This window comes from Nannobrachium achirus (assembly GCF_963921795.1).
Source record: "Nannobrachium achirus genome assembly, chromosome: 21".
Taxonomy (NCBI): Eukaryota; Metazoa; Chordata; class Actinopteri; order Myctophiformes; family Myctophidae; genus Nannobrachium; species Nannobrachium achirus.
The window spans coordinates 24,720,225-24,792,313 of NC_137828.1; the positions used below are offsets into that span (position 1 = coordinate 24,720,225).

Here is a 72,089-nt window from a genome sequence, read left to right on the forward strand (position 1 = left end):
CTAATTTTGAAAAGTCATGAAAATGTGTGCAAATCTTTGAACATATGTATATTTTAAGCGAACATTTGTAACTCAAATTTTGCTTCTGGGGGGTCCCTGGAACTAAATATTTTGAGATGGGGGTCCGTGGCCAAATACATATCATTTTGAGGGTCCTTCACACGAAAAAGTTTGAGCACCACCGACATAGAAACATAGGTTTTTCAAAAAACCTTAGAAGGATTCGATATATTCAAAGACTTTATTACACAAAATAACGTGTAATAATGCGTTCCCAGTCTAAATGGGTTAAACCCCCCCACTCCTCTCCCAATGAAGAACATTCATGGGGGGCCCGCAGTGAATCCTTGTACCCAGGGACCAGAATTTGGTGCGACACCCCTGATGTGTCACCCTGCCAATGTGTGACACTACGTGCAGCAGCGTGACTTTTAATCAGAGCTTCAGCTAACAGCTGACGTGACTCATTATCATAGACCCGGTAAATAGACCCCTGGAAAGGGAAAGATGCCCTTTAAAAAGTCCATCATCTTCATTGATCTGTTTGAGAGGCTTTGCCTCTTCATCTCATTCATTGCATATTAACTAAAAGCCACCCCCTCTCTGAAAGCAAGGGGCTCTTATGAGATTATGATTGACATTTCATCATTTAGATTTAGATAATATTAACGTTGCTGATTCCCAGAGGAAATTTGGTTATTGCTGAAACAAAACAAAATAAAGTCTGGAGGCTTGACTATATAGCCTATTGCAAAAAAGAACAACATTAACCAATGAGTTTTTACTGTCTATAAATACATTTTAGTTAACACTGTAGGCTCTTTCTTACATTCACTGCCAGGTATTAATTAATATATTCAATGTTTTTTACCTTATTTTTGACACCTCCATGAACGCACCATGTATACGTAAACAGAAGGTCCCGGTCGCGGCACACGATCGGCATCCGTGCTTTAGTTATGGTCCGTATAGAAAAGTGCTTGTTTTGACCAAGAACGCGACTTGGGAGAAGATTCCGAGATGCATATGTAGTGATACGCGGAAGCGGGGTTTGAACTCGGGACTCCCACTCGCCAGTCCAACGCACAACCAGTCGTGCTAATAGGGCTGAGCCCGATTAGCAGGGCTGTTGTCGCTGGTTCATGGCTGGGTGCTACACATACATTTTTCTGAATTTCATAACATTGGTCTTGACGGAAAGGCGGATTTCCGCATGACGTAATTTCCGGATGCATCATGGGAATTGAAGTCTTTGCATCACTCCCAGGTGCAGGAGAATGCAGTCTAGGGTTTACAACCGGAAACACTGTTGGACGTATACAGTAGGCTAATATACGTCACCGGCGCTCAAGCGTTGGATTTGATGTGACTTTTTTTTTCTCGTAAATTAACGCCTCTGCTTGATCATGCTATACAGCGTCGCGCAAAAGTAGCAGATCCACAAGCTCGAATTGTGGCACAACTCGACACGCGTTTAAGTGGCAGCTTATAAATCTGCCACTTCTGCTATTTTTGAATTTGAATCCTGAAAAGAAACCGTTTTGGACGAAAAGCTAAATTGATCCCAGTCTATTCTGAAAATTCAACTATAAGACTGTGGCAATAGGGCGTTGCTGTCTCTGCACATGAAACTCGGGTAGAATTTAGTCGAGACAACATTTTTAAACACATATTTTTGGAAACTGTTGGAGCAGTTTTGCATTCCCCTGGGGGGAAATTACTTAGAAATAAAACAGAACTTAGCAAAGACAACACTACCCATGGATGTCAACCTCAAGCACCTACTGTAATCAAGCAGCCCCTCTCTCTCTCTCTCTCTACTGTGAATGCACACACACACGTGCACGCGCACACACGCGCGCGCGCACACACACGCACACACACACACACACACACACAGACACACTACACAGTCAGTATCAGGAATCGTGCTGACTCACCTCTTGAAGTATGGCATCATGGCCGTTAGGCGTCATGAGGCAATAAGCGCTGAACTACCTCCCTTGTACCCAGAAGACAACACATTACTAAAAGCCATTCCAAGAATATTAATGTTTATTCCTCCCTCAAGCGTCAACACCACGTAACACACAGTATGGCACACATTGCTGTCTGTTTGTCACTCTGTCTGTCTGTCTGTCTGTCTGTCTGTCTGTCTGTCTGTCTCCAAACATCAGCACAATGCAGTTCACTAGGTTTTCACAAAATCTCCATATCTTTGGCACTCAAGCGTTTATTGTGAGATGGATGTTTTCTGGATCTGACACGCACGCACACGCGCACACACACGCACGCGCACACACACACACACACACACACACACACACACACACACACACACACACACACACTAGCTGTCAGAGAGCATTACTAAAGAACATATTAATGGTTATAGGAAGAAACATCTACACATCCCAAATGTTTTCCTCAATTCATAGACAGTGATAGACTGAGAGGACTTTCAATTTCAGCAACACCTCCAACATCTACTCTCTTGTGTTTCAGCACCACCCTGTGGTAGTATTTTAACATAACAGTTCAGATTTGACATCAGATTTTAGAAATGGTGTGCGTGCCTGCATGGGTGCGTCGGTGCGTGTGTCCTCAAAGGCCACAACCCACTGTCCATGTCAAACTAAACTGAGACACAAGACCACTTTTTTTAAAACAATCATATTTTCTCTGCCTTTTGTCTTGAATATGTTCTGATAACTTCCATTGTTAGGAAACATCCCAAATTACTGGTAAATGTGTACATTTTTACTGATATATCTTTTAGTTCGCCTATAGGGGAGAAAATGTAAAAAGTGTCTCAGTTTACCCCGCTCTCCCCCAATGTCACATTTTCAAATATATTTGTATAGCCTATATTGTTAACATACAAACATACAGTAACAAAACAGAGTGGTTTCGTCTAGAGGGAAAGGGTAAGTGCAGAGTCAAAGGTCAGGTTTACGAAATGATTGAGGGTTTAATGTTAAAGGTTAAATGTTAGAAATAAACAAAAACAAAAAACATTGATCTAGTCTATGAAGCTATCTTTGAAATCTATGAAAACGTTTAATCTGCAACACTTATACAATATTTAGCTTCATCTCTCTCTCAGCTGGTGTCCTTGGTCTGAAAAAAAAAGACCCCTGCTATAGAACTTTTCTCCCTCTGTGTTACAATCATTCAATATCACGATAGAGGGTATGCGCATGCATAAAGTGAATGGAAAATCGAGTGGCAAAGTGAGTTTAACATCGTTTAACGTCATTTAATGTTTTTATTTTGCCACTCAGTAGATGAAGTCACGCGCATACCTCCGTGAAGCTGGCACCAAAGAATGAGACCCTTTTTTTTCCCGATTTGGAGCCAAAACATTGGGGGTGAAAGGCTCAGCAAACCAATAACTTAAAATATCTCAAAAATTGTACGAGCACAAATTATAAAATGTACGGCACAATTCAGCACAAATCCAGCACTAAATAATTACACAATTTTTGTATATGTTTTCATCCGGGTGCCAACTTCACAGAGGTCACGTGCATGCATACCCTCTATTTTTTCCTTGTCCTTCAAAAAAATAATAAAAAAAGGCTTCCCATATACTGTAGCTGTAGCATATCGTCACTGTTAGGCAGAAAAGTAAAGCCCTATACAAGGCCGTCGCACAAAAGTAGTGAAAACAGCAGATCTATAAGCACACAACGCCTCGCGGTGCGCGGCGTTGTGTGCTTATAGATCGTCTGTTTTCACAAGTTTAGTTCATTTTTTAAATGATAAACACAAAACAAACGATTTTGGACATACAAGGTTTCCACCCGACAATGATATCTTCTAATCCTCATTCTGCTCACTGTGTCTGAGTCCTTGTGAGAATTGATGCTGCCAATCTGACCGAAAGCCGCTGTCAATTGTCTGTAATCCATCATCCACGCCGTATTAATCACAGACTGGCTTCCCATCAACGCTCCGAATTAGCTCTCTAGAATGGGATCAACCGGGAGTCTAATCGCTTTTTAAACACAGCCGACGTGATAATGTGACAAATGTTTGGATGGTGGGGTTGTGTCAAAGCTGAAATATACAGGGGTCATCACCATGATGGCAGTGGTGGAAAAAGTATCAGTACTGCGATGTAGAAATACTCTGTTACAAGTAAAAGTCTGGAATTCAAAATGTACTTGAGTAGGCAAAGGGAATACCAGTAATGTCGCCGGAATGAAGGTCGCCGGGAAACGGGGGCCGTCGGGGGGTGCGTTCGGAAATGCGCAACGGGTGGGTTAGCGGTGCGCCTTTTCAGTCTGAACTCTGAAGGTAAACTTTCTGAAAATCAACAGTTGCTGCTCTCTTAATCTTGAACATTCCAAGACAAATTCAGTCATGACTATGGTGATAGTCTAAAGCCTCGATCAGAGTCTGCGGTGAAGAGCTATCCACCGCAAATTTGAGGTGGAAAGCTTTCCACCTCAAGTCAGAAAATAAGTGAAGGCCATCATAGTCCGTCACGGTGGAGTCCTATTCACCGTGACTGACTGGTCTAGATCGACCAATCAGTGAACGGGGTGAAGAGCCTATCTGTCTGATAGTAAAAACAGAGAGATGTGTTGGAAAGAGAAAGAGACTCACTTGGAAAGAGACTCACGGTGGAAAGCTCTTCACCGCGAGGAATGACGTAACGTTGTAGTTTTATGACTCAAAAAGACTACACCGCGGTGGATAGCCTTCCACCGATCGAGGCTTCAATCTCACAGTATCACAAATGTTAATGCTAGAAACAACAGACATGTACAGTAGGACACACAATCACATACAATCACAATCACATACTTCATACTGAAGAAGTGCCTTCTTCAGTATGAGTTATGTTAGCAACTGCTGCTTTTCAAAAGTTTACCTTCAGAGTTCAGACTGAAAAAGCGCACCGCTGCCCCACCCGGTGCGCATTTCCGAACGCACCCCCCGTTTCCCGGCGACCTTCATTCCGGCGACATTACCGGTTACCCAGCTAAGGGCACGGTCACACCAAAGTACCTAGCTCCTTTTGGAACCTCTCCCTCCGCTATGCAGCTCCGAGATGAAGTTCCTCACTGTTGTCAACCAGAATTGTCCGACTGGGTGGAAGCTTCGCCGCGAACAATTCTATCCAAAAGGTGAAGGTGCTATGCCGGTCTCTCATCGTTTTACTTCTCAAGCGTGGAAGAAAATCGAGGCAACGAGTTGAAATAAAGAGTTTATATCGCTCATTTTGTCAGCCGGTCCCATGTTTTTTAGACATTCCATAAGTTGCGGCCGCAATAGGAAACATTACTACCTCCCCTGGTCACGTGGTATACACAACAAATAAGAGTGGGAAAACTGACAAAATGGCTGACAAAATGAGCAATATAAACTCTTTGCAACACGTTGCTTCGATTTTCTTCCACGCTTGAGAAGTAAAACGATGAGAGACCGGCATAGGACCTTCACTTTTTGAATAGAATGTTCACAAAAGGTAAGAAGTGTTTGCGAACGGCAAAGCTTCCACCCAGACGATTCTGGTTGACAACAGTGAGGAACCTCATCTCGAAGCTGCATAGCAGAGGGAGACGTTCCGAAAGGAGCTACAAAGTACCTATGAGAGTGGATTCCCCATTCTGCAAATGTATTTCAATGGGAATGGAGCGGTTTCATGCCAGTAGAGGATTTCTGCATGCTGCGTGCCCTTGCGTTTATGCTGGAGCAGATCAATTCTCCACGTAGATGCCGGTTTTCCGAAGTCGAAGGCGACTACAGGGAGGGTTCCTGGAAGTGAGTGGAGTAAAAGTACAATATTTGGAACTACTGTAGATGTAGTGGAGTAGAAGTAAATACTCAAGTAAAGTACAAATACCTCATGATGGCTTGTGGTGGACATTTTTGTCATGGCAAATATCACCAGAAACACATCTGTAGCTGTACGGATCAATTTGGTTCCATGTGTACACTTTCAGAGTTATGGTGGTCCTTGAAAATGAATAAAGTCTCAGAAACCAGACCACTGTAGGCTACAGGGATACTCAAACTTCTGAACCAGTGGGCCACATTACAAAAATGTCAAGGGGCCGCGGGCCAGTTGATAAAATTACATTATTTGATAACTTCTCTCTTTTATTTGCTTTATTTCCACATAAGACAAGTGCAATGTGCATTATTTTATGGCTTGGAAATCCATGTATATTCTGTCAGTGAATATACTTGGCCATTATCTCGGGAACGCAAGGTCCAATCTGCTCAGTTTAAAGCTTGTTGGATAAGTGACTTCGAGGACATTAAGCTAGTGGGCCAGTCAAAATTGCGCGTCCCGCGGGCCGGAGTTTGAGTATCACTGGGCTACAGTACACCAGTGGACTCCTAATGTGCCATAGTGTCATAGTAAATCAGTGTCATACATATTCTGGAGAACACCTGGAAACTGACATTCAGGGGTCTTGTGATCAAAATAAGAATAATGTTGAGTAAAAACAAAATCTAGAATTTGCAATGGACGAGGACAAGTCAGACTTTTGTCTGCGTACGGACATATTGATGACCCCTGGAATAATGACATCTCAGGGGGTCTGTTTCTTTTTACATTAACCCTGGTATCCCTGTTAATATGCTGAGGAGAACATTAGTCAAAATATCAGATCTACAAGTTCACAACGCCACACGCTGCACCTTGTGAGCTTGTAGATCGGCTATTTCGGGCAAAGAGGTTTGGTGCAGGGGGAAAGGAGCAGACCAAGTAGCCAAGGGTCAGGTTTACTTACTTACTTTAAGTATGACGTGGCTAAATGTCTGAAAATACATGAATCCAACATACTAATAATAGAGAAGATAATGTGTAAACTAACAAACTAAAACACACACATTCATAGAACACTGATGACAAGTGCTTTCAAACAAGTCTATGAATGTATGCAATCTACGAAAAAGTTGAATCTGCAACACAGTTTTATACAATATGTAGGAGGGTCTAGTGGGGGTCCCTGCTTCATCTCCCTCTCAGCTAAGGGGCCTCCCTTGGCCTGAAAAATGTTGAAGACCCCTGATTTAAGCCGGTTGTAAAATCCCATCCTCCAGGCAGGTCATTCTAACCCTGCACTGCCCTTTGTGTGGTTTGGTTTGTAGTATCTCCTATCTTCAGCGCGCAACATGCTTTCAAAGAAGACATTATTCTCTTAGTTTCTACTACTCTGCCAAAGTGCGGAATGCCCTGACAGAAACCATCCCTTCACTGATTCCTTCACAACAGGCTTGAAAATCCATCTTTCGGAGACCATATTAACTTTTCTCACAGAAAGGAGATGGCATTCACAACTGAAATGTGTTCCTTTCCCCCCTCTTTCTACTTTATATATAATGTTTTATATTTGTTGATGACATTGTATTTATATGCTATGTTGTTATCCTTTTTTAACCTTAACCCATTTAGGCCTAACCTATAGTTTGGTCCAAATCAGAAATTAGCCAACAACTGTAAGCCCCTCCCATACACTAAAATGTGTACCCGGCCTGAATGGGTTAATGTCTGACTGTACCACGTGCCGATTACATTTCGGACTGATAAAGTATTCAATCAATCAATTAATGCTGGCTTGTATGGAATCCAAATGGACGAAATCAGACTGAGAACTGTGAATAGTTCCAACAGCAAAAAATCTATATTTATAGTTATCTGCTGCTCTCTGATGTTATGATGGTGGTATCTTAGGTGGGATTGTTGATTTATTATTACCAATATTCTTGCTACCATATTGCCCCTTTTGGGTGGAAACCTTTATGTCCAAAACTGTTACATTTCAGAAAATGGAGGAAAAAACTAACAATGGATCCAATGTAGTTACTGTAATACTTTTCATTGGTTAAAAAGAACTATTAAAAAGAATAGAAGAAAAAAACACTTTCACTCTCAAACGTTTTCAAAAATAATAACGAAAATAGCAGATCTACAAGCAAGCTCACAACGTGTCACATCGTTACTCCTTGTGAGCGTGTAGATCTGCCATGTGCATGGATTGAAGCAACATAAAACTCACTCACGAGTCGAGACTGAAACTGTGTATTATATGGCCAAGCTCTATTGTGCGATCAGTGAAAATGTGTGAAAGGAGCCCTCTGCACCAGCGCTGTTTCCTAATAAACCATTAGCACAATGTGTGAACTTATGTTTTAGTGCTCTTCTACATATACTGCCAAACAGGAGAAGATATCACAGCATGGGGCTTTCACCTTTCGGGCAGTGGTTTTCAACCTTTTCCATATCAAGGTCCATTTATTCATCATTTTGAGCCATGGACCACCATGCGTCATTTGACTTGTCCCTGTCCCCTTCCCCTCCCACCCACAAGGCAGGGAATGTATTGGACCTTGTGTTCACCAGAGCATGCTCTTCCTCAAACCTCACTGTTACCCCTGTCAAATGCTCTGATCACTGCTTCATAACCTTCTCTCTCTCCCTCTCTTCCCTCAGATCTGTGCCTACCCATCCGTTGACCGTCACCACACGACGCAACCTGAAAACCCTGGATCCCTCCACTCTCTCCTCCTCCATTCTCTCCTCCCTCCCAAACCCGGATGTCCTTCCCACTCTCCCTTCTGACGCTCTAACATCTTCCTTTCTCTCCTCTGTCTCCTCAGCGTTTGATCGTCTCTGCCCTCTCTCGACCAGGCCAGCACGTGCAAATCCACCTCCCCCATGGCTATCTGAAACTCTCAGATCTGAGCGAACACCTCTCAGGGCGGCAGAGAGGAAGTGGCACAAGACGAAGCAACCAGAGGACCTATCTCATTTTCACACACTCCTGTCAGGTTTCTCACTCTCACTTTCCACTGCAAAATCATCATTCTACCACACAAAGATTCAATCATGTACCTCAAACCCTAGGAAACTGTTTAGCACGTTCTCAACCCTCCTCAAACCCCCCCCTCCCCCCCCCTCCTTCATCCCTCTCAGCGGATGATTTTGTCGCCTACTTTGAAAAGAAGGTTGACGATATCAGTAGTTCATTCTCCCATCTCCCCCAGAATACAGTGTCTAACACACGGAATTGTATCCCCAACTTAACATGTCTGTCCTCCTTCTCCCCTCTCTCTACAGATGACGTCATAAAACTAGTGACTTCCTCTAGACCTACCACCTGTGCCCTGGATCCAATCCCTTCTCCACTCTTCCAGACGATCGCACCTGACCTACTCCCCTTCATAACCGCCATCATCAACAGTTCTGTAACCTCAGGCTGTGTCCCAGCTGCCTTCAAGGCAGCCAGAGTATCACCACTCCTCAAAAAACCAACTCTTGACCCCTCGGACGTCAAGAACTACAGACCGGTATCCCTCCTCTCATTTCTTTCAAAAACCCTTGAACGTGTGGTCTCTAACCAGCTTTCTCTCCATCTCTCACAGAACAACCTGCTGGATCCCAACCAGTCAGGTTTTAAACCAGCCCATTCTACAGAAACTGCACTCCTAGCAGTCACGGAAGCACTCCATGTTGCCCAGGCTGCCTCCCACTCTGCAGTCCTGATTCTTCTGGATCTATCAGCGGCATTCGACACAGTGAATCACCAGCTGCTCCTGGACACCCTTGCTGACCTAGGCATCACCGGGACGGCACTAAAGTGGTTCTCCTCCTACCTGTCGGACCGGACCTATCAGGTCTCATGGAAAGGTTTGCTTTCATCCCCCCGAACCCTCCAAACGGGAGTCCCCCAGGGATCCGTACTTGGCCCTCTGCTTTTCTCCCTGTACACCAAATCCCTTGGTGCTGTTATCTCTGCTCACAATCTATCCTATCACTGCTATGCTGATGACACTCAACTGTTTTTGTCCTTCCCCCCTTCTGCCACCCAGGTGGAAGAACGCATTGCTGCATGTCTGGCCGACATCTCACAGTGGATGTCAGCCCACCACCTTAAGCTGAAACCGGACAAGACGGAGCTACTCTTCTTCCCAGCTAAGTCTTGCCCCATGCAAGATCTCACTATTTCCATAGATAATGCATTTGTGACTTCAGTTCCTACTGCTAGAAACCTTGGTGTGGTCCTGGACAGCCAGCTATCATTCAAGGCACACATTGCATCAGTCACCCGGTCATGTAGGTTCACACTCTATAACATCCGTAAAATCAGACCCTTCCTCACCCAGGAGGCAGCCCAGCTCCTCATTCAGACATCTGTCATATCAAAGCTTGACTATTGTAACTCTCTCCTCACTGGTCTCCCGGCATGTGCACTTAAACCTCTCCAACTGATCCAAAATGCCGCGGCACGACTGGTCTTCAACCAGCCTAAGTTCTCACATGTCTCTCCCCTTCTCCGCAGCCTCCACTGGCTCCCGGTTGCGGCCCGCACTGAATACAAAACACTGATGCTGACCTTCAAAGCAGCCAAAGGTATGGCTCCTCCATACCTCCAGAAGCTGATCAACCCCTACACCCCCACCCGGTCACTTAGATCAGCCAACACAGGGATGCTGACAGAACCCTCGCTCAAAACTCCAGGGCAAAAATCCACTCGTCCGAGACAGTTTGCCCTCCTGGCCCCCAAGTTGTGGAATAAACTCCCTGTCGCACTTAGAACAACGGACTCACTCGCTAGCTTTCGCCGTGGACTGAAGACTCACCTTTTCAGACTCCACCTAAACCCTTAGCACTACAGAAAAAGAATCAATGAATACATGAAGCTAGTTAGCATTTGTTTTTGTTTTTTAGGTTTTTTCAGAACTTTGATTATATTGTGTTTTTTCTAGATAGATATCCATTTGCATTTGTTATATTGTTGATGATGTACTGACATATTATCTTGTTTATTATTGTGATGTTATCTGCTTATTGTAAGTCGCTTTGGATTAAAAGCGTCTGCTAAATGCCTAAACTGTAAACTGTAAACATTTGATGAGATCTCGCCTCTCAGACCCAAAATGTAGAGCATTTTGTTGTCGATGGATACGATTTTGTCCACAATTCTATGCTGTATTGATGTGGTACGATTGATAGGAGAGATGTTCTACCTTCTTTAATTGTGAATTAAGTAATGCAGATGTTTAACAATAATTTAACTCTTGAGAGCATAAAATGAAACCAAATGGACCCGTAAGGACCACTGGTTGAAAACCACTGTTTTAGTAAGACCATTAGGGTTTTAAACATAATTGCAAGGTGAACCACTTCAAATGCTCTAATACAGGGGTCTTCAACGTTTTCAGTTCAAGGACCCTTAGTTTAGAGAGAGATGAAGCAGGGACCCCCACCTTTTCATAGATTCCATATAGTTTCATTGTTTGACAGCACAATCATCAGTGTATTTTGGATTCATGTCAATTTGTTTTCAGATATTTAACCACTTGAGCCGTCATTACCTAATAAACTTGACCTTTTACTCTGTACTTTGTCTGCTCTTTTCCCCCTCTACACCAAACCTTTTTGCTGAAAATAGCCGATCTGCAGAGCGAGGCGTTGTGAGCTTGTAGATCTGCTATTTTCGGCTACAGTTCTCAGAATATAGACACTAGGGTTCAAGTTGTTAATATAAAAAGGATTGGAAGATTTGGAGGACCCCCTATAGTAACCTAGGGGTCCCGGACCCCGTGTTGAAGACCCCTGCTCTAATACTTAAAGAAATAACCAAAAGAAATAACCTAAAATAATCCAATCTGCTGGCTTCTATGGAGTGCTAATGACTGAAATCAGTTATGGCGAATGAGAACATTAATATCATCCATTTGCCCTACTTTTCTTGAGACTCTTGTAAGACGAAATAGGTAACAAAACATGTTGAAATACAGATACAATTAAGGTTTCTGCCGGACAACACACAGCCCTGTCTGACTCTGTAGCATGATTTATGCAATGAGAAAACAAAAGCAGGTGTGGTGGTACATGACCTGCTGCTGCCATCCGGTGGTGTGACACATGAATGTGCAATTTAGGCATTTTTGACACTATTAAACCAGAGCGACTAAAGCATGGGTCTTCAACAGGGGGTCCGGGACCCCTAGGGGGCCCTCAGAGTTACTACAATGGGTCCTCCAAATCTTTGAGTGATAAAACAAAAATCTTTTTTTTATATATTAACCACTTGAACCCTATATAGTGTCCATATTCTGAGAACAATAAATCGTCGGACCATCTAGAATCACTCGTTGGAAAGAGTAGGACGAGCCAGGACCACCCACATCTCTACAAGCAGCTCAGGGTAAGTAAAATAGCAAAAAAAACATAGGCACAAGAAGGGTTAACATCATAGGCGGAGTTTCACATTTGCCCTAAAGCAATAGATATTTTTACATTTTAAACCCCTTTTTCATTATAATTTTTCTAAATTTTGGAAAAATAAATTTTCAAGCCTAATATGTGTAATCTTTGAGTACAGTTCGGATATTGCAGGTATGTCAAAGTATACAGTATTCATAGACTTTTTCTAAATGCTCAGAAAAGCCGGGGGGGGGGGGGGGGGGGCAGTGCCCTCCCTGCCCTCCCATAAACTCCGCCCATGTTTAGCATTCACCAGGTTAGCATTCACCAGCGTCGGCAGGTTAGCATTTCACCAGGTTAGGGTTAAGGTTAGGTTCAGGTGTATCTCCGTTCCCCCGACTTTCATCACCTCCACGCAGCCAATCACAAGCTTCCACTGCCTTAACCCAGTTGCTTTTTTGATACACTCGGACTGAAAGACCTGCAAAAAACACTCTCCCGCCAGGTATGGGTGCCATACCTTGGTTGCTTTGTAGGCCAACATCAGTGTTTTGTACTCTGTGTGGGCTGCAACTGGGAGCCAATGGAGAAGGTGGGAGACGTGGACATTTTGGCTGGTTGAAGCGTAGACATAAAAAGGTAAACGCCTCCTCCTGCTCTGGGGCGTTGGTAAGAGAGGACTGGCAAGCTTCCGGAATTCTGAAGGACGCTTCCTTGTGCGTCACAGAATGGGATGCTCGGTAGGCCAATCAGATGCGGGACTCCCTCTTTCCCACTGCAGAGGGCAGAGTGCCTTCCACAGTTCCACAGTTCCACACTTCTGCCAGTCCTGTTTTACCAGTCGCGCCAATGAACTGCAGCGGTGCAGCTTTTGTTGAGGACCAAGTGTACTGTGGCATTCTGAATCATTTGGAGAGGCATTAGTGCATATGCCGGGAAGGCCAGTGAAGGAGTTACAGTAGTCAGAAAGGTTTGATATGACTGATGTCTGGATAAGGAGTTGGTCTGATTCCTGGGTGAGGAAGGGTCTGATCCTTCGAATGCTATAGATAGAGTGTAAACCTACAGGATCAGGTTAAAAGGATGAAATGACCAAACCGTCTTATCACGTTATAACACGTACAGTAGAACAATAATAAACCTATAGCCTTACAGAAAGAAAACACTTTCATAATGCATTGTTGGCATTTCTTTAATAAACATTTGCCAAAGGGGGAGGGAGGAACAAAAACATTTTAGTACAAAAAAAAAAAAAAAGAAGAAAGGAAAAAAAGACATTGGTGCTTGTCTTATGAATGCGGGTTACAAGTGTTTTCGTTTTGCTTTTTGATTTTACAACGGCTATTGGCAAAAGGGGCCTGTGCAATTTAAACTAAACACGGCCTCCGTCTATCATGTCATTCAGTAGCTATCAGTTTTACTGCAGTCATCCAAGTGCTACCAGTCTCTCTGGAACCAACGCTCTCGCGAATCGACTGACCCATCATCATTTCACCATATTCTTGGCAAAAACAAAAACAAAAACTACATTACTGGTCATTTTTTTACATTTTGCAGATAATGCACAATTTGTTTCAAAATCATTAGCTAAAATAGTTTCCGCCTACTTGAAGTCAGTAGTGCAAAATATTATTAATACTAAGTCTTTTGCCCTGCTGGAGGCAATTAAAGAAAGGCTAAGGTAGAGATTTTAAAATACACCTGGCCTGGATAAATGTACAGTCAAAAAAAGGGGGGGTAAAAGTTTAATTTAAAAGACAGCAGAATAGATTACAAAAAAATATGAAAAATGGTATGAGCGAGAAAAGCTCCTAACCTTTCTGTGGTTCTTCTGCAATGTACTTCACATTCCAGAGAGGAGTACAATGCCTCACACAGTCACACTGACATTTCTTTTTTTTTTTAAGTTATTACAAACAGAGGTGTGCATCGTCTCCAGATCTCCTCTGGGTCGAGAGAAGCCCGAGAGGCCCCCCGGGGCTCCATACTTGTCGAGTCCTCTAGTCTATTTCTCTATGCCCGTTGGTAGTGTGACACGCCAAAAATTCAGATCAGCTGCGGAACAGCGCAGTCTTTTTATCGAAACGGAAGGCCTCGCCCTCTGATTGCCGCCGTCGAGTTCATGTGAGGGGCGAAGCCCAGGGGATGAGGGGGAGGAGCCCCGACCTGCTGCTGCGACGGGGAGCCCCACGACTGGCCGATGGGTGCCCCCCCGGGGACGGTCGGTGGGGGAGGAGGAGGGGGCCCGCCGCCGTCCTTCATACCCACCATGGAGTGGTTGTAGAGGTGGATGGCGTTGGGGTTGGAGGAGTGGGCTCCTGGCTCCACCACGGCGGGCAGGGGGCTGTGATTGTACTCGAAGCGGTGGTCGATGTCCCCGGAGAACATCATGCTGCTGGTGTCTGCGGCGCGGGGGGGAGGAGGAGGGTAGGGCTCCTGGTGGGCGGACGGGACCAGGGGGGCCTCCCTCAGGGTGTGGGGCGGCAAGCCCCCTCCTCCTCCTAACATCTGGCCCATGTAAGTGTCCCCGAAGCCGGTGGGGGGGAACGGCCGAGGGGGATGGGGCGCGTGGTGGCTGTAGTCTGCCGCTCCGTAGCCTGGCGGCGGTACCTCTGTGCTGCTGGGGAGGGGCGGGTAGTCTGGGGGTTCCAGGGGCCTCCCGCCTCCTCCTCCGTCACCTCCGCCGGACGACGATGACGGTGCGTTCGGGAGTAAAGCGAGGCTGGTTTGGGATTCGGGGGGCGGCTGCTGTCTGTAGTCCAGGTCTGCGTGGGGCGGAGGTTCCGGGGGCTCGGGCGGCCTCTGGTCCGGGGGGAGGATGGATACGACAACGCCTGCCTCAGAAACTGGAAGAAAGAACATTTTATAAATTAGTGCTTAGAGTTGTTCCGGTACCAATATTAGTATGGGAAAAGCTACCAATAACAGCCTAAAGTGCTGGTATCGATGAGTACAGTCTACTGTATACCAATCCGATAAGACGTCGTTTATCACATGATATTTCATAATAGTAGATACTGCCTCCCCCTGGCGCCTGATGGAGGGGAAAGGAACTGGTTGGAATAACGTTTTCCTTCCACACGCACACGCTACATCCAACAGGGGAAACTCCCCTCTGGCAGGTGAAAAGAAGCGACTCCTCATGCATAGAAGGAAGCACAAGGTCAGTCTGTTGCTCTCCCCAGGTTGGCAGAGGGAGTGTAGCGCCCAGGATTACATTAGATAATTGACACCGGGTGAAAAATGGGTTACAAAATTGTGGGATAAAAAAATATATATATCGCCGTTGTCGAGCGGAAACCTCGTATCTCCAAGTTTCAAATGTATATGTTCTTTCGTAAAGTAAAGCCCAGCTTCATCATACAAGGCGGTCGCACAAAAGTAGTGAAAACACCAGATCTACAAGCACACAAGGCCTCGCATCGCTTGTAGATCGGCTGTTTTCACTAGTTTAAATCATTTTTAAAATGATAGATGCAAAACAAACGGTTTTGGACATACAGGGTTTTCACCCGACAACGACGATATATATATGTTACAGTATGTTCAAGAAACCAGTAAAAGTTGTCAAGGAGCACTCGTTTTGACGTTCACCACACACTAATCACCACCAGATGGCGACGTCAGCCACTGGATAAGAGAGTTACGTCACGCTTTGAACTCGCCGCAGACCGGAAGTGTTTACTCTTTATTTACTAGCCTAGCCTAGCCTAGCCTAGCCTAGCCTAGCCTAGCCTAGCCTAGCCTAGCCATTAGCTCCATTGTAGTCACTTGGACAGGGCGTTTAACGTGCGCTTGCCCAGGCCTTACGGCCTGGGCATAAATATAACGATTGCATTCACCACGGCTTCGTAACTCGCGCGGCGCTCCGCCGGCCGCGCGGCCCTGGCCCGCTCTTCGCGGCCACTCGCGCCTGCGGCGCTCGGGGGCGAAGAGCAGGACCAAGGTCCGCTGGCCTTCGCGCCGCTTGGGGCTTCGTGGACCCAGGGGGGCCTCGTAACTCGTTTGGGCTTCGTGGATACAGGGGGGCTTCGGTAGCCGCTCGCAGTGTCGTGGACAATAGAGCGGCGCACCGCCTGGAGTACGTTGTTGTGGCGACCGCTTGCTCCGCCCCGTGCCGCATCTCGAGTGCTCCGCGTCTCGAATGTGCTGTTTCTCCAATATACTATGACATATATATATATATTGCTTCAGTTGATGTGGCACTACTGTTTTATACTCTTACCGTACCATTTACGCTATTATTTTAACTGCACTAGTAACTCAACTTAACAATTAATGGAATTTGCATTCATTCCCATGTTATAAACTTTCTTTTATTACAGTTTGAGAACTACTGCATTACCTGGAGAGACCGGGCTGGGCTCTGGGGGCTGCTTGAGCTCCGTGGGTGGGAGAGGACCCCCTGTAGTGGGGAGGTTAGTGCCGCCGTCGCCCGCTGCGTCTCCACACTCTCCGCCACCACCAGGCTCCTGCCTCTGGGCCTGCTGGGCCTGGAGCAGCTGTGCCAGCAGCATGGTCATGGCCGTCTGTGTGGTGGCCGCCGACTCCCCCGCTTCTGGAGCGCCCCCTGGTGGTGCTGCTGTGGAGGAGGACAGGAGCAAGGTTATTGAAAACAAGCAAAATAACAACAAAAAATCGTTAACTGAACTAAAAAAGAAAAGAAAAACGACAACCAAGTGAAGCTGTATCGTGCGTACACAAAAAACTAAAACAAACTCAAATTATTGATAAAATGGCCTTAGCTTTAGTTTTCCTCATTACCAACAGTACCTGAATGTTTTTTTTAATCTTTTGTTGAGTTTTTATTACACAATAGGCCTACTTACTCTGACATGTTTTGATCCTGCACCTGACAAAGAACCCAAAGTATGAAAAAAAGAAGAAAAAAAAAGAAAAAGAAAAACAATAAAAACTAAAACTCTCTAAAAAACGAATTAAAACTAACTGAATTGAAAAAATTTTTTATAATAACTAAAACGGTAATGAAAAATCCCAAACTATTTTAACCTTGGGACAGAGGAGGAGACGGAGGCTTGGGCATGGGAGGGGTGCGTGGCACTCCGGCAAGAGGAGGAGCCGAGGGCGGAGCGGGGGGCCGGCTGGGCGTGTGCTGCTGCTGAGGCGGGAGGGGAAGGGGCAGGGAGGGCTCAGCGCCGGGTCTCTCCGTGTCGTGGTCCAGGACCTTGGAGAGCTGCTGCAGGGTCTCCTGGGTGACCTTTGGCAGTGGTGGAAAAAGTATTAGCATGTTTTACCACAGTGTTTCTCAAACTTTCAAATGTCAAGGTCTCCCCTTATCTCTGGCAGTGTACAAATGGAACCAAATGGACCGTTAGGGTTCATTTGGGTCCATTTGTACACTGTCAGAGTTACAGACTTGTAAGGGTCAATGCAACTCTGTGGAACCCACAGAGTCCCTGGAATCTACTTTGAGAAACACCGTTACCAAACTAGTAAAAAGTACTCAAGTTTTCAAATGTATAAAGATCTTTTGAAAATAGCAGATCCACACGCTCACAATGTGTCGCATCGCTACGCATTGTGAGCTTGCAGATCGGCTATTTTCAAATGGCCAAAATGCATATAGGGTTGAAGTGGTTAATGTATGTATTCTAATAACCAAAATCTACAAAGTAAATTGTCAAATAATTGTAGTAAAAGTACAATATTTAACTCTGAGATGTAGTGTAAGTATTGGAAATACACCAGTAAAGTAAAAAATAACCCAGAATTGCACTTAAGTAAATGCACTTAGTTACTTTACACAACCAGGCATTGACACTAAGGCTTGCCCACATGCCCCCGGCAGGTAAATAAAACTTTCGGGCAGGTGAAGTTGGCTTTAAGGTAGCCCGACCGGGCAAGTGCTTATTTGAGAGGGGACGCAACCGTCTATAAACACAACACAAGATATCTGTCTAAACACCTGAGGTGACCAGCGCGCTCTGTCTTCTGGTCTGTGGAATGTAAAATAAGAGCACTGTTTACCTATAATGTGCTGTTTTTACTGTTGCTACACTTTAAAAAAATATATAAATAACACGTGTGAAACCATAAACATGTTCAATCATAGCTATGTAGGTATTGGATTTGGAGGTATTGAGGTATAATGGATGATTGGATGATTGACTTTTTGGGCAAATGGGCACGACCTTTGGGCAAGTAACCCCTGCTGACCACTGACCTTTGGGTCGAACTCGAACTGGGACGCTGAGTTGACGGCGTTGTTGGGCTGGCCCAGGAAGTTGATGAGGACGGCGAGCTGCTCCTTGGTCAGCTGGGAGTTGGGACCCTTTGGATCTACCAGACAATGTTGGGATTAAAATTATTGTCTATCGTCAGAGGGATCAAGATTACAATTCTTGTTTATTATCAAAGGGATCAGGATTGACAGGGATCTGCTCCAGATAAAACAAGTCAGACAAACATAAAACTACAGTGTATAACAAATAATTCCACAATTAGACAAAAAGACGGGAACATTTTCAAAACCCATATCTTGCTCCAGTAATGCTGCTTACATCTCAACGTTTTATCACTGCTTCAATCAAAATCGGTGACTAATGCTGCATTCACACTGCCAGATACAAAGATACCAAAGATACAGGCTAACATTATGTTTCAATGGATGCCAGTGACATGAAGATACAAGATACTGTATCTGACGTTTATTATAGCTGCTACAAAAGCTACAACAACTACAAAGCTAAACATCAGTTGAGCTAGGTTTCAACTTTAGATACAAAGCTACAAATATGCTGTGTAGTTTTGTATCTATTCATTTGCCAGTGTGAAAGCAGCATGAAAGGTAGAAAAACCTTTCTTCAACCACAAATATTCAAGAAAATACAATGCAATACTTTCCTTAAACAAAACAATGTTACAAGATGAGTAGATTGACATCGTCCGTCGGGTGGAAACCTCATATGTCCAAAGCTTACTTTTCAGGATTCAAAAATAGTAGATCTGCAAGCTCAACACTCAGAGCAAAGCAACATATTTCGAGCTTGTAAATCTGCTACTTTTGATGCTTTTGTGTGACGCTATAGTACAATGGTTTTCAACCAGTTGTCCTTACAGGGGTTTCAGGCAGTCCCTAGCTAAATTATGAAGAGTTGATAACCAAATAGAACTTTATAGATCTTTAATCGCAGTTTAGTATGAGAACCGTCACCTGTCTGGGTACATACACATCGGCCACATAAAATCCCTTTTATGACCATATATGGAGATCCCTGTCTGTAGAACCAGCCAAACTGGTTAGACTGACATCTATAGTATATAGGTTAGAAAAGCGACCTAGCCCTTTAGGGCGAGGTCGCCTTTCGCCCTTAGGCGTCTTACTAGTACTTGCTCTCAAGTGTAAAATGATTGTTAATCATCTGCATTACATTACTTAATTTACAATTTAGACAATGTAGAAGAATTGTTATTTTGATGTTTTGCCTGTTACCACATCAATACAGTATGGAATTGTGGACAACATATTATCCAACAATAACAAAATATTCTACATTTTGGATCTGAGAGGCTAAATCTCATGAAATGGTGTGCGTGGCTCAAATGCAGAATAAATAATGGTCTTTGATGTGAAAAAGGTTGAAAACCACTGCTGTGTAATATGATCAAGTAGGGCGTTAGATTACAAAAGAAATGTCCTCCTCACCCAGCAGTGCAGAAGCAGACACACTGGGGGCCTTGAGACCCCCGGTAGTGGGGAAGCCCTGGGGGGTGTTGCTCCGGCTGTCGTCCAGGCCCATCTCCTTGCGGGGGACCTTGGGGGCAGCCAGCTCCTCTGGCATCTGCTTCTGTCGCCGACGCTTCTTACTCCACAGCTCGTGGCAGTCCTGCCACAAGGGGAGGCTGGAGAGGAGAGGAGAGTTGGCATGTAAATCATGGTGAGTTTAGCCATTCACAATTATCACGTTATCGCCTAACTGCTATTATTTGAGATAGTTGCAATTATTTTGCACGATTGTACACAAAGTAGTGGAAATAGCAGATCTACAAGCTCACAACGCATCGCAATGCGACGCGTAACACGCGGTGTGAGCTTGTAGATCGGCTATTTTCAAGTAGCCTCTGTATAAAATAGGGCTGAAGTGGATTAATGTATGCTTTATAATATAGTCGTTTATAACTGCAAAGTAACTAGCAACTAAAGTTTTCCAATAAATGTATTTGGATCCGAGATGTAGTGGAGTAGAAGTAAGAGTATTGGACATCGGAAACACTCAAGTAAAGTACAAATACCTCAAAATTGTAGTGTACAGTGCTTAAGTAAATGTACCTAGTTATTTTACACAACTACGTAAAATTTAATAATGGTGACATGGCCCTATTGGATGGGTGACAAAACCAGGCATGAGCTGAGAGAAACCTACTCTGGTGGAGGCATCCTGTCCGGGTCGACGTCCTTCAGGAACTCGCTGACCAGCGCCTGCTCGGCCGTGCAGCGCTTACTGGGGTCCAGGTTCAGCATGTGGTCAAACAGGTCCAGGGCCGACGGTGGGATGCTGAGCAAAGAGAAAGACCTTAAATAACACACTGCTGAAAGATCCTAGGCTCTTTCTGTCCAATATGTTTTATTACTGGTTCAAATATCATCAGTGGCCTAAACATTGAATCCATTTAGACTTGTTACACCTATTATCAGGGTTTCCAGCAGCACCTTATAAGCCAGGCGCTGTGCCCGGCCTGAAATCTTTACCGCCTGGCCAAGACGCATAGCGAAAAGCCCTAAACGTCACAAGTGCATTCGACACGTTTTGAGCTGGTAGATCTCATCTGCTACTTTTGCCCTTTATTTGTATCCTGAAAAGTAACAGTTTTGGACAAGGTTTCCACCGACAGAGACGATATATACTTTAGCAACATAATTATTTATCTTTTGGAAGTTTTTTCAGAAAACATATTTAGAAGGCGTTTTTAGAATCGACCTCTGTTCTAAACGGGTTAATCCACACAACAACAGCTGTCAATAGCCACGTTTAATGTCTAATATCCTGGCACAAGACACTGAAGAACGTGCTCGCTGCATGTGGACAAGGGCATCCACCCATGGGGTAAATGTGGAAGATTTGCATATAATTTACTTACAAAGCAAACTCCTCTCGTAGCCGTCTCCGGTACTGCTTCTTTGGTTTCATGGTGTTGAAGTACGGGAGCTTAATAACATCTGGCCAAACACCAGGGCACGGGCTCCCACAGATCCGGCTGGAAGGTAGACACACACACATTAAGCAAAGGTACAGCAATGAGCTGCAAGTCCTCAATAGGACGTCACACTTGCATGTAACGCTTGCCCTAGCCTTGATGACCTTACAGGCTTATGCAAAGGTTAAAATGTCATTTAGATAGCATGTTATGTATAGAGATGGGATTTATGGCTCTTGGAAGTGAGCCAGATCTCTGGGATCCGTTCCTTTCAAAGAGCCGTTCAAAAGAATGGCTCATTCTAGTTACTAGTTACTTTGTATTTTGATTTTTGAAATAACTTCAACCCTATATACATTTATTTCTGACATATATAGGTACATACATGCCATTTGAAAATAGCTGATCTACAAGCTCACAATGTGTCGCGTTGCAACGCATTTTGAGCTTGTAGATCTGCTATTTTCAAATGTTTCTTTTATCCTACATTTTATTCATTGGAAAACTTGTGAAATGGGACATTTTGCATAATGAGTACTTCTATTGGTACTTTAAGTGCATTTTGATACCAATACTTTTGTACTTTTACAAAAGTACATTTTAATTCCAAACTTCTACTTGTGGCGGAGTATTTCTACATTGCAGTATTGATACTTTTACAGTACATAAGTAAAGAATGTTTGTACTTTTTCCACAACTGTTCATTTAGAAAGGAACGGCTACCTACTGCAAACCGGATCCCATCGTTCATTTCAAAGAGCCGTTCAAAAGACACGATTTGTTGGCATACGTCCCATCTCTAGTTATGTAGATGGATGCCAGGTTCATCCAATAGTGTGTATAGTTTCAATGTACAGATTATAGATTTTTGGGTTAGACTGATGATCTTGGTTTACATATGAGAGGAGATTAATCTTTCTATGCATTCAATGTTACCGTGTGCTGTCCTTGCTTACTATAAGTCGCTCTGTCTGCTAAATGTCTAAATTGTTCTTCACAATTCCTTTCCAGGACTTCATGTCAAGAAGATACAAATTGTGTACCATTTTTAAGGACAACATTTCTCAAACATCTGCAGGCCTGAACTTACCTGATAAGCTCTAACTGAGCAAGCTCCTGATTAGCTTGAAAGATTGGCTTCTTTGTGAACAGTTCCCCAAGAATGCATCTATAGGGTGGACAAGATAAGATGATGACACTCATGAGTAGATTATTCAAAACATATTGATCAATAGCGTAGCAAAGTCCCGACATCACTCTGTTACCTCTGGGTCTCAGAATAGTTTTAGTTTTTCAATTGAAATTCTTTAGATTGCGTCATATAAGAACTGTGTCTATGATAATGAGTTACATTTGATAACGTCTGTGTTTGAAGAACATTTATTTGGTTTCTTACTCTTTGGATGAATTAGTACTTTTTAGCCGTCAGTTGATGCTTCATATCCGTAGGAGTAAAACTGCTGGGCTGATTTCAGGGGTTAAAGCCCCCCAAAAAAATCCAAAGACTGATTTTTTTTTATTATTTTTTTGACCAAATATGTGATTTTTGAAACATGGCGTGCGGGTGTTTCCCTGAAGTTCTGAACTGCTAACCATGCTTCATTTTATAGAAGTACATTCTGAATTTCTGTTGTATTCTATTGCTTGTCTGGCCAATTCAAATACTCAGATCTTGAAATGATAACTGCTTTTTAGTTTGGAGATCACTTGACTAGCGTTTTGACGTTTTTGTTATTCACGCCGCGGCCATCGCTACACCTCCTTATCTTTTTTTATTTTTTGTGGATCTGCACTGATCTCAGAAATAACCCCTATGGAATCCTCAAGACTGAAATCAGTCCCCAGGACTGAGAATTTTAACCCCTGTGATTTGTTTATTTTTGGAACACAGTTCTTACAGTATACACTGCAAGACGACCAAAGGGATTTTCAATAGAAGAATAACTGACCCAGGGGGATAGCAGCCTCTAGTAAACCAGGATCAACATTGATAGGTTACGTACCCACAGCTCCACACATCAATAGCAGGTGTGTATCTCTCTTCTCCCAGGAGCAGCTCTGGCGGGCGGTACCACAGTGTAATCACCTTGTTGGTGTACGGTCGACTGCAAGGGATCAACAAGGCGGTCCAATGGGGAACATTTTGTTACCATATTGTATTGCAAGCAGCGCATAATAAGGATTCATTCACTAATAGATAGCAAGTCTTTGGATGAAGCAACACAAGCTAAACTGCAGCAAGAACAATGCAAATACATGAGGCAGCACACACCTCTCTTCTGAGTTGTATAGACGAGCCAGGCCAAAGTCTGCAAGCTTTATTTGACCCCTGTTAGGGATGAGAAGAAAATATATACAATTCACCAAAAGTAATCAGAAAATGCCCTTTCCATAACAAGATAAATTGCTTGTCGGATGGAAACCTCATACTGTTACTTTTCAGGTTTCAAATAAAAAATAGCATACATATGTGTGTGTGTGTGTGTGTGTGTGTGTGTGTGTGTGTGTGTGTGTGTGTGTGTGTGTGCGCACATAACGCAGCATTGCTTCACCCACGTTTCGAGCATGTATACAGTATCTGCTATTTTTGATACCTGTGTTTGACGCTGTGGTACAATCTTATAGGGCATTCATTTACAAAATTACAATATGGAGCTAGATAAGAGGTTTTTGCCCGATGACAGCGAAATACATGTCAGGAGAAACAAGGAAACTATGTCAATTTGGTCATGGCCAGGCTATGATCCCATGTACTCACTTGTTGTTGAGCAGGATGTTGGAGCACTTGATGTCCCTGTGCAGGAAGTTCTTCTTGTGGCAGTAGTCGAGGCCCTCCAGCAGCTGCCGCATGAAGGACTTGATGTGGCTCTCGTTGAAGTGGACCAGGCCGGACTCCAGGAGCCCCATCAGGTCATGGTCCATGTACTCAAAGACGAGGTAGAACGCACCTTGGGAAAGGAAGGAGGTTTGTTTGGTTCATTTTATTTGATCTACGACAGGCTGATGTCCGAAAGCTGTAGACACAGTCTTCTTGTTTAGGGTTCTCAACATCAGGTCCGGGGACCACCAGGGGTCCCAATGGACCCTTGCAGGCTGTAAAGGCCCACTTCACCTCTGGGACAACCAGATCTTATTTTATTGTTGTTTGGGACACGATCAACACAATCTTATTACAAGTTATTTTTTTGTGTTCAATCTCTGTTTTGAGATATTTTAGTATTTCTTTCAGCATGACTAGTGATTCATTTTGCATCATATGATGCAGCATGATGTGGAGTGGGCCTTTAAGTTGAGTGTACAAACGGAGCCACACTTTCCTCTTCTACCCCGGATTTGAACCCTGTTTCCTGCACCAAGAGGTGCACAGACGTTCCTGAGATTTACCATTGAGCCTGCCTGCTTGATCAGGGGATAAATGTAATCTTGACCTTCAGGTCAAAACATTTTATTAAAAAAAAGAAAAGAAAAGAAAGAAAAAAGGTTCAGAATAAAACATTTTTATTTTCTAAAATCAATCAACACTTTGAATCGCATTATTCCCCACACAATAACATAAATTTGACAAAGTTCAATGTGATGGATTACCTATCCATCTCAAGTCTCTGCAAGTTCATTTTCCTACCATGCTGAAATGATAGTCATTGGGCTAAAAATGCATTACCACCTGTATGTACTGTATGGTCCTTTCACATCATAATCATTAAGTCATGCCAGCCAAAGTGTGCTCTGTTACCCATATACAGTAGAACATACCTTTGTCATTCTTGAAGTCCAGGGCATCCGCCTTGTCAGTAACAATCTCCTTCATGTTTATGATGCTTTTGTGGTTGAGCTGCCGCAAGATCTTGATCTCCCTGATAGCGGTTATGGGGAAGCCCTCCTTTTCGTTGTCCAGGCGGACCTTCTTCAAAGCCACCATTTCAGCTATGGACGGGAAAGATCTTAGGTCAAAGTGGTATAGTTTACAGCAGGGGGTCCTCAGAATTACTACAGGGGTGCTGTCAAATATTTGTGTGATAGTATATATTTTTTTAATTATTTTTATAAAGCACCTGAACCCTAGCATCCCTATTCTCTGGGGAACCATTTGCCAAGAATAGCTCATCTACAAGCTCACAACGCTTCAGGAAAGACGTTTGGTGTACAGGGAAAAAAGAGCAGACCAGGTACAGAGCCACGGGTCACGGTATTGAGGGTTTAAGTGGTTAAATGTCTGAAAATACACATTAACGTGACCCCAAAACTGATGACACTAGCTTGTTTGACAGCTAGTGGAAAATGCCACCGAAGTGGAAAAAGCAAAACTCCAAAATAAGGGATGCAAGACTGGCTCATATACACATGTATTAGGTATTTGATTTAAGTTATATTTATAACTGTGCACCCATCTATGAAAAATGTATCTGCAACATAATTGTATACATCTCATCTCTCTCTCAGTTAAGGGGTCCATCAATGAACTGAAAAACATAGAAGACCCCTGATCTACAGTTTCCCACTTTGGCTCAATCACAATTAATGGCTGCTTTCCACAGTGTCAGTGAAACACTAACCGGTGTCTTTGTCTTTAGCCTTGTAAACCTGGCCATAGGTGCCCTCTCCCGTGATGCCAATGATCTCAAACTTGTCCACGCAGCGCTTGCCCCAGTCAATCTCAGTTTCCTTGATCTCGCCAAACCGTGGCCCACAGATTCTGGGGATTAAGAGATTAAACTCCACGTTACAGCACTTTGTATACATTGTCACCAACAATGTGATGCAGCGCAACACGCTGTTAGCTTGAAAATATGTTATTTCCGGCATCAGAGACAAAGTTTAAATCAGGCTGGACAATATGATGGCTCATATCAATAGAAAATAAGTAAATGACACAACAAGACGAATCAAAAACCTACTTGGGCCTGCGGCGGAGTGCCTGTGTCTTCTTGTCGTCAGGCGGGCTGCAAGGGGAAGCCGTCAGGCCACCAGGAAGCTCTGGGGGCAGAGGCAGGTCTGACAGAAGTTGGCGGACCTTTCTCTCTGGCTTCTTCTTCCCTGAGAGCAAGGACAATGTATCCTTGAGGCTGAAATGATGAAAACAAGAGGGAAAGAGTCCTGGTTAATTATAATGATATATACAGTATATATATATATATTTTTTAAAGACAACGACATCAAATGTCAAATGTGACGATTGATTATGACCTAATCGGACGCAAATACCTGTCTCCTTTGTCTATGTGCTCAAGGATAATTGGAGGCAGTGGGAGAGTCGATATAATCGAGGTGACAGCGGGGCCGGTCGATCGCTCCTTGTCTTTGCCCTGTGCGGGTGCGGGTGCCGGTGCCGGTGCTTTCCTCCTGTCCCGACTGATGGAGTCATCCTTGCCCTTTCCATCCCGGTCCCTGTCCCTGCTAGGCTGGTGCTCCGTGGTCCTCTTGGTGGGCTTGCTGTCAGAGGGGGACTGAGGCTGGATGGACGTTGGGGTCCTGGGACCCTTCTCGGGCTGCGGGGGAGGCGGCGACGGCGGACGGCCCTTCCTGACGGTGTGATTGGACTTGGGACTGGGCTGGTGGGCGGACAGAGAGGCCTTGGTGGGCGTGGAGGCGTTGCTGGAGCTCTTGGCTCTGGCGGCCGCCTCTGCCGCCTTGGCTTTCTTCTGCTTGCTCAGCTCGGCGGCGAGGCTGTTGGTGTTCTTGAAGGTGATGGTGCTGGGCGACAGGCTGGAGGGCCGGCTCCGTGAGCGGGAGTGGCGGTGGCGGCTGTGAGAGCGTGAGGGTCTCGCGGACGAGTACGGACTTCTGCTCCGTGACTTCGCGGAGCGCCTGGAAATTGGAGACAAAATACACAGTTTTCGGGCCTGCTACATGATGTATGATAATAGTTTGAGCATTCAGCATCAGTTTGGTTTATAACACCTGCATGTGTAATACATCTGTTAGATATCCAGTGTCAGTATTAAACACATGAATACTACTATAGTCAGTGAAGGGCGGCTATAGTGTGTCGTTGTCATTCACTTTCATTTTCAACCAGAAATATTATAACATGTTTCTTTAGGTGTCGATATCTAGGCATAGTTCGAGATAGTAGACACCAGGCAATAATAGTAGGTAATACATCACAAAATAAGATGATGTTTCAGGTACTAGGCTCAATCGCAATTCAATTACTTTTTCGTCAGGATTGATAATGGATTAGTATGACTAACAAATAAAGTAGGTGACTTGTATAGTGTTTGACTTTTGTATAACTATGTTATCAGTTGTGCAGTGGGTGATAGTACTCCCACCCCCCTCCCTCTACTGTTGCTCTGTCAACAGTTACAGACATTTCATTCCCTTTTCTTTTTGAGCGGTGGTCACACCGTCTCCTTAGTGTGACCGTGTGTGTATGCGTCTGTGTGTGTGCGTGTCCGTGTATGTGTCTGTATGTAGCCTGAGCATCAACTGCAATACCGCTGGGTGACCAAGTATGTAGGCCTATGGGGTGCTGTTTGGGTCATAATTCAAACTCACCTCGCACGCGCGCACACACACACAGCTCATATTTCAAACATGGGTTTGATTGTTTGTATTAGTGGGGCGGGTGGAAAAAGAAAACAAAAGTGTCCTTCTGGATTTCATCACCTTTTAACTGTCTTGTTGGAAGCTGTGCATATCCTACCAAACAAATAAAGAGATTAACATTATCAACAGTGAAGGAGAACACATGTCCTTCTATATGTTATATTATATCTTGGAAACCTCTCCCGGGCCAGCCTCCGCTATATAGCTGCGAGATGAGTTTCCTCTGCGTCAGCTGCCCAAATGAGATTTCTCCGGCGGAAGTTCGCCACGCTTACATGTTTCTTAGCTTTGCTGCACATCGTATTAACCCATTGCTTAGATTTTCTCCACCGCTCAAACATTATACATCTGAGACTGAGAGACACAAAAACGACCTCTACTTTTCGGATACGATGTGCAGTAAAGGTAAGAATCATGTAAGCGTTACGAACATTCACCAGATTCATCATCATTTGAGCAGCTGACGCCGAGGAACCTCATCTCCGAGTTCGAGCTATATAGCGGAGGGAGAGGTTCGGAAAAGGATCTCACCTGACATCTGGACTTGGGCTCAGTGACTTCCTGTACGGGCTTCGTGATCTCCTACGGTTCACGTAGGGACTTCCACCGAGCTCCCCTTGTTCAAACGGGCTGTGTTTGCCATAACTGGGAGACCTGCGCCATGGCGCCGGGCTCGCAGGAGAGCGTTTCCGTTTGTTGCTCGAATATGTGCTGGGCGACTTTGTAGCGCTGTAGGTTCCGTACAGCTCGGCGTCCCGACCGTAGTACGTTGAACTGGGCGACGACTGTCTTGGTCTGTCTTTGTTCCCAAAGGTAGGGCTTGTCCGTCTAGAGATCAGCTGGTTATAACTACTACCACCAGGAGACTGGTATCCAAACGGGTACGATGTCCCATAGGGACTTTCCGCTTTGAACCCAGGACTCCTCGGAGTCCTGTACGCCCTCACGTCTTCACGGTCCTCTCGGTAAGACTGTGGAGCATCTCTGTACGCAGACGGGGGCTCTTTCTCGGACCGCTCGGGTCTCGTTTTGCTTTTGTGCCGCCTGGAATCCCTCTTGTCCGTCTTGTCCGCAGACACCGGGGCCTGAGACGCAGACGTCCTTTTCCCGTTTCTGTCATTGCTCCTCGTTGTAGTTTCCCGGTTGATTTTAGCAACGTTTACGCCACCTCCACCACTGCCACCTCCACCACTGCGGGCTGCTTTCGAGTCGCTCTCTCTGCTGGGACGGTCCTTTCGCCTTGGTTCCTTTTCCTGCTTGCTCCTCACCGATGGTCCCCTGGTCTGCTCGTCCTTGGCAGGGTGAACTGCGTCCCGGGCTCTGTGGTGCCTCCTGTCCGGGGAAGCTGGTCCATTGTACTCAGCCAGGTCTACCTCGCTGAGTCGGTCCACGGACAGCCTGTCAGTTTGTTTGGGAGTGGAAGGGCTCCCGGAGAAGCCCTCCGACTGGGAGCTCACGTCGTCGTACTCCACCAGAGTCCTAAGTTCACCCTCTCTTTGGAAAGTGCTTCTACGTTCGCCATCGTGGCCATCAGCTGCGCCGGCATGCCACGATTCTCTGCCTCCTCTCGGCTGTCCTCTCGACCGTTTCTTCCTCCGGGACGCCGAGGAGCGCCTCTTGTCGTGGTGCCTCTCCCGCTGGACAGCGCTGCTCCCCGGCTTGCCGCGCCTGTCCTGCCGGGCGGCGTTCCTCTGCGCCGCGGGACTCCTGCCCCTGCCCTCACGAAGCACCTCCGAGTTAGGCATCTATCTAATGAAATGCCAAAAAAATATTTACACAAGTCTTTTTTTGTAAATATCCTATTCCTATCCTAATATGCTATATACTATGGGTTTGTTAAAGCTACGCTCCTCGTTGCACGGCGGCTAAAACAAAACATTAGGCTAGCTGAGCAGCGGTCTAGTGCGCTAGCAGTGTATTCCACAGGCAGCCAGCTAGCCCACCGACTAGCCGAGCATTAGCATCCACACCAACCATTAGCAGGCGGCTATGATCCCACTGGTGGCGATCCGTCATAACATGGTAGCAAGCGGCAACGTCCGCGACGATCAGTCACAATTATAATCCCACTCGATCGGCCAAACGGGGACAGTCGATCATCAAATCATCATCATCATCCCCACCAGATGTATATGATATCTGCTAGCGGAATGCTAGGTGAACGTAGCAGCCACCAAAGCTAGCCACTCCTAGCTAGCATGTGTAGCCCACCTCCTCCTTATTAGACGGTGGCATTCCATTCCATGCTGACACTGACAGGAGGATCCAACATAAACAGGCCTGAAGCAGCAGCCAGCAGATCAGTGAGAAGAACACCATTCAGTTTCCACAACACACACACACAAAGTCCACCTCCTCGAGAAGAAACGCCTCGGTTCAGTTCAGTCAGTGTTCAATAGATCCATCCTGCATACGACGACAACGACGGGCTGAGGAGAGGAGGAACAGCAGCTCCAGAACAACATGAACTTGTTCCTCACGCGCTCCTCCATCACCTCCTCCACCTCCTCCTCCTCCTCCTCCTCCTCCCAGCGTACAGCAGAGCCTCGGAGAGCAACAAGGAAGTATACAAGCCTATAATACTCTTGTATTATCAACAGAACAGACAGCACGACGAGACTGGCTGGGCTAGTAGTGGGGCTAGCGAGGCGGTTAGCCCCGGCTAGCAGGTTAGCAGCCCAGGCGGCTTTTCTTTCTCCTTTTCAGTGTGTGGAGTTCAAGTCAACTCCTCTCTCCCCGTCCCGACTGAAAAACGCCGCTCAAAAACACGCACGCGTCCACAAACTCCACATGTCCCCCGTCCGAAAAGGCGTGTACGTGTGCCTTCTGAGAGGTGGCGGCACCGCGCGGCCCCGAATACCGTGAAAATAGTGTCCGAAATGTGTTTGAACTTTGTTCGTAAAGTGAGCTAACGTTCAGCACGGCTAGAGAGAGAGCTGTCTGTGGGCTTCTCGACCGTAGGCCCCGTTCGCTGCCGTGTGGACCAATCACATCCTAGTACGTCATCCCGGTCAGGGATACTTGTCAGAGGAAACCCCTCTCTGCTTTCATCACCAAAAAGAGAACATGGGTGAGAGAACCAATTAATAAATAAAGATATTATTAACTTGAACTAGCGCCCATATTTTGGCCATTTCAAACGTAAAAAAAACATATATATATATATATATATATATATATGTTACAGTATGTTCAAGAAACCAGTAAAAGTTGTCAAGGAGCACTCGTTTTGACGTTCACCACACACTAATCACCACCAGATGGCGACGTCAGCCACTGCTCTGCCATTCACCAGAGTGTATATAAGAGAGTTACGTCACGCTTTGAACTCGCCGCAGACCGGAAGTGTTTACTCTTTATTTACTAGCCTAGCCTAGCCTAGCCATTAGCTCCATTGTAGTCACTTGGACAGGGCGTTTAACGTGCGCTTGCCCAGGCCTTACGGCCTGGGCATAAATATAACGATTGCATTCACCACGGCTTCGTAACTCGCGCGGCGCTCCGCCGGCCGCGCGGCCCTGGCCCGCTCTTCGCGGCCACTCGCGCCTGCGGCGCTCGGGGGCGAAGAGCAGGACCAAGGTCCGCTGGCCTTCGCGCCGCTTGGGGCTTCGTGGACCCAGGGGGGCCTCGTAACTCGTTTGGGCTTCGTGGATACAGGGGGGCTTCGGTAGCCGCTCGCAGTGTCGTGGACAATAGAGCGGCACACCGCCTGGAGTACGTTGTTGTGGCGACCGCTTGCTCCGCCCCGTGCCGCACCACGAGTGCTCCGCGTCTCGAATGTGCTGTTTCTCTAATATACTATGACATATATATATATAGCAAATGTTTTGAATTTTGGCTGAATGTGTCTTCATTTGTTTTAGCTGTGCCAAATTTTAACTGAATAAAATAAATAAATGGTGTGTTTTTTTTTCTGTACACAATACGTTTTCTAATCTTTCTGAATCTCGTACAAATACCCCACATTTATTACAATACATTTAAAAAAACAAGTTGATTTAAAAAATCAAGTAAGCAGTGCTATTTATGAGATGATTTCATTAAGCATCCCGTGAAGCTTGGCCAATGTGACCCTGGGCGTACAACAAACTTTGAGTGCTTTGTGCCAAGATGTAGGCCAGATGTAGGCCACGCTCCAGAGCCTGGACATATAGTGGGCGTAGGCCTACAACAAACCTTGAGCGCCTTGTGCCATAAGATGTAAGCCAGATGTAGGCCACACTTCTTAGCCTGGACATTTAGTGGGTGCATAACAAACTGACCGCCTTGTACCAAGATGTAGGCCAGACACGCTTCGTGTCCCGGACAATGCCAGATGTTGGAGCTCAAAAACAAATAAACTGAGCCTTTTCACAAAATAATGTAACTATAGCAAACAAACCCCAAAGTAATTCAAACACTAAACTGAAATTGAAACATAAACAAACTAAAAAAACATTACTATTATGCTATTACCCCACCGCAAGACAGATTTGTATAGGCCTGTAACTGACCCTCACTGTAATAGTTGCCAAGTGAAGATTCTTTCTGTATTGACAATTCTCACTAAACTACCACCAGAGGGCACCACGAACATGTTTAGAAGATTAGTAGAATGTAGCTAGGTATTTATTTTGTATGGGTTTTCTTTCCCCATGTTTGTGCATCTGTCTGTCTAACTCTAAACTAATCAAGGACAAATGGGCCTTAAACAACATGTAACTTTCCCATCTCTTTTGATGTTGTACATTAGTGTTTGTATTTGTTGATGACAGGTATGATTGTGTACATTTTGTGTATGCTTGATTAATTGAATACATGGGACCACAATGGAAACAGGTTCCCAGGACCCGTTTGTTTTATCCTTTAGCCTTAACCCTTAAGTTCTGTTCAGATTCACTACACCTTCGTTCTGTTCGGGTCATTTTGACCCGGGGGATATTTGGTTTAAAAAAAACAACACTAATATAAATTTTAACTTAACAAATCATCATGATACATTGACTTTGACTCAATACCAAACAATTCATGTGATATATATGGTAAATGTTTGCATTTCTGCTTTGCTATATCACATTAAACACTGAAAGAGCTAGGCGTTTTTTACTGATTTAGCTAAAATTCATGTAAAAAAAAAACTACTTTATTTAATACTGGGCAATATTGCTCATGCTTATAGGAAAAAATTTAAATCAGAATGGGGCTTCGGAAGGGGGGTGTTAGACGTGGGGGTGACTGTGTGTCTGTGTTTTGGATTAATACTGTGTATATCTGTGCTTCCGGGTCAAAATGACCCGAACAGCACTTAAGGTTCAAAAAATATGAGGGGGGTGTAGCATGGGTGTAGTGCAAAAATATTTTTTTTACATGTTAATCTCAGAAGAATCTTTAAGGCCAGTGAGTTTCAGGTGAAAAAAAAATAAACTTCTACCTTTTTTTTCCAAATGAAAATGTAAACCGGGTCAAAATGACCCGAACAGAACTTAAGGGAGTAGTTCACCCCCAAGATGACGTTTTTTTTTTTTCTTCTTCTTCTTTTGATTACTCATGCCATGGAGACTTGAGTTCAAATATGTTTTGCTTTTTTGTTGCAAAGAAAAATAATGATTACAATAAAATGTATCCCCATTGATTCCAGAAACTGGAATAAAAGGGATATTTCACTTTCAAAAAAAACTTTGTCATTTTATTGTCTAATCAGGCTTTTGGGAACACCCTGAACAGTTTTTAATTTGCTTCATTCAGTATTTAGATATTTGATGTAAATGTTATCAGGCCCTCCCCGTCCAGGGCCCATTCCTATACAAACCCATTGTTAACTTCAACTCCATTTTAACCATGATAAATTCATTAAAAACACCCTTGATTTTCTTTCTGGTGACTCATACTACCCTCCTAATTTGTGAGCTGGCATGTTTTTTTTCCGATAACGTTTTTCATGTATTTGTAATAATTATTTGGGAAAATGGAAACATTTAAATACAATAAAGCATTTAAAAAAAGAGCATTATTGAAAACACACCTCACATATTTTGAGTAACATCAATAAAGTATGAGTCATCAGAAAAAAAGAATGGGTGTTTTTAATGAATCTATCAGGTTAAAATGGAGTTTGAAGTGAAGTTACAATGGGTGTGTAGGGTCAGGGTGTTCATAAAAGCCTGATTAGACAAATTATTTTTAATAAGTGAAATATCCCTTAAGAGCATCTGCTAAATGCCTAAACTGTAACTTGTTTACTTTTCTGACTAAAAGTATTCAATCAAGACTGCTGGATCTCCCAGCACTCCCTGTAGTATTTCAAATTGGATTCTCAAAGCCTACAGTATTGTCAACTTCATTCAGTTCAATTCAGTTATCAAGTCAATAAACAACTCTCAAATTGAGGATTATTTCAATGTTTGTAAAATGTTATTAGTAATATTTATTTTATTTATCATTTGCAAATAGTGCACAAACATGACTGGAAGTCATTTTTGTTTCTTGCAGTCACAAACAGTAGGCTACATTAGTGGTTATGATTAAAGTAATTAAACATAGTCAAAACAAATGAAAGTAAACTAATGGCATACACATACAACCACCCAATCAAAGACAGATATTTCAGGTTTAGTTCAAGGGTATTTATATAAAAAGCAGAACAAGGTTTGTTTTATATACCAAAAATAATAGTACGCTCATAGTTCTCACACAAACATCACAAAACATTGCTGACCACTACTTATCACCCATTTGATTCCATTGCAAGTAATTCGGCTGAAATTCGGCTGTCAAGTCCTTTCACCTGTACATGAATTTAAACATTAAATTAAATGTACAAGTATAATGACTGAATGAAGGGGGGAAAAAAACGGCATTGTTAGTGTTAGGGGTAAGCAAACAATATGGCGATTATTGTAAATATAGCCTCTGTAGCCCCTTTCCTTGTGCAGTATTATATTTTAATACAATAATGGCCTAAACAAACATAGGCAACACACAATGAACCAGTGAGTCTTCTACTGCATCTCATGTATACACCTGTCACTTTGAACTTTAAATCACAGTAAGGGTCTAAAAGGAAAGGGTTAGCCCTTAACATGTATTTAACAAGTGTTGGAATATTGTCTGTTTTAAATAGGGCGACCACAACCAAACTACCTCAGCGTTAAGACATTAAGCCACATATTTATGTGAAATTGTAGGTTCAAGTTTAGCTCAAGGCCATTGTCACATAACCTCCCCAATGGTCTTTTTCATCTCACATCTGTGCTATTGAGCAAAAAATGGCAGAAATGCCAAATGATTGTAACATCAACCAGCTAGTGGTTTGAGGGAGGATAATTAACAGAACATCTTTGTTTTACCAATGACCACCAAAAGGTATACAAAGTTACAAACCATGCCTGAAAGTTACCGCCAAAATTCAGGGTAGCAATTTGGAGTAATTTGAGATAATATGTCATGGCTTTTAAGTAAAGTTCCTGGTAATCGTGTGTTTTCTTGTCTGTAGTAAAATCTCCGGGTAGAATCCACATCCACTTTAAAGGATTTTCACCCTCGAAAAGATGCTAAATGTCATAGACTATGCAAACATATTTTTTAATTTGCAAATGAGAAACTAAAAATAAACGCTTTAATTCACAAAAAAATACCTTTCCTCACCCTCTTTGCCACTAAACATTCTAATAGCTTTTAGTCTGAAGTGTGAAACAAATTGAGAATAGAGTGCAGTGAACACATTCAAGATGTGCTAGACCATACAAATATATATTTTTAATACATTGCAAAAATAAAACAATGGCAAAGAAATGTGTGGCTCAGGTAAAGGTAAACTGTAAAAGGTAAACAAAAACAAATGTGTGACAGTGTGCTTTGGTCTATGTCATTAATCGTATTCTCATTGTGCAACTCATTTACACATCATCATATCCAGTTGTCATTCAGTCATTCACTTTATGGTGGGTACTTGTCCACCTTTTGGTGACACTATGTATTTCATTATGATTGATGCACGCCACCTTACTGACACAGCTCAAATCATGTCATCCTGGATACAATCACACTGTTAGAAAATGGGGGCTTGTGATTAAATGTCAAGAGCCAGGGAAATTAAATAGGTTAATTAATTGTTAATAGTTGACAGCAGTCAATTTATTTTACCCACTCAAAGAGATTCCTTCATGTCAGCAGAAGAGTTAGTGTTATGGAACATGATTCCATCAGAGTAATCATTTTCCCCATCAGAGCACAGTGAATCTGTTGATCCACAAAAAAGGCAATTCAATTCTTTAATCAAGGGAGATTAAAAGAAAAAGAAAACTGAAATGTTAGGATGAGAAAATTCAAGTGATGCATACTTACGGAGTAAAGAACAATTCTTATGTCTGCAATTGCAGAAAGAAATGTCTCAAAGTAAACAAACAATCTAAACGAACAACATTAGTGCGCTCATCTTAAACTGTTTTTTTAGCCCAGCGGGAAAGAGAAAAATAAAAAATACTCTGAATCCACAGACAAATGAAAGGGTTATAAAATACACAACAAAATTGAGGTCTGAAATGATAAGTCGGAATGGCATCAAAATCTCAAATGTGGTTCAAATAGACCTGTGCTTCAATTTGTTGAGAAAAAAGCTTTACTCAGATTCACCAGTGCAACGTAAGCTTTAGTGGGTGGCACTCAAAGAGTTAGTTTTCGTTGACACTGCTAATGTTAGCATACAAGCACAACCCAAGCAGGCAGGTTAATCATATGGACTTTTGGGCCTCTAAAGCCAAGTTCTAGAAACATCCTCTTCTTTAAACATTGGCTCCTCTCTGACCCTTTTCCATGTTTGCCATCAGTTTAATCCTGCACTGTTTAGACTAGAGATAACACACACCAAACTCTATATAAAAAAAAAAAGGTTTGTTAAAATCTCAGACTTGAGGCATAAATGAAAACACCATTAATTTGCCAGACTCTGTTAAGGTGGTCAGAGGAAGAGAGAGAAAGTACATTAATTATTTGGAGTGTTTAAACAGAGTTATAAATGATGTATGGAGTGCCACCGTACTACTCCTGACAAGCGGCCCAGGTTGTCTGAGGCAGTGGGCACCAGGCCAAGTAGTAATGGTCAGGTATTATTGGGCACAAATTAAATGCAAAAACATTCTGAGAAATGTAATATGTACAGAAGCACATCGCTGCTGCTTCTTCTCCTTTGCCACTATAAAATACAGCATCTCTCTCGGATTCTCTTTGCCAAACTTTTACTTTTCTTCTTTCCATTTTTCTCTTTGCTGTCCTCCATTTTCCTCGCTCGGATCTCTCTCATCAGGTCAAAAAACACCTGTGAAAACAAATGAAATAATAAAAACTCTGTTTATCAAATATAAGGAAGGCCAACTTCCAACAACGGCTCTTAACCCATTTAGACCTGAAAAGCATTCGATTTTAACCACTTTAACCTTTATTTTATACTATAGCTTTAAAAATAGCAAATATACAAGCTCATCTGCTATGTTTAGAGGTGGAAAACACTCAAGTAAAAGTACTCAAGAGGATCGGTTTGATTTTTTGAGGATCGATACTTTTAAAGTCATTGTTAAATGCTCTACTTTTACTCTTACTTTCAGTAATTTTAATAGTAAATGCTCTACTTTTCATTGGAGTATATACATTTCATTTGGACAATGAGTAATGAGAAAATTAAATGAGCCAAAGACGGTCAAAAATGGGTTTTGCAGGTATTTAGAGTGATTTGGTTACTTTAATCTTCATAGTACATCACTATGAATTATTTTCATAAAACAAAATGGAAAGTATTTATTTTTATATTTTGGTGGAATGCCACTAAATATATATTTTGTTTTTTGAGCCATTTTTCTCACATTTCACTTTTAGACACATCGCAGATTAAAATACTTTGATATTAGAGTCATTCAAAAAGCTAAATATAGGGGAGAGATTCATGGAAAAAAAGAAAAAGAAAAATCCTTGTCCTTTGTTTCCAATATTTGCAGCATTTGATTTTTGTGTATCGTTTACATACAGAGTTCACTTAACACTTATGCTGCCATAGTTTTTTTTTCCTATTGTATTGTACACTGTGCACGCGCCACGCCACGGGTGTTCCCGTCCACGACTGCCGAAAGTCTTTACTTTCACGCAGAGAAAGAAAAAATATACCGCGACGATCCGCGTGTATATTATGGTCCATAGAAAACAGGCCGTTTTGACCAAACGGGCGATATGGGACTAGTACTTGTACTTTGAGTAACCTTTCACTAAAGTAATAATACTTTTACTTTGAGTAGGTAGTAGTAATCTTTCCACCACTAGCTATTTTTGAAAAATCTTGAAAATTTGCTTTGAATATACTGTATATATTTTTAAAGCGAACATTTGTAACTCAAATCTTTGCTTCTAGGATTCTCTGGAATAAAATATTTTGAGCGGCCAAATACATATGATTTTGGGGCTCCTTGACATGAAAAAGTTTGAGCATCACTGACACAGAAAACTGTTTAGGATTTAGAAGACATTTGTAGAATCACCCTCAGGTCTTAGTGGGTTACAGTTGGGTCAGACGTACCTTGTCGACATTGGCACGGGTTTTGGCAGAGGTTTCCACGTAGCACACCCCCCACTGCTCGGCGCGTGCCTTGGCCTCGTCGCCGCTGACCTGACGCCGGTCCTCCAGATCCGACTTGTTGCCGACCAGGAGGAAGGGCACGTTCTCATCCTCCTTCACTCGTAGGATCTGCTCCCTGCAATAACATCATGTCATCATAAACACAATCAGCTACATATATAGCTATTAATTACCATTAGGTCATACATGGGCAGCTGGCGGCCAGGGGGCCACATGCACTCCCATAGTCATGCAGATGTATACAGCTTTGTCTTCACCTGGCAGGTGATAAGAGTCGCACTGCCAATAAGTAAGTGCAGAGGACAATGTTATGGTGGCGCTGCAAATCTGTCTGGCATCAGAACAGGTCTACAACAAGATGCAAGATGTAGAGGATTTTGTGGTCGGAAAGGGCGATTGCAAACGCATAGAGCAGTTCTATGGAAATTATTTTGATGAAGTCAGGCTGCAACTTCATCCTGTCATTTGCATTGAAATGACGAGAGAAGGCGCTCGATTCGGGTTTAGCACCCAGTGGCACGCAGATAAATCGGCGCATTTGTGTGGCACAAGTTCAGAAAGTTAACATAAGAATAACTAAATGCATTTGAAATTAAATGAAAATGTTACTTTTCAGGATTCCAGTTAAAGAAATAGCAGATAACTATAATAACTGCTGAATGCACCATAGGGCGCATTCAGCAGCAAAAAGTCAAAATACAGAGATAACAGGTTTCTGCCCGACAGTACAGTATGGGCAATGTGGCCCTCTGGAGTGCGTGTGGAAATATAGTGGCCTAACAGTTCACCCTCCAAAAAATGTGTTATTTTCTATCAATTAATTACACACCCAATGAAGCCTCGAATTCATGGAGATCTTTGTTTTTCTTGCATTCCTGAGCCAATAATTTGATGAACAGTGGAGTCACTCAATTGACTCCCGCCCCATTCTGCCCTGTTACTATGGTGGGACATTAACCCTGGGCAGATTGTTTTTATAGTGGCAGTGAATGGGATTTTTTTATTTTTTCATAGCCTCATTACAGCTATATAAAGTACCAAAGGAAAAACATCTAGGTGATATTAATAAAAAGGGAAGACAAAGGTACAGTAGTTACATTGCAAAACAGGGGGTTTCCCCGAAAATATATGTTTTAATTTGTTTAATCCCAGTGGGACAGAATCACCCATTGCAGATTCTTTTATAGTGGCAGTGAATGGGATTTTTTAATTTTTTCATAGCCTCATTACAGCTATATAAAGTACCCCAAAAAACACATCTACGTGATATTAATAAAAAGGTAAGAAAAAGGTACAGTAATTACATAGCAAAACAGTAGTTTTCCCCCGAAAATATATGTTTTAATTAGTTTAATCCTCTGGATCAGAGAGAGAATAGAAATAGAAAGAAAAAGCGCATTGCATCTTGGGTAGGAAGAGGACAGCCAGATTATAGTTCTCCTCACATAATAGGCTGGCTTTTCGTAATTCTGCCCATTTAAAATATATGTACCCAATCGTAACTCTTAGTTACATTGATAAGGTCCATGTGAACTAGTCTGTTGAAGCTTATTCATTACAATGATTGCAAACGCTATGGTCGCGAGCGGCCTGGCCGTGCTCCGCAGTGCGGACAGCCGGTGAAAGACGGCTGCCACTTTCTCCGACTGCAGAACTCCACCCCCGCTTGCAAAAAGTGAATGTATTTTTCTGGTTGGCCAGTCAGGGAGTCTCAGGGACCAATCAGAAGGCTGACAAACGGTGAATTGAGTCAACTGAGTCTTCTACTGACCAGCCACCCGGTCATCTAGTTTTTGGATGAGGAATGTGACAAAAACAAAAAAATGTCCATGTATTCAAGGCGGTAACATGTCCTTGGTTCGAACTCCTTGGTCCGACCACCTAAACCTAACCTTAACCTCAGTAAAACTATACCTAAACCTAACCTTAACCTCAGTAAAACTAACGCTCGTGAACGCTAACCTGGTGAATTTTAACCTGTTCAGAACAACGGCAGTTCGATCCATGAGGCAGTCCCCATTCAAGGCTTCCTCTGACCCCCCCCCCCACCCCACCCCACACTGCTCTAACCAACCACTGCTTTAAAATAAAAGTAAATAAAGTAATCATTCTGCAAAACTTAAAACAAAACATCATACAATACTGAGCAGCTAAGTGAGCAGCTCTATGGCAGCCAAATTCAATTAAATGCAACTGTAATAGTATAATGAAGAACTGAAATGACAAAAAAGGTCACATTTTGTATAGACATAAGAGTATCTTGTTCCCATGCTTTTTCATGCTGACACATCACAAAATACACCTGCTGCCAGAACAGAACATGACCTGTAAATAATGACTGGCTCAACCGTACCGAAGTGTTTCGTATAGTCTAGCACCACTGCCTTAAACATGCAATATAGTCGTTGGTAGGAATCAATACAGAAGCACCCAGGAAGAAGTGGACTAAGAAAGGGGAGTTTTTTTTCCCCTTCTCCATCCTGTTTATGACTGCTAGCAGTGCTAGCAAAGGGAAGAACTAACATATTAGGCAGTTTAAGCTTGACGATTTTCAGGATGGCAACGCCAGGCGGAGTACGGCTGCTATGACGTAATCGCCGTAGCAGTCAAAATCGTTAAGCAAACAGCCGTCGGCGACGGGGTCCCACCCCTTTTACTGAACGCTTTGGTTCCCATGGCGATGCATCTATACATCAGGCGTTTTAGGCGCAACGTGGAAAGGGAGCTTCTGGCGTAGTACAGACAGCAGTTGATCTATTGAGCGCTGATCATTTCCGGTTACCGTTGCCATCTGCCGTAGCCGTCATTTGCTTTAAGTCGCCATTATCTCTGTGGGGTGGAAACCTTCAGGATTCAAATTAAAAAATAGCAAAAGTAGCAGATCTACAAGCTCGAAACCTGTTGCTTTGCCTCGTGTTTTTAGCTTGTGGATCTACCACTTTCGATGCTTTTGTGGGACGCTGTAATATGATCAAGTAGGGTGTTAATTTAGAAGAAGAAAAAACCCCGCAAAAAGTTAGAATATGGAGATAAGAACAATATGGAAAGATGTAACTAATTATCAAGAAAACTATTTGGGGGATTTCTCACCTGAAGTCAACTGTTGCTGCAAATGACTCCAGTTCTGTAATGGAGAAGACGCAGAGGAATCCTTCGCCACTGCGGAAGTAATTATCCCGGATGGCCGCGTAATCCTCTTGTCCAGCTGTGTCCAGGATGTCTATCTGCACCTCCTCTCCGTCCAGCACCACCTTCTTCCGGTAGCTGTCCGCTTTGGTCGGCTCGTAATCCTCCACAAACTATAGACCAGGGCAAAGATTGAAGTTGGCAAAATTCTGAGTGTTCAGTTAACTCTGGGAGCATACACTCAATATTATACACGCTGTGATTGATTAATTCTTAGGATATTTAGCACAGTGTGTAAATGTAAGAAAGAGACCAAAATCACATAAGAAATCCCTCCCCAGTCCCCCAATTGTGCTTAATTCAATATTAAAATATTTGCATATCATGTTTTTAAATGTAAAATTTACAAGATAACTTGTGTATAAGTTTGTAGCTTGCTTGTCATTGCCATTATAATAGGTTATCCGGGCATTCTGCTTATCGTGCTCATGACCATGCAATTTGATTATTTGATCATTCTATTGATTGACTACCAAATAAATCAAATTAAATGTAATCAAATAGAATGACTCACTAGATTCTAAAAATATACAGAGGGAGCTCTGCTTAATTACCTCGTCATACATGAACTGGAGCGTCAGGGCTGATTTGCCCACTCCACCACTGCCCACCATGATCACTTTGTGCAGGGCCAGGGAGTTCTGTCCCTTTGGCTTTGCAGCTGCCATGGTTCTGTCCCCCGAGTGGTCCAAGTGTGATTAGAAGATAAGGTTCCCAGTAGGAGATGGGAGGGGAGAGGAGGAGGAGGACTGTTGGATGCTATAGATTCCTTCCTGCTGCACTGATGGCTCAGTTTGACTCCTGGGAGGAAAAAGAAAGTGGTTGTGTGTGTGCCACTACATCATAATTGTATATCCTATAACAACACACAGAAGAAAATAGACAATCTAATAGTTACAGTTAACTATGAAAAGCGTCACATCTGGTCAGTAGCTGAGCTATGACATCACATTGTGACATCACATTCCGTCCTTGTCCCTTGTATGCCCATATATGGAGATCCCTGATGTCATCAATATTAAGCCCATAGCTTGGAATGCCCATATATGGACATATAGTGTGAGTCTCATGTGGTCTATAACATATTTGGGAAAATATTTTGTCCAACTTTAACAACCAACCGCAACTCAAATCACACTTGCAAATGAATTTCGTCCCGACAGAGATGACACACACACACACACACGCACACACGCACGCACGCACGCACGCACGCACGCACGCGCGCGCGCACGCACGCGCGCGCGCGCACACTAGGGATGTCACTAACGGTTAATTCAGTAACCGGTTAGCCATCAGCATTAACCGGTTAATTAACGGTTTTTAATTATTATTATTTGTATTAATTTTTCAACCCAAAATTGTATATTTAAGTGCACAGAATTAACGTTGGTAGACGAATGGTAGACATTTAGTTATGCTCCTTTGAAAGACAAACAAAAAAGCCGCATTTAACAATGAAAATAAATTGCTCTAGGCTTAATCATCAATAAACAACAAGCATCATAATCTGCGCGTTTCAACAAGTGGTCGGCGGCGGTGCCTGTCTAACAAACGAGCTCTAGGCTGAGCATTTTTATCGAGAACCATCAACATGACGATGAGTTTTGTTGTGTATGAGTATGTTGACTCGCTGCGGAGAAAACTCTTCAGAGATGAAAATGGCAGATCTACAAGCTCACAGCGCGTCTCGCGGCTTGTGATTGAGCATCGCTGTTGCCTCATGCCGCTGCTGTATTTGAGAAAGATACTGTCGTCTACACTCCTTTCCTTTTGAAATGCTCCCAGACCGAAATCCCTCTGTTGGCTATGTGTTCTGTTGTGTGTACTCCGACGCTCGTCGTCTCATCCTCCCCGGTCCACAGACCCCACTGCATAACAAGTTAACAACACCAGCTGTCTCTCATTCACTGTTCGATTGGACATGACATAAGACTACTAAAGCCCGTATCAGAGTCGGGTCCTTGCTGTGTAGTCTTTTTGAGCGTTAACGTTGTAGTTGTATGACTCAAAAAGACTACACGGCACTACACTGCGGACCCGACTCTGATACGGGCGATCATATTATTATGAAAATTAACCGTGAAACCGTTAACTCATACCCTGCCAAAAAATATGTTTCTATAATAAACACGTCTTTAAAACGTCTTTATCACTATGGACCTCACTGCCAGACGTCTTCTGAACGTCTTTTTTTTTTTAATAATTTATAAAAAAAAATTGAAAAAAAGTTTTTTTGAAAAAATGTTTTTTGGACCTCCAACAGTGTACTAGGCATGATCGCGATCGCGAAATTGCATGTTTAACCCCCATACCAACCCCATCTTTCAAACATGGCAGCCATGTTTGTTTACATTTGAAGAAAACATAAGGGCTCCTTTCTCCTGAATGCCTGAACGGATTTCCAAGCGGATTTTTTTGTTTGAAAGCTGTGAAAAGCATGCACATGCATAGTGCATGATCTGTGCACGAATGTGTGCACCAGCGTGCACACTATTTTTTTAACCCTTTGTTGGCGAACCGGCAATATAAGAGGTCATCCCACTTTAAATATGGCACCGACTGAGTTAAGCATGACCGGTTATTTCTTAACGGTCGGCTAACCGGTTAACCGGTTAACCACTGACATCCCTAGCACACACACACACAGTTTTTGCCTATAATGACATGCCCAAAAGTGTTTAAATACCACAACTAGCAACTCTAGGGAAAACAGTGTCAGCATTAAGGTAAACATAGGGATTTCTATAACTGCCCGCTGCATAATTGTTATCATTGTGATGATAATGATCATTGGCATTCCATAGTACTGGGCCTTTTTGACAACAGTTCCAAACTGATCCTAATACGATGACAAAGCTATTTTCACGAGACTAATGCCATGTTGGTGATATTTGCTTTGTTTTTGTTTTACCTTTTTTCCATTACACAAATGTGACATCATTCACAACCATTTCCCCTGGTAATCTACAGTACAGTATATTATGTGCAAAGCCGACTCACTCTCTATTGTAATCGAATTAACCCAGTTCCAGTTCCGTAGCAGAAGTAGTACTTTCAATATCACACAATACACAATGAATGGCTAAATTCCACTGAGTAAAGGAGGAACCAAAAACAAAACCTGTAACAGTCATCAGGATATGGTGGATTCTTGGTGACAGCAGTGCCTTAAAATGGTTTTAGCAAGATTGAAAACATTGTCATGCCCAGACAGTGTCAAGGACTGGTCATTCAGCGAGATTCCACAAACACAAATTTCCATAACAAATAAGGCTGTGTCATGCTGTGGTGGTCTTTTCCAAAATGAAGTCTAAAGGCAAAAAAGTATTACCATTTGTGTTAGTAGGCTTGACACAATTATTACATATTTACTTTATCACAATTATTTGAGATAATTATTTGAGGTTAATTTGCATAGTCATTGTTGAAATACATTTTCAAATGTTTAAAAAAGCAGAAAGCATAAACATTTGTAAATGTATTTGTCATATCTGCACTGTGTTATTGTTGATTATGAAGCCTCAAAATTATATTCCAGCTGTGTCCAATGACAAAAACACAATAGGATTGTTAATCACAATTATTTGCTTGAATCATGACAGCTATGATCAGCCCTAGTTTTTTTTAGTAATGTTGTCCCATTTAAGACATGTCCCACAGCCCTCCCTTCCCATGGACAAGCAGCTGATGATTACAAAGAGAAGCTCAAATACAGCATGACAGAATGTGGGAGGACGGAAAGCTAAACAATGATTACTGTTGTTGTTGCCTTATAACCCCATGGTGTCATTTATTTTGACTCTCGTTCTGTGGCTTCTGACTTTTAGGAGAGAAGAACTGTTGAGTGTAAAATGAAACCAAATGGACCCTTACAGGTCTATTTGGTTTCAAATTATGGTTAAACATCTGCATTACTTACTTTACAGTAAAGTCTACACAATTAGAGAATGTAGAATAATTTTTATTTTGAGCAGCATTTGCCTGTTATCACTCCTTATGGCATCACTTCAAAACAGCATGGAATTATTGTTTTGGGGTCGGAGAGGCTACATTTCAACAAACGGTGGTCCGTGGCTCAAATGCTGATTATGATATGAAAAGGGCTGAAGAACAATGAGTTAAAAAAAAGTGTTTAATCTGATCAGTTTTATTATATAATGTCCTAGTGTTGACAGGAAACCTTGAAGAGTTAGGTTATTAAATTATTCAAATACATAAGGTGAACCAGACCCATATCATTTATCACCAGTTTCACCACAGGCAGGCAGGTGCAGCCAGGGTCAAATTTTCCAATAGCTGATTATTCTAGGGACAATTTATTTTGCATGATGTGGGCGTCATGTGGCAATTGCAAAGGCCATAAGAGCCGGTTAAGTGCAGCTCGAATGGGATTTTATATTGCTATACCCCCAGAGCTAAGGCATACATGTCAACATGTCATCATATATAGCCTTGAAACCATTCGAAATGGGAATTGGACCTGATAGGTAGACACTGTAAGTACCAGACAGGGGTTGAACCAACTCACAATAGCTATAGAAGATTAGCTTTAACAAACACACTCCCTCCAATATAACTAGACAGATGACAGATGAGACAGATAGTTTAGTCAGCTGAAAGCACTAAACAAACCGTGTAAACGTAATCCCATATACACTGACCTAGCCATTTAGCTCCACTTAGCCTGGTGACATGACAACTACTAATACAGTCATTATTAGCCGGTGATAGCAGCACAACCATCACATCCCGGCTTATAGACAGTGATCTAAGCACATGCCTTGAATTTAGACCACGATTGTATGATTATGGTACACAAAGGGGTATTCATTTAATACGATCAAAATAAGATCGCTTGCAACAGCTGTTTGGCTGGACTGCCTTGCAAGTTGCAACTCACCCAGTCTGTCGGTTTCTCTGATGATATCTACCCATCTGGGACGAACACACCGAGGATGAGAAAATGACGTCACGGCTAAGGGTTGTCTAACGTGGCTGCCTCGCACTCAAATACCCCCCCCCTTGAATCCCAAAACACCGTAACCGACCATTTTCGCTTATTCTCGTTTGAAAGACACTTTGTCGACAATAGCAGGCGGCAGGCCCTACGAACCTTCTCTTCTTTATGACGTCATTTTTGCATCCTTGGTATTCTAGAATGGTCATCTAAAACAAACTAGCTAGCATCGAACCAACAGCTAATAACCACCACACAACAACTTCAGTGAAAACGTGGACAACACCATCCACGGGGACATTCCGTGTGGCCGGTATGAGATCGATTGAAAGGAAATAAAGGCTCACCTTGGCACAATACGTTTGATTGGAGGCAAATCGATAACACTTCAGCTCAGGCTAACTTGTAGCTCATGCCTAGCTTCCTCTAGCTACCGTCCACCAGCAGAGGCTGTGGTCACACACTCCTGTCTGCTGTGGGCTTGGTCTACTCTGCTTGCATGCCTGCCTGTCTGTCTGTCAGTCTGGGACGTGACAACGCCCGCCCACATGGGAGAAAATTACAATAAATGATATACTTTCTTCCCTTTTCTCATGCCAATGATGCCATTCACATTTTTGCCCCTTCATAATAATAACGAATAAATGGATGAATATAAAAAAAATGAAATTGAATAAATAAAATGTAGGCTACGATGAGGAATGAGTATGACAGTAGCGTCAGTTCAGCAAAAGCTAAGGTATGGCAACATGACTGGTGTCTTGCACGTGCAAGACACCAGTCATGTTGCCATACCTTAGCAACAGGCATGATGAATTTATTTTAAGAAGTGCATTCTTTTCCCCCTGTAGCCAAGGTATGGCAGCTGCCATACCCAATTCTGGAGTATGAGTATGATGGAAAATAAATATTGTTGAGTGTAGGCTATCTATCTATATATCTATGATACTGATAGATATTTTTGGTTGGTTAAAATCTGTTGGTTTATGTTCACTGAAAGACAGCCTAATTGATTGATTGGCCCGCCCCTTTGTGTCTATTAAATCCTGGTGCGTGTAGGAGGAAAACAAAGCAGGTTCAAACGTACCATGGACTTTCAGAAGCCAGGTAATTTTGGAAAAAGTTAACTTTTATCATCATTATTAGCATTATCCTTCAATCTTTTGATAAATGTATTTTAACTATAGGCCTATTCATTTGGTTGACCAATACCCATGTGTGTCCTAGGATAAGTTTGAGTCCTGACTGTGGCATAGGCCTAATTGTCAATACTCCAGGCTATGTGGATGGGCTTGAGTAAAGGACCCAACAGGACCCCAAATGTAAACAAGCTGTTAAATAAAATAAATATGGAATAATAAATCCATAACCAAATAAGACTCAGAGACAGCCAAAGGACTATATCATACATTGTTGTATTTTAAGATCCAGACAAAGAGGACAAAACGGTTAGCATACCATAATATGGTATGCTAACTGTTTTGTCCTCTTTATGCATCGTGGCAGCTTTCTCTCTCTCCTTCCATCACACGCCATAGTGCTTTATATGTCCTGTGCTTTTCCTATTAGTCTGGCTGCCACCTTAGCATTTATGCTAAGTTGGTATCATAGGTATGATGTAGGTATGATATTTGGTATATAGTTTTTTTTTTATTGGCCTAAAATGTTGTCTATATATATACGTTCATGAAACCACCTGCTGACGGCCGGTCAGCATTGAGCAATTTCTTTTATAGGGGTAAAGGTTTGGGCCCATCACTTACTATACACTATACTATAAAGGAAAAAAAACACCCCCAAAAATCTGCTTTAAGTAGCATGTGAGGGGTTTATAATTATTCTGAATCCATTGCAAGCATTGGTTTGGCATGAAAAACATTCCTTGGCCTAAAAACAGACGCACAAAAATATGATTTTGTGATGAGTCATCACTTTTGACAGTTTTTTCGGGGCTGAGGTGGGGTTAGGGGTATCGAATATGGTATATAGTTTTTTTTTATTGGCCTAAAATATTGTCTATATACAGTCATGAATCCACCTGCTGACCGCCTATCAGCATTGAGCAATTTATTTTATGGGGGTAAAAGTGTGGGGCCCATTCGTTTATACACTACTATGAAAGGAAAGAAATACCCCCAAAAATCTGCTTTAAGTAGCATGTGAGGGACTGAGGGGTCAATCTAGAGGTTTATAATTATTCTGAATCCATTGCAAGCATTGGTTTGGAATGAAAAACATTCCTTGGCCTAAAAACTGACAAATAAAAATATGGTTTAATGATGAGTCGTCACTTTTCACAATTTCGTGGGGGGCTTTTTAAGCCCAAGGAAGGGTTTTCATGCAAAACAAATGCTTGCAATGAATTCAGAATAATTATAAACCCCTAGTTTGACCCCTCACATGCTACTTAAAGCAGATTTTTTGGGGGGTCTTTTCTTCCTGTGTATAGTAAGTGATGGGCCCAAACTTTAACCCCCTATAAAAGAAATTGCTCAATGCTGACAGGCCGTCAGCAGGTGGTTTCATGAACGTATAGTATGTATAGACAACATTTTAGGCCAATAAAAAAATATATATACCAAATATCATACCTATGATACCAACTTAGCATAAATGATAAGTTGGCAGCCAGACTATATGTGAACTGCTAACAAAGTATCCAATCGATTAATCAAAGCAATGTATTACATTGGATCACCTAGCTTTCTGTTTTGTGCTGCAGTAAAGATAATTTCTGATCTGCATGAGAAGTATGCAGAGAAGTCCTGGAATGACACTATCCGTCTTGTCCGCAGATGCATGGTAAGTACTCCAAGCCCTGATACATGATATGTCTGTGATCCATGGCTAAACATAAACAACTCCATGGAGCATTGATCATCCAGGGAAATGTTGCTTTGAAATATTAATGTAGTTACAGTACATTCCTTTACAACCCACCAAGGAAAATGGTCAGTTGTGCTTGAACAGGAGATATCACAGGCCTAGGCCTACTACTCTTTCCTAGACTATCATGCATAGATTTTAGTCTGCCGATGAGTCTGACTTTTACTTTATATATGACCATAGATATGCATAAAAATCAATAAAATACTAGGATAGTCTTGATCCAAGTCATTGTTCCCTAGTTTTGGCACCAAGAATAGGCACTATTCAACCTGTGGCCCTGGGCCGCATGCCCCCTGTGGCATGTATATGCGGCCTGTCAAGGTCATACCAATAAAAACATATATTTTGTCTAATTTCTGATGTCATTTTTCAATTTCTCTCCAAAACCATTAAGAAACAAAACTTTTTTGCTATTTGTTTGTTCTAAAAGAAGAAACTTCATCAATAATCATTCCATGACAATCTTTTTGTTCAATGAGGTTTGACCTTATAGATGGAAACGTGTCTGTTTTCTGTGTGTTTCTAGACTGCTGTACTCATGTAGTGTTGCAAAATTATTGTCTGAAGGTAAAAACAGAGGAGCGATGTCTAGGTCCGCGGTGATGGCTCTTCACCGCGGCTAATGACGTAATGTTGTAGTTTTCTGACTTTAAAAGACTACACCGCGGTGATAGCTTATCACTGCAGACTGTACTATGATAGGGCCATAAACGTCCAAAATAGGACTGTAATTTTTAGCTTGCAGCCCTTGGACTCAGAGTGGACTCAGAGTAGCCCGGATAATGGTGTTGCCAGTATGCTGCTGCATTGTATTATCTTGAACACTTTTATCTTTAACACATGCACAATTCTAGTTGAATCAGGGTTTAATAGTTTTATTGTTTGTATATGAATGAACTTTTATTCATCAATAGCTGTGGAAGGGTCATGATAAACTATGACAGATATATTGTATCATGAGTCAATACAATATAGCTGTCATAGTTTATCTGCCATGCTTATTCATTATGCATGAGAATGATGCATCGTGTTGTGATGCATTAGGAATGAGAACATGAAACCCTTTAGTCAGTCGTTACATTAAGCAATGTAGAGTCTATCATTTGACCCTTGTTACTCATCTATACATATTTTTTTTCTTTTCTTTTTTTAATAGGTTAAATGTGTGTGTATATATATAGTTCTAGAAGTACACACACACACACACACATTTTTGGGTGGAGGTCCTCGACTCCTCGGCTGCAAATTGGGTCCACTCCAGGTTGAAGCATGTTGAAATGTCTTGCAATGTGTCATTCTGTATGTTTGGCTTGATACAAAATTAGTTGCAAGGTATGAGCTTAGAAGTAGAACATTTGATACTTCACCAATATTGAGCTATCATTTAAAAAGCATTTGTATACTATTTACTATTTACCTACTGTATATATTTCTTGCACTGTTTATTTTATTTTTATTTACTTTTTTGTTTACTATATCTACTGCATAGTACTGTGTTCTATCCGTCTGTCATTCAATGTTATATGAGATACTTCAATGGTTTCCTGTGTAAATAAGCCAAGTGCTTACCTAGGATCTCCACCAGTGAACTGTACCGTCATGAAACTGTACCTTTTTCTATTCAAACTTCTAATGAAGTCTTCAATCAATCAATCAATCAATCAATGCTTGGTTGCTAGGGTTTTTTTTGTTTTGCTTTTGTTTTGATTTGTTGGAGAAAGGCAGATTGTGGAAGTTTGGCTTGGCAGTGGGTCAGTCTCAAGGGTCTGGCAGAGGAAGGGGGTACTAGTCGTGTATGTGTGTGGTCCTCCAGGGGATACAGAAGCTGGCCAGGCCATACAGTTCTCTCTCTGCCAGAACCAGTGCTCAGTATTCAGCTATGGAACTTATTCTAGGGCTGGGTAACAAGCCCTCGAGGCAGAGCTCTGAGCTTTTCTTGGGATATGCATATAATTCACAAATACATTGTGTTTTCTCAGCAGACCAAAGTGTATAATGATTGCATAAAGGATTCCTGTCTTAAACGGCATTCTTTTGCCCCACAGTGCAAAGCATCCAAAGGTCAATGGCATGCTATTCCCAAGAATTACCGGTTCACAAATTGTAGTTGTGTGTTGCACAGTAGGATGCCTTAAAGCTGCACTGTGGTATGTGCAGCGCAGCCCCTACCGATAAACAAGGGGAGTTACTATAATCTGTTTAAAAACAAGAACCCATGGTGACTCAGAGCCCTATGCATGTAGCACTGGGTGTCATATGGGTAGTGCTGTAATCCTTCCTGCCCACAGCTGACCCCAGTTCAGGTCTGACCTGGGGCTCTTTGCTGCATGTCATCCCCATTCTGTTCACTGACCTGTCAAAATTAAGCAGAAATGCAAGGAAATTATCCTAAAAAAATAACCGAGTAAGAAAATCAAGCGATCTCTTTCTCTTCCCCTCCCCTGTGACATCAAATTATTGGCTTAAGAATGTGACAAATAAAATGATAACCATGAATTCAAGGCTTCATGGTGTCTGTAACTGATCGAAAATAAGATGTATTTTTCTCCTCAACGACTTGAATATCATCCTTATGTATTGTAGGAAAGATCCAGAGATGCCTCCAAACCCTGCGAGCCTCTGATGAGATGCCTGGAACGACTTCATGAGACTTTAATTGGTAAGCAATACATAACCATCATTCTATTTGTTTATATCAAATGGATATGAGAAGTGTTCATTCATTCTGGTATCGACATTGCCCTTTGAAATGCATTTTGTCATATTTATTGTATACTGTTAATATCTGTGAATAATCAAAATGTATCAATTCTAGTGAATTCTGTGAACACCATGATGTCTCGTCTGGAATTGATTGCTAAACAAATCGGGTAAAAACTATACTGCTTTTTTATTCCCAGCCCAAAAGGTACTCATTTGTGACTCAATTTGGTAAATTTGTAGAAAAGTGCACTATAGTTTTGGTTTTCTAAAGGGGAAATGACACCCTAAAATGGATATTGTACTGTATCACTCTTAAGCCTGAGTTGGTTGAGCATCTTGTCCCATACCACAAATGACTGATCTACATGCTTGTGAGCTTGCAGATAGTTTTTATTTTATTTTTGTCAGCATGCATGATGCTTCAATGTTTTGGTTCTGTGATTTAAGAAATTGAATGATTTCATTGCAAATAAAATAAGAATTCTTGGATTAAAATACTAAATTGTGATTGTCACAATGCTGAATATGCTGAAATCCACCCCTAATTATACCAGTATATATTACAAATAAATGTATTAAAATAATGAATGAAATTAGCCTGTTGATTTAAAGCCTCACTATGTATTTTCTTTTAAATGAATAAAACATAATTTTGTATGTTAATATAACTTACTAGGGACTGAGGTTTTTTTTTTTAGACAGGTTCTGACACAAATTTTTGCAGGCTCTATTAGCTCAATGGTAAAACATTTCAGCTCTTGTACAGGAATCCAGGTTCAAATTCAGGCTAGAAGAGGAGCATTAGTCCAAGGCTGGTGAATGCCAACCCTAACCATAACCCTAACCTTACTCGGACTAATAGGACCTCGGACTATCAAGATGTTCCCGCCCAGTATAGCCCTCTCTTATTATAATCCAGGGACGTGCTGGCCATTGGGAAAAGCGGGACAACTCCCGAACGGCCGGTTCATTCCCGGCCGGTCCAGGCCGGCCATTAGGAAAAAGATTCGAATAAAATGTCGGCCTTCGTTCCATTTTGGGGGCTGGGGTGCCAACAAAGTAAATCGTCACTGTCGGGCAGAAACCTTGTATCTCCAAGTTTCAAATGTACAATTTTTTTCGCAAAGCAAAGCCCTGCTTCATCATACAAGGCCGTCGCACAACAGTAGTGAAAACAGCAGATCTACAAGCGTTGTGTGCGTGTAGATCGGCTGTTTTCACTAGTTTAAATCATTTTTAAAATGATACATACGAAACAAACTAAATATAACTCATGTAATTGGCCCACTGGCTTGTCACTTGTCATGATCTGAAATGGCAAATCTTTGAGTTGCAATGAGGGCCTCTCCAATTCTTTTTCCCGGGCTGAATCAGGGGCCCAGCACGTCCCTGTTATAACCCATAGTAATGTCAGAGTGACAACCGTAGCATTTTGTCCTCTGCCCGGCAGAATGGGCTTCCACTTCACTGAGGCCACGTGCTACCTGACAGCTGACATGTTCTACCTGGAGGTGCTGTTGCTGCCAGCAGGGCGGGTGCAAGACGTCAAGGTGGCCCTGTGTGGAGAGGCCCCCGAGGTGAGAGAGGGATTTGTTCCTAGGGCTGTCACGATATGACATTTTACACGACGATTAATTGTCACTCAAATAATTGGCGATTAACGATTTAATTGTGTTTTTGTCGTTGACAATTACATTTCTGTTTGGCTTTTAGGCTTTGAAGTTGCACATGGCAGATATGACACAAAACCTAAATACACAAAGAAATTGCTGACATATTCGACAACTTACTACTTAAAAAACAACATTGATTGTGGAAATAGCCGATCTACAAGCTCACAATTGTGAGCTTGTAGATCGGCTATTTCCACTATTTCTGAAATTTATCAACATTCACGATTATGACAAAATAATTCCGATAATGTCAAATAATCACGATTAGACGATTATGTAATAATTGTGACAGCCCTATTTGTTCTGTCAAGTTGAACATTCTAACACAGGCCAGGGGTCTTCAAAGCTGGGGGGGACGCCTTAGCTGTGAGAGAGATGAAGCAGGGACCCCCGCTACACATTGTATAAAATTGTGTTGCAGATTAAACCTTTTCATAGATGACTTCATAGACTTGCAACTGTCATATTGGATTCATGTTGATGTATATTTTTCAGACATTCAACCACTTAAACCGTCAATACTTAGTGAATTCGACCGTTCACTCGGTACCTGGTCTGCTCTGCGTCATCAAAAAAGGAGTGTGACGATATTGCGACGTAGCATTTGTTCGGCGTCCCATTAGTTTGACGCTGATGAATGATGCCTAAACCTAACCCTAAAACCTAACCCTTAGTCGAACTAATGACACATAGAAATATAGAGCCTCTCCCCATCAAAAATGGCAGCTCTACAAGATCACAACGCCTCGCAGCGTGCGCCGTTAATGTAAAAATCACACCTTTGTAGTATCTGAGGATCCCCTAGGGGTCCCGGACCCCCTGTTGAAGACTCCTGTTCTGACAGTTGACTCATTACTGCCATCATTACATCATAATACTGACCAAATTGAAATGCTTTTGCAGTCTTGCGAGTCACTACTTGAGCTGCTGAGGTAAGCCGCACTGTGATGGTAAATACATTTTGTTTTATTCTGCATTTCACTGTGTAATAGAATTTCAGTATCGTATTTATTTTAGCCCCACTAGTGCATGCCTATATGTCCAGTTTGTTGGTCCCTCCATCTCCGTCGACTCGTACGAGAGATAGTACTGGCTGGATTTTGTCATGGATTCTTCTGGTGGACCTTCATGCTCCCAGGAGGATGATCGAGCCCCAAGTTTCAGGGGGAAAACGGCTAATATTTTTCAAAATATTTTAAATCGATACAAAATCAAAATAGCAGATGAGAGCTTGTAGATCTGCTATTTTCACTATAGTTTGGGTCCCGAGGAGTTATCGATTTTCTCGTTTGGGTCTCGGGCTAAAAAGTTTGGGAACCACTGCTCTATAGGGTCCACTGGTGGGGCTAGTGAAAAGCCTGTTTCATAGATCTTTTTTTGTTGTTTTTTTTTTTGTTCATTGTTTCTTTTTGACCACCTGAACAGGACAAAGGACTTTGTGGAATTCTCACTGAAGTTGGCTGGCCTTTCCAACCTATACGGCCTCTTCAGAGACGAGTAATGCCTCTGAGCTTTTCTTTGCTTTTAATACCAGCTAAAACATAATTAATGTGTGTCCACAAACCTAATTGGAATGTTTTATCCCCCCCAGTGAAAGAAAGATGAAATTATTTGCTTCCCTACAATTACTGGGGAAAGATTTACAGAAAATATCCCATTTGCCAAGGTAAGTAAAATACAATTACTATGCCTACAATTGTGTTTTATACTATATAGATGGATATACAGTAGTCGCTGACAGGTGAAAACCTCACATGTTCAAAACTTACATTTCAGGATTCAAAAGTAGCAGATCTGCAAGCTCAAAACCACGTTTTGAGCTTGTGGCTCTGGTACTAGGGCATTAATTCACAAAAAAAACACAACAATATCTTAAACCAACATTTCTCCTATTTCAGGGCCCTCAGGGAGAGTGACCCCCTGGTGGACACAATCCGCAATGGCAGGATTGGATATCTAATGGCAGGGAAAGGAGGTTCATAGAACATTACAAACATTATCCTGGTCTTCAACTGTGTTGTGTAATAACTAGAAAGATGCAATTTTGGAAATTGAGAGTGTGGTTGCGCTGACGTCACATTTGGAATTCTATTATCAGAACACTTGCTGGGAATGGCAAGTGTTATATCCAGTATTGTTGTTTGCGACCGAAGGTCGCATATACCCTGAGAAATCCCAAGAGTGTATGACTGTCTGTACAGGAAGTGATGTCACGTGATGTCAGTGAGTCGCAGTGATGTGGTACAGAATGACTCATAATATGGGCAGAAAAAGGATGTCACGTGACATCAGTTCCTGTACTGACAGTCAGACAAGCTACGAGATTTCTCAGGGTATAAAAGTCCATATATGGTCATTCACAGAAAAAGAAAAAAACCTTTTATGCCCATACATGGAGATTTCTGATGTCATAAATCCCAGGCCGAAAATGAGAATGTTAGGGTACCCCCTTATGCCCATATATGGAGATCATCAAACCAAGGCCCTAACTTACCAAGGCCCTGCTTGGCATTACTAATTAACATACGTTTTATGCCCATATAATGAGATTCCTCATTATATGGGCATTATATTGTTTTGACATAACATACAGTATTTTCTGGACTATAAGGCGCACCTGACTATAAGGCGCACTGTCAATGAATGGTCTATTTTCAAACTGTTTTCATATATAAGGCGCACCTGACTATAAGGCGCACATAATAGACGCTACCGTTGCGTTATGCATCAAACAGATTGAGCTGTGCTAAAGGGAATGTCAATGTCAATGAATGATCCATATATAAGGCGCACTGGACTATAAGGCGCACTGTAGTTTTTTGAGAAAATTAAAGGCTTTTAAGTGCGCCTTATAGTCCGGAAAATACGGTAACTATCATGAAGGCGTCTCCATAAATGAGTAACTGGTCCCATATACATCACTGGCCAGATGGCCAAGAATTATGTCACCCTGAGGTGTCTTACTAGCTGGTTCCTCATTGGTGACGTCACAGAAATACTGGTTCCTCATTGGCTGAATGTTACTCCGTAAACTTGAGCTGATAACAATAGTGGGTTGCCCTTCAGACAACCACACTAATAACAACGGTATATTTCCCCCCCAGATTTTCCAGTTACTACCCTGTTCTACATCAGCCCTTCTGACGCTTTAAAATCCGGTAAGTTCACCAATGATTAAGCGCATACTGTACTAGTGTCTGTACTAATTTATATATTTCACAATCTAAAGGCCTGTCTCATTAAAGTCTGTCTCACCAACTCTCTTGTACTGTTCTGGATTGATTGATAGACTATTAACGGTTGACAGAATTAATAACAGAAATAATACCGTGGTACAATGATGCTAAAAGGCTAACAACGAGTCCTAAGGGCTTGTTTCCATTGTGGTCTTATTCAATTCATCAAGACATTTAAAGACGTACAATAACATACAAGAAATCAACACATAGCAATAAAAGATGTACGCAAATATGTGCAAAATGAATCATGGGGGGGGTCATGATTGACTATTTGAAAGCATTTCCATAGTCCAGGACTGGTCTGTCTGTAGTACAGATAAAAATGTCTGGCCTGAATGAGGACTTGGATTGTTGGAGATAATGACCCTCGCTCTTGTACTAAAAATATCCTCGTGTTTTCAAGATGTTCCAGAGATGAAGGCGGTTTCCCAGACAGCCCAGGTGCTGGTCAGGCCCAGTGATACCAGCTACCAGCTTCAGATGGCATCGTTGATGCCACAGCCACCCGAACTGGATCCTCAGGGGTAAAGCTGGTTCTGTAGTGCAGCGGTTCTCAACCTGTTCAGGCCGCGAGTCCCACGACCCCCAGAATAATCACATTTTAACTGGGAATCCCCCCCCCCCCCCCCCCCCCCACACACACACACACACACCCTGACAAGCACTAAGAGTTTAGGCATTACATTTTGTATAACACGGTTCTATTGTGAAAATAGCAGATGTACATGCTCACAACGCCTTGCGTTGTGAGCATAGGCTATTTTAATTTTTTTTGCGTCTAATATTTGACAATTTGACCAATGTTTAATTTGTCATTTTAGAGGTATTAAAAAGTCCTTAAATTGTCACGTGAAAAATGTGCCATACACTTAAACTTTTTTTTTCTTTCTTTTTTACTGTTGAGTGAGAAAACAATGGTGCACATTAAGCCAATCATCTGAGGATCCCCCCCCCCACAATAATTTTGCAACCCAAAATAGCAGATCTACAAGCTCACAACACCTCGAGGCGTCGTGAGCTTGTAGATCGGCTATTCTCGGCAAAGAGCTTTGGAGGAGGAAAAGAGCAGACTAAGTACAGTGAAAGGTCAAGTGGTTAAATATCTGAAAACACACATTAACTTGAATCCAAAATACACTGTTGATCGTGCTGTCAAACAATGAAACTATATCTATGAACAGGTTGTGGGGGTCCCTGCTTCATCTCTGTCTCTCAACTAAGGGGTCCCTGGCCTGAAAACGTTGAAGACCCCTGCTGTATTCTATGTTTTGCAGTCATCCAGTGCTGTACGCTGTGAGTGAGATTCCCCATGAGACACTGCCAGCCTGTTTCCTGCTCCAGCTTCAGCCGCCACTTCCACTCTTCTTCTCTTTTGTAAACAAGCTCCGCCAAATTACAGGTCTGGTAACCTTGTGCTGTAAAAAAAAAATGTCCCCTAAAAAAAGTCTAAGAAAAGTGGATATGCTAGAGTTTATTTTCTTTACGCATGTCCCCACGGTGTCTGGGAAAAGATGTTGCCGAAAATGTGCATTCATGCTTTGGAATTGCACAGCGTGCGCGTGACCACATGCTGCTTTTGTATTGTTGGCCCACTGAGCAATCCCAGGACATTTAGGTGCATAGTAGACACGTTGGCGGCACTTTAACCTTGTCTGGAGGGTGTGTTTGACCGCTCAGTTTACCCAGATGCATGAAAAACATGACTTTGCCAGTTTGCATTGGCTTCCCCGTTGCACACTAATCCCCTTGCTGTGCCTGTTATTTCATAGCTGTGGACATGCCGGATGTTCAACTGCAGTGGGCGCCCTTTCCCAAGGTTCTGACCAGAGGTCTGTCGCGCACCAGGACTCCTGCAGAAATGCCAGATGTGCAGGATGCAATCTTTAAAGTGGTATGCAAGCAGTGGTGTAAAATAACTAAGTACATTTACTTAAGTACTGTAGGCCTACTTGATCATCTAAATTCTAAAGCACAAATGGCCTACCTTAAAATTGTAGTTGTATCCGTTTTCCATTTTTTTTTACTTTTTGAGCCACATACACAAGATGTTAAATCTTACTATCTATGCGATTAAAAAGAGTGTAAAAAGTACATTCATTCTCTTATTGTCTTAGTGCAGATCCCAATGTTTGAATGAATGGACCATTGTAAGTGCTTTGAGTTTGCAATATGCTCAGAAAAGTGCTATAAAATTGCAATCCATTATAGAAACTTTAAGAACTTTTTTTGTTGCGTTATGACTTTTTCAACTGTTCTAGACACTTTATATATTAACTTAGTTTGCTCTGTATGGTTGATTCTCCTGTATTGCTGATTCTTCTTTCTTGTTTGTTTTTGTCGCTCGGCTGTACACAACAGTCCTTTTTATTTTTCTTACATTCCTGTAACTTGTAACCTTAACTGCTGTGCTGCCTCTGGACGACTGAATATACCCCTTGGGATAAGCAGTAAGACTCCCTAATCGGGAGATAAGCGACCGTAGGTTATCTCCGGTTATCGGTTATCTCCACTGGGGGCGTCACCACTTTTGCATCCATTCTGGAGCACCAGGAGTGGGTGGTCCCCAGGAATTCCCCGTGAGCAGCCCCGTTGGGGTGGTCATTTGGTCATTTTTGCACATTTGGTCATTTTTTACACCTGGGGGTCCCCCAGGGACCTGGGGGTCCCTGGATCTCCGGGGGTCCTTGGAGGTTGTAGTTTGGCAGGTAAGGAGTGTGTGTGCAAAATTTGGCATGGATGGGGGCAACGGTTGTGGAGATATGAGCAGGGCAAAAGTGTCACGTGTGACGTGTGACAGACGGACGGACAGCCCGTGGAGGTCTGGGGGTCCCTGGATCTCCGGGGGTCCTTGGAGGTTGTAGTTTGGCAGGTAAGGAGTGTGTGTGCAAAATTTGGCATGGATGGGGGCAACGGTTGTGGAGATATGAGCAGGGCAAAAGTGTGACGTGTGACAGACGGACAGCCCGTGGAGGTTTTGATAGTAAATGCTCCCTACGGTCGCAATAAAGGTATCTATCCAGGGACATGCTGGGCCCCTGATTCAGCCTGGGAAAAAGAGTTGGAGAGGCCCTCATTGCGCGCTATAGAGAGAGATCTCTCTCTATAGCGCTGCTGCTACTAAAGACAAGCCAGTGGGCCAATTATTGTCTCCACCAGCCGAAGGCTGAGGGAGAGTATGTTTTCCCCTCCGTCCGTCCGTCCGTCCGTCCGTCCGTGCGTCCGTGCGTGCGTCCGTCCGTGCGTGCGTCCTCGCAGTTTGTGAACAGCTAATCTCAGTCACCGTTGGCCCGATCGCTGCCAAACTGAGCACACACACTCCCTGGATGCCAATCTAGAACCTCTGCCCCACATTTTTCAAATCAGCCTCATGGTGGCGCTATAACAGGCCGATTTGTGTGGCCTGGTTGTTACCAGCTAATCTCCGGCGCCGTTGGCCCGATCGCTGCCAAACTGAGCACACACACTCCCTGGATGCCAATATAACAGGCCGATTTGTGTGGCCTGGTGGAGACCTGTGCTCGGAAGAGCACTGCTTCTAGTTGTACATGAGTTCTATTTCGTCATTGTCGGGTGGAAACCTTGTATGTCCAAAACCTTTTGTTTTGTATTTATCATTTAAAAAAGTATTTAAACTAGTGAAAACAGCCGATCTACAAGCACAACAACGCCTCGCACCGCGAGGCGTTGTGTGCTTGTAGATCTGCTGTTTTCACTACTTTTGTGCAACAGCCTTGTATGATGAAGCAGGGCTTTGCGAAATAATGTATACATTTGAAACTTGGAGATACGAGGTTTCTGTCCGACAGTGACTATTTACTTTGTTGGCCGCCCAGCCCCCAAAATGGAACGAAGGCCAACATTTTATTAATTTTTTTTTCCTATTGGCCGGCCTGGACAGGCCGGGAATGAACCGGCCGTTCGGGAGTTGTCCCGCTTTTCCCAATGGCCAGCACGTCCCTGTATCTATCTATTTATACCCAGCGTCTCCCTGGTGAAACGACGCACAGCTACGTTCTCCCTGGAGGCTCCTGGGAGTCGGTGGACCTCAGTGGGACGGTGGTGGACAGCGTTCCCTTCACCCATCCTGGCCATGTCCCTGCTCTGCTAGAGGTGCTGCGCCACCAGTGTGCCATCAACACTCTACTGGCCAGCTGCATGACGCCACCATGGGCTTGTTCAGGTGACATGTCCTGTGCAGGGGGCGTCAATTGGGTATGGCAGGGGTATGCAGCTGCCATACCCTGGGTCCAGGGGGGGAAGATAAAATGTAGTTCTAAATATGAATCCATGAATGTCTTTTTGTCTATCTGCGCTGGTTATTATGTTGTTAAATTACAGTAAAATAACTACAAATGCAAAATTTAACAAAATGGTCACTTCAACAAGGTATTATACAAAATGGAATATTCCCAGGTTCCGCAGGTCAGCTGCACAGGTGCAATGCATTATTGTTAATTCTGGCATGTTTACTAACATGCTAAGTTTAGCTACACTTGAACAACCTTCCAGGCTGCCATATCCAGCCCAAGAAACCGTAGAAACCTGGGTAAAAAACTGAAAATACTAGTTTTTTTCAGACATTGTGAAAATAGCCGATCTACATGCTCACAACGCCTCGCAGCGCGAGGTGTTGTGAGCATGTAGATCTGCTATTTTCACAATAGAACCGTGTTATACAAAATGTAATGCCTCTTTTCCATGAGGACTCCCATCTTTGCCATACCCTAGCTTTTGCTGAACTGACGCCACTGGTCCTATGTCTGTTTTTCTCAAACTTTTACATTTCAAAGTCCCTGGAATCCACTTTGAGAATCACTTTCCTGTCGTTTTAATATACCGCATTACAAAATGATGTTCATCCTGAGCAGAAGGACATCCTCTTGTGTGACAATATAGATTTCTTTAGCTGATGGAAGCATGCATTGCAACGCTTATGACACCTAAAGTATCAAACTGAACGATGGTCCCAAATAATGGATTTCAGGTTTTCTTGGCTTATGAATTGTTATTCATTTTGTAGTAATGTGATGCCCAAACATGTTCCTAGATGTCACGAGTGACCTACACTTTGAAGTCCTTCCAGTGTCGGACACAAGTTTCTCTGTGACCTTCCACCAGCCTGACTTTGACTCCCTTGTAGTGTGTGAGTATTCATGAGTTGGTTCTCAAACTTTTTAGGCTGTGACCCCCCACCAAAAAAAGAAAATAATGAATACAAAATAATAATAAATAAATAATAATATTTGAACTGGGACCCCCCCCACCCTGACAAGCACTTGTAATTATAGACATTACATTTAGTTTGACTCTGTTCCACAGATAAATATTGTGAAAATGGCTGAACTACAAGCAAGTTGTTGTGAACTTGTAGATGGGCTATTTTCAGTGTTTGCCTCTTTCTTACTCTTTGGCCAATTTGGTATTCTAAAGGTCTGTAACTTTAGAAATGTGCAGATACCCTGTCAGTGGCGGAGCAATTCAGAACTGGGCCGGTATGCGAGCCACAATGCTTGGGCCCCGTTACCTGTCGGAGGCTGACGGCCGGGCCCCCGCGGTTCGTGGGCCGATATGCGGCCGCTTTGCCAGCTTAACCGGACGCTCCACCCCTGTACACACTTAGGCTGTATGTTGGTTTGTTTACAAGTGAGAAAACAATGTTGCACATTAAGCTATACAAACATTGGGGACCCGAGTTTAGGAACCAATGCACCAGATTAACTTAATTGAAGTTAATTCATGGACTTACTAAGTCTATTTCTCCCTGCAGTGTTGGTGAACGTTGACGACTGCCATCATCTGACTTGCAGTGTGTTTGCAGCAGGCCTGCAGGATGCCTCTGTCAACCACTACATCTCCACAGTTATGAGTCGGTATGTTTATCCCCTCGCCTTTGCTCCATCATTTACCATTTTAGCTTGATTGATTACTTTGTACAAAGTTACAGTCTCAAGTGGACATTTTGAAAAGGAAAAAATACTTGCCAAAAACGGGGACGCCTTGGGTTAACGTGGTTAAACAGTTTTGTTGTCGTTTATGCAATTGTAGTGATCAGTCCATGAAACTATCGTCTACTCTAGACCAGGGGTTCTCTTACCTTTTTAGGCTGTGACTCCCAAAATAAACATATATGAACTGGGGACCCCCAACCTGAGAAGCACTTGGAATTGTAGGTAGTACATTTAATGTAACTCGGTTTCACAGATAAATATTTTGAAAATAGCAGATCTACATACTCACAACCCCTCGCAGTGTGAGGCGTTGTGAGCATGTAGATCTGCTATTTTCAAAATGTTCGCCTCTTGCTTGCTTAATATTTGACAGTTGGCCAGTTTGGTATTAAAACGTATTGAAAATCCATAAATTGTCACTTTATAAATGTGCAGATACCCTGTATACACTTATTATGGTGTTGTTTTTTTACTGTTGAGTGAGAGTTTTTCTTTTTTACATTAAGCTAATTATCTGGGAACCCCACAAAATAATTTGGGGACCCCACTTGGGGTCCTAACCCCAAACATTTCTACATTTCTTTTCATAATGGGTTTCTTTGCAGCTGCATGTCCATTCCATTGACCATGAGGGCGCTGTATGATAAGCTTGAGGAGATCGCCACTCGACCTCCACCACCACCACCTCCTCCTGTGTCTCCGCCAGTGGACCCAGAGGTGGCAGATGATCACCCAGAAGTTGAGGACGAGCTCCCAATGGTTGAAGACGAGCACCCAGAGGTCGAAGACGAGCCCCCAGCAGCTCCCTCGCCTGCTGTATCCCATATCAGCAGTTCCGTTGTCGTCACAGAGTTCGACGACAACGTCGAAACGGAGCGAGCGGCAGCAGCAGACAGCCCAGCAGCTTCTTCCGACTCGCCCTGCTATATCATGTCTGTAACCACGTCTCAGCCTGTCGTTCCACCAATGAATACAAGCCTTCCTTTCAACCCTTACCCCTGTGTTCCGCTTCCTGTGGGTGTGTATTCACAGTCCTACTGGGGGCCGCAGCAGTGGCTCTGGAGGTAGAGCTGCGCGACAGCTTGGGGAATGATCTATACCTTAGTTGCACGCCTGTGTTGGCATTCTGTAAATCAATGGTTCTCAGCCTGTGGGTCGGGACCCCTAGAGGGGTCCCCAAATTGTTTTGGGGGGTCCCCAGATGTTTAGCTAAATGTTAACATAGTTCTCTCACTCGGCAGTAAACAAACCAACATAGAGTATACAGCAAGTGTAGGGTATCTGCACATTTCTGAAGTGACCATTTAAGGACTTTTTGGTACCTCTGGTCAAACAATAGTCAAATTGTCAAATATTAGAGTCAGAAATTGTGAAAATAGCATGCTCGCATTGCGAGCATGATCGAGTCAAACTAAATGTAATGCCAACTCCTACAATTCCAAGTGCTTGTGCAGGTTGGGGGGTCCCCAGTTCAGATATGATTATTTTTGGGGTCGTGGCCGAAAAAGGTCGAGAACCACTGCTGTAAATGGCCGATCTACAAGCTCGCAGCGCGTCATGGACGTGACGCGTTGTGATATTGCAGATCTGGTATTTACTGGGCACGACACCGGCATGCAACTATGTATAAATCAACTCTACACGCTAAGTGTTCTTGAGCAAGACACTTGACTCAAATGCATAACTGTAGTTCCCCTTTCCAGAAGGTACGTGGCATTGTACACATCTCCTGTTCCCGGTTAGTTTCCCAACAGATCTTCTGACGCAGATATGTGAAGTAAATCGGAGATGGCGCGTGTGTCTTTCTGTTCTATTGTTTGTGTTGGATTAAGCATCTCTGGCTTCAAATATGCTGCCGAGCCAATCAAACTGTGAGAAACTGAACCCATATGACACCTCCTGGAAAAGGAAACTAGGAAATTAAGATATGCAGAGCCTATTGCTCCCTGTGAGGGTAACTGGAACACTCAATACACACTATTTTTGACCACTTGCTCCCAGCAGTTCTAGTATTTGTTTTACTGAAATAAAGTTTAGGAAAGTTTAGGCATAGTTTTACTGAGATTAAGATTAGGAAGGTTAGGCATAGTTTTTCTGAGATTACGTTTAGGAATAGGGTTGGGTTTAGGCATAGTCTTACCTGGTGGTGACTTTTCCGAGGTTGCCGGATTAGACCCGGGGTGAGTGTGTTTTGGGGCGAGCGTTCTTGTATTCCCAGTGAGCAGGTTGATGCCTTGCAGGGTTGTGATTGGTTGGATGTACACGCATTCACATTACAAAGCACTTTGGACAAAGCTGCTATATAAATGCAGTTTACCATACCGGGTAGGAAGCACAGCCATATGTTCCAGAACCAGTCTAGTTCAAAGTGCATTGCACGTGGATTTCATAAGCCTTTTTTAAATTATTGCTTTCTTATTTGGAGTTGTTTGAATAAATACATATATTTTTAGGATATGTTTGTCTTGTTCATCCACCATGATCTGCATAATTGGCCTTTGACATGCAATCTTTTTGTTTGCATGTTGTCACTGTCCCAAAGCTCTAGACATTTTTGGCACAAGATTATACGGCTCATTGTCTGCATTTAGATGATTTAGATTATGGTTATGGTCTTTGCATGGCCTTTACGGATTGTCTGAAGACACATCTAGAGATTTGATCCACAACACTAAATCCTGACCTTCAATAGGTTCCATATTAGACCTCAAGTTGGAAGACCTGCTATGCAAATAATCTACAGATAGTTTAGCAAACTAATGTGTATTTCTTTTGTTAACCCATTAAAACCAGGAATGCATCTAGATATTATCTCTGGAGGAAACCTATGTCCACTGTCACTTTTCAGGATTCAAAAGGAGCAGATCGACCAGCGCAAAACGCATCGTTTCACGGTACGTTTCGAGCTTGCAGATCTGCTACTTTCGTTTTTGACAGTAGTGTGATCAAGAAGGGCCGTTAATTTACTAAAAAACTATATAAAATACATGGAGATGAGAGGTTTCTGCCCAACAGCAACGCTATATAGCAACATAGGTTTTTCAGAAATCCGCTAGGATTTAGACGGCATTTGTATAGACTTTCCCTCAGGCCTAAATGGGGTCATCCACTTCTCATGCTCACATCCATCCATCCATCCATACTAGAGCTCTTCAAGTTCAGGATGCAGAATGCACTCTTGCAGTTACATTCCAGTGCGGCAGAAATGGTTTCTTGTAAAGGGGTTTGAGGCTTGGCATTTGACCCTGTTTCCAGACAGCCAACGGTTGATTGGTACCATGCGAGCCAATCAAACATTGTTAAAGATAGTATTAGTACAAAAATAGTATTGAACTCAAGTCTCCATGGTGTGACTAATCAATAGAAAAAAGAAAAAAAAACACTTTGGGGGTGAACTACTCCTTTAAGATTATGTGGAATTTTGTATTTTCAACATAAATCTTCTCTTCTGAGGTTCTTTGGCTGGCACAAACCCTTTTCAGATGGGGTCCGTGGCCAAATAGGCTACATAATCTAAATCAGATATCAATTTGGGGGTCCTTGACTTGGAAATTAAAAGTTTGAGACACTGATCTAGGCATGTTGGAGTCAAAACTTTTCTGCGTGTGGGGTTCTTCATCATTGCCATTTTTGTGGGTGTTTAGAGTAGCTTTTGAGATTTTGGCAGCAGGCCTGCACCTAAATACCCAGAAAGCCTGTGTCTGTCTCTTGGTCTGCGGTCTCTTTAAATCCAGACGCACTGACTGGACTCTCTCTCTCTCTCTCTCTCTCTACATGTACCCTAATCAAATATTTTGCAGCAGATCTAGTGCACAATGCTCACATCGTGACGTTTTAATGTAATAATCAAAATCTACAAATTAATGAACTAGTTTAAAGTTTCCAAATGAATGTCCACACAATATTCGTATAGGCCTAAAGCATCTAAATACCTCAAAAGTGTAAGTACAGTAGGACTACTCAAGTAAATGTACTTAGTTACTTAACACCACTGCTCGCTCGCTCTCTTTCTCTCTCTCTCTCTCTCTCTCTCTTTCTCTCTCCCTCTGGTAGAGCTGTGATTGCACGCACTCAACCTGATCAACAGCTGCTTGCCATTTAGGGCGTTTTGCAAAGAAAGTTTTCTTGAAACCCCTTTCGAATCCGGATTTTTCTGAAAAGAATGTCCTTCTGCCCAGAGCAGGGGATGATGCTGGGCGATAGCAGCAGCAAGCCTGATCGTTCTGGAAGAAGCCGATCGTCTGGAAGGATACTATAGCTTTTTTTTTCGTGATGTGGAGAATTTCTCTGTCTTCAAACATCTGGATTAACTATTTGGAGTCAACTGCATGAATTCTTATAGGGTCCTTATATTATCTGATCTCCCCGTACGTGGTGCTTAAAGGACTGATCGCTTAAAGTCTGGATTGTAATCTGACTCCTTTATTTTGACAACATTATGTAGGATTACATAGATTATGTATTCTTTAAAATGGGTGCGAACAATGGAAAACAGTATGGAAGCGAGGGTAAGTTAACTTGTCATTTTTCTTTTTCTTCTCACTCACGGAAACATCTGTTTTTCGTTTTCCTCAAAGAAAAAAAAAATCCATCTAAAAGAATGTATTCATGCCAACAGAACTATCTCCACTGATAGTCTATTCAGAGATCGGAATATGAATGATGATTTTTGACATTATTTTAAGATGCAACACATTTCACTGGATGCCATGTCCTTGTGTAGCCTATTGTCCAAAGATTGGACTTGGTGTTCAGATAAAGATGTTGCAGACAGCAATGTTAGTTAAAGCTACATTTAAAAGTCAAGGCCACGTCCAAGAATGTGCATTTAAACCTTATGTTCATATAGCACAGAAGGTTATGATGACCCGCAGTCTTTAACGATTAAGGCAAGTTCAGTGATGCAGCCAGCCAGTAACTGCCATGGTGGAAAAAGTAGGCTACCTTTTTATTTTATTTTTAAGTAAAAGTAGACTATCACTGCATTGTAGAAATACTCAGCAGATCTTCAAGCTCAACAATGCGTTGCATTGTGAGCTTATAGATCTGCTATTTTTAGAATGTATATAGGAAACACTGGTTAATGAATGCTATGTTTTGTAATGATAATCTAAATCTTCAAAGTAACAAGTTACCAACGTTTTTAAATAATTGTAGTGGAGTAAAAGTAGGCCTACACTATTTGCCTCTGAGATGTAGGCCTATAGTGGAGTAGAAGAAAAGTACTCAAAATATACTTAAGTAAAGATAATTAGTTACTTTACACCACTGGATTAAGGTAAATTCAGTGATGCAGTAACTGCCCAGGCTGTTAAAGTGTTCAACACATTTCTTACTTCATTCTCTGTGTAGTTTATTCATTTCCACAGTAATGATATTCCACCCCCACAGTACACCAAAATAACTATAGTGTCACATATTTTAGTATAAATAGCCCCAAACACCAGGGCATATCTTTGAGATGACTTAAACCCTAGTAGCCCATGTCTAGCTGAGTTTAGGTTGAAATGACAACACCATTGTTTTTGACATGGCGGCCCCTAATGCTATTCTTATCTTGATATGAGCTAATGCCAGAGGCTTGTTCGCAATCCCTAGGCTTCTCCACTTTTGGAACATTTGGATGCCATTTTGTGCTTTGTTGATCTTCAACGCAAACAGGCTTTCATGTACATCAGAAAGTCCTTGTGTGTACACCGCAGACACTTTGAAACTAATTGCATGTGTGGGTCTGTGCTATGTGCCACTACTTTTTTCTGTTGAGGTATTTGAGTAGTAGGTATATGCATGTGTACACCATACTTTTATCTAAGAGAACAATCTTCTTTGGACTCTTTAATAGTCCCAATTGAGGCAGGGGTCTTCAATATTTTTTTCAGGCCAAGGATCCCCTAGCTGAGAGAGAGAGAGATGAAGCAACCCTCATATACAATTGTGTTTCAGATTAAACCTTTTCATAGATTTCATAGATAGATTTGTCTGACATCACTGTCATCCGTGTTGTGTAGTGTTGGATTCATCAGACGTCTAACCACTTGACCTAACTAAGACTAAGACCATTCACTCTTGGTCTGCTCTTTTTGAGCGGTGGTCACACCGTCTCCTATACGTGGCCGTGTGTGTGGGTATGTATGCGTCCGTCCGGCCGTCCGGCCGTGTATGTAGCCTCAAGCCTGCAGTACCTTTTCTGACCACACATGTTAAGGGAGGGGCGCTGTTGTTCACACACACACACACACACACACGCACGCACGCGCGCGCGCGCACACACACACACACACACACACACACACACAGGGGGGAAGGGTGGGTCAGCATGTGTGGTCAAGTATTATTATTATTAACAAACTGAATGTTTTAGGGTCAAATAAATTAGAGTGTGTGAAGAAACTACAGCATTGTAAAGCACACTAACCCCGCTGCACCCACCCAGTAGTGCTGTTGCACAGCCTCCACGACCACCGCTCAGTTCACACAGGTGTGATTTTTTCTCTCTAGTCTACACCAAACGTCTTTGCTGAAAATATCTGAGTGCGAGCTTGTAGATCGGAGATCTAGATCCCTCCTAGGGGTCCTGGATCCCCTGATGTAATAGCTATATCATTTTATTTGCTATCTCTATACAGTAAAGACAATAGTGGACACAAACAATTAGCTCCCAAAGACAGTAACCAGAGAAGTGTAGTGATTCGCGTGGAGCTGGGACACTATAAGCAATATGATCTCGCACCAACATGTCAAATGTAGAATGGTAAAGATATCTGTCAGAGTACAGCGCTGTGGGGAGGGGCAAATTCTGGGGATATTGTAGCCTACAGATGTTGCATCTAGAGGCCATCAGTTTTAAGTCTCCACCACAAATTATTGTCCACTATTAGAACACAACACAAGATTATCAACATCGGATACCAAAAACACATTTGTAGTTGTACATGATTCAACCAATTTGCACATATTTAAGTACATCACTAACTAGTTCAGTGTTAGAACATGCCATGGACCATGGCTATTATGTATTATAAACATATACTTATAAAGCTTAAATGAAATTATAATCAGCATAACACTGCATATATACGTATACGTATATATGCGCTCAGACTCGCTTGCTTTATAACATAAAGCCTGTTATAATAACCTATCCACAACTTTCCAACATCCCATAGTGCATTGCGCAGAAGTTGCACGGAGCTTCCGGCGCCGCAGCCGAGTGTGATCTACAAGCTCACAACGGTTGCATCTACGACGCGACGTGAGCTTATATGTCTGCTGTTTACCGGAAGTGTCCTACACATAATGCTCCAGTAAATGCTTGTGGAAACAGGTGGATAAGGTCAAGTATAAATGCATTTAAATCTGCATCACTATAATTACAGTCATAAGCACTCATAAGTACTCAATGTTTTATAACAATCAGAATACAAAGCATTTCATAATGACTCATGAGGTCAAATTTTGGCCAGAGTTATGGTGTAACCATATTTAGAGACTGGACTGTATGTTTGATAGATTTATTTTATAACTCTTGTACAAGCATCCTAAACGCCAAAGCAAAGGAGGATATTTTCTCTCCATCATTGATATATAAGGTAACTAGATGAGATAGCTAGATGAGTTTTGTAGCTGTAGAGTCACACAAATTCTAACACTTATCGTCATTGTCGGGTGAAAACCTTGTATGTCCAAAACCGTTTGTTTTGCATTTTTCATTTTCAAAATGATTTAAACTAGTGAAAACAGACGATCTACAAGCACACAACGCCTCGCTGTGTGCTTGTAGATCTGCTGTTTTCACTACTTTTGTGCGAAGGCCTTGTATGATGAAGCAGGGCTTTACTTTGCGAAAAAATTAACAAATTTGAAACTTGGAGATACGAGGTTTCTGCCCGACAATGATGTTATTCTCCCCCAAGGTGCCCACTATGCCAGGTGCCCACATTTCCCTGGTACCCACATAGTGCTCAGTCTTCCTGGTGCCCACTCTTCTTGCCCAGTTGCCCACCCCCTCACCCAAAAATGGTACCCACTCTTCTCTAGCGCCCACTCTTCTCCCCCCAAAGTCCCACTCTTCTGGGAGCCCGCATTTTCCTTAGTGCTCACTCTTCCAAGGTATCCAGAGATTTATTACACAATAAAGAGATAGCAGATGACCTCCAAATGACCTCTAAGCTCCCAACCCGACCACCTCTGTGGTTGACGGGGACTGGAACGTCAGTGATCTAATCTGACATTAAAGCTCAGCCTTGTTTTGATCGCACTCATGGAGTAATGGTGTTATCTCTAGAGGGCAGAGACTCCCTGCTTATCATCTGACATGAATCCAGCACCAGTTCTCCGATTTCTTGCTGTGGATTTCTCACAGACATGGACTGTCCACACCACACTGGGATAACATCTCTGTTAAAACGGAGCTATGCAAGGCACTCCGGTGGCGCAGTGGTAAAGTGCCTGCCCACCACCACCACGGAGGTTGTTGGTTCAAATCCTCCGTGGTGCATCCGGCTTTATTTAACGTCTATACTAGGGGTCTTCAGCAGGGGGTCTGGGACCCCTAGGGGGTCCTCAGAGTTACTACAGGGGGTCCTTGTGTGATAGAAACCTTTTTTTCTCCTTTTCTATGTTAACCACTTGAACCCTAGCATCCATATTCTGAGAACTTAAGCCAAAAATAGCCGATCTACAAGCTCACAACGCCTCGCAGCGCGAGGGGTTGTGAGCTTGTAGATTTTTGGCAAAGGGCTTGTAGATTTTTGGCAAAGAGGTTTGGTTTAGAGGGGAGAAAGAGCAGACTAAGTACAGAGTGAAATGTCAAGTCATGTATTGACGGTTCAAGTGGTTTAATACGTTTCTGAAAACAAATTGACATGAATCCAAAATTCAATGATGATTGTGCTGTCAAACAATGAAACTATATGGAATCTATGAAAAAGTTGTGGGGGTCCCTGCTTCATCTCTTTCTCAACTAAGGGGTCCTCGGCCTGAAAACGTTGGAGGGTGGGAGGGTGATAGAT

The 72,089-nt window shown here is 42.7% G+C and overlaps 3 protein-coding genes across 3 annotated transcripts in view; 1 reads left to right on the forward strand and 2 right to left on the reverse strand.

Annotated features, from left to right (window-relative positions):
- Nucleotides 1–13,354: 13,354 nt before the first annotated feature.
- cdk13 (cyclin dependent kinase 13) lies at nucleotides 13,355–30,279 on the reverse strand. The gene is made up of 17 exons (XM_080751854.1): nucleotides 28,415–30,279; nucleotides 27,944–27,976; nucleotides 26,537–27,139; nucleotides 26,230–26,397; nucleotides 25,888–26,027; nucleotides 25,088–25,258; nucleotides 24,093–24,282; nucleotides 23,607–23,663; nucleotides 23,338–23,439; nucleotides 22,425–22,502; nucleotides 21,278–21,394; nucleotides 20,563–20,694; nucleotides 19,845–20,041; nucleotides 18,363–18,478; nucleotides 17,189–17,396; nucleotides 16,524–16,760; nucleotides 13,355–15,024 (listed from the first exon to the last, which is right to left on the reverse strand). The coding sequence occupies exons 1-17, from the start codon at nucleotides 29,626–29,628 to the stop codon at nucleotides 14,255–14,257; spliced, it is 4,533 nt and encodes a 1,510-aa protein (XP_080607980.1). The 5' UTR covers nucleotides 29,629–30,279; the 3' UTR covers nucleotides 13,355–14,254.
- Nucleotides 30,280–36,707: 6,428 nt separating this feature from the next.
- ralaa (v-ral simian leukemia viral oncogene homolog Aa (ras related)) lies at nucleotides 36,708–42,430 on the reverse strand. The gene is made up of 4 exons (XM_080751918.1): nucleotides 42,221–42,430; nucleotides 41,571–41,779; nucleotides 38,421–38,595; nucleotides 36,708–37,175 (listed from the first exon to the last, which is right to left on the reverse strand). The coding sequence occupies exons 1-4, from the start codon at nucleotides 42,332–42,334 to the stop codon at nucleotides 37,053–37,055; spliced, it is 621 nt and encodes a 206-aa protein (XP_080608044.1). The 5' UTR covers nucleotides 42,335–42,430; the 3' UTR covers nucleotides 36,708–37,052.
- Nucleotides 42,431–67,527: 25,097 nt separating this feature from the next.
- LOC308306974 (F-box/LRR-repeat protein 7-like) overlaps nucleotides 67,528–72,089 on the forward strand; it is a gene marked incomplete at its 3' end in the record, with an annotated part of 51,915 nt that continues 47,353 nt past the window's right edge. Inside the window, exon 1 of the mRNA XM_080752033.1 lies at nucleotides 67,528–67,586. Coding sequence (XP_080608159.1) covers nucleotides 67,550–67,586 — 37 coding nt within the window. The 5' untranslated portion in view covers nucleotides 67,528–67,549. The remainder of the gene's footprint in view (nucleotides 67,587–72,089) is intronic.

Excerpts from the sequence above, each read along its gene's own strand:
- ralaa (XM_080751918.1), bottom strand. The coding sequence starts at position 42,334 with ATGGCAGCTGCAAAGCCAAAGGGACAGAACTCCCTGGCCCTGCACAAA. Across the intron at positions 38,596-41,570 it reads GCAGCAACAGTTGACTTCAG|GGAGCAGATCCTACGAGTGA; the intron begins GTGAGAAATCCC and ends ATGTTATTGCAG. Across the intron at positions 37,176-38,420 it reads CCCGTGCCAATGTCGACAAG|GTGTTTTTTGACCTGATGAG; the intron begins GTACGTCTGACC and ends TTGTTTTCACAG.
- cdk13 (XM_080751854.1), bottom strand. The coding sequence starts at position 29,628 with ATGCCTAACTCGGAGGTGCTTCGTGAGGGCAGGGGCAGGAGTCCCGCG. Across the intron at positions 23,440-23,606 it reads CTATACAACTCAGAAGAGAG|TCGACCGTACACCAACAAGG; the intron begins GTGTGTGCTGCC and ends GATCCCTTGCAG. Across the intron at positions 20,042-20,562 it reads GACAGGATGCCTCCACCAGA|CCTCCCCTTGTGGCAGGACT; the intron begins GTAGGTTTCTCT and ends TCTCCTCTCCAG.